The 60,948-nt window shown below is 44.1% G+C and overlaps 6 protein-coding genes and 1 long non-coding RNA gene across 10 annotated transcripts in view; 5 read left to right on the top strand and 2 right to left on the bottom strand.

Annotated features, from left to right (window-relative positions):
- The first annotated feature begins 1,784 nt into the window (after positions 1-1,784).
- On the top strand, positions 1,785-4,062 carry LOC128457367 (acanthoscurrin-2). The gene is made up of 5 exons (XM_053442029.1): positions 1,785-1,794; positions 2,036-2,221; positions 2,336-2,356; positions 2,629-2,751; positions 3,977-4,062. The coding sequence occupies exons 1-5, from the start codon at positions 1,785-1,787 to the stop codon at positions 4,060-4,062; spliced, it is 426 nt and encodes a 141-aa protein (XP_053298004.1).
- A 7,537-nt stretch (positions 4,063-11,599) lies between these two features.
- Positions 11,600-16,284, top strand: LOC128457366 (uncharacterized). The gene is made up of 13 exons (XM_053442028.1): positions 11,600-11,618; positions 12,381-12,437; positions 12,677-13,204; positions 13,328-13,360; positions 13,444-13,500; positions 13,602-13,898; positions 14,039-14,095; positions 14,179-14,445; positions 14,536-14,568; positions 14,757-15,413; positions 15,568-15,584; positions 15,814-16,110; positions 16,252-16,284. Exons 1-13 carry the CDS (start codon positions 11,600-11,602, stop codon positions 16,282-16,284), a joined length of 2,352 nt encoding a protein of 783 aa, XP_053298003.1.
- A 679-nt stretch (positions 16,285-16,963) lies between these two features.
- LOC128457651 (uncharacterized) lies at positions 16,964-19,816 on the top strand. Its single transcript, XR_008341952.1, has 4 exons — positions 16,964-17,010; positions 17,260-17,283; positions 17,824-17,889; positions 18,259-19,816. It is a non-coding gene; the product is annotated as an uncharacterized LOC128457651 (long non-coding RNA).
- A 987-nt stretch (positions 19,817-20,803) lies between these two features.
- Positions 20,804-29,803, top strand: LOC128457650 (LIM domain kinase 1). 2 transcript variants are annotated; one of them, XM_053442433.1, is made up of 15 exons: positions 20,804-21,359; positions 23,934-24,072; positions 25,244-25,353; positions 25,447-25,620; positions 25,735-25,840; positions 25,912-26,183; positions 26,262-26,451; positions 26,575-26,661; positions 26,813-26,944; positions 27,026-27,085; positions 27,197-27,262; positions 27,410-27,596; positions 28,133-28,188; positions 28,376-28,533; positions 28,763-29,803. In XM_053442433.1, the coding sequence occupies exons 1-15, from the start codon at positions 21,316-21,318 to the stop codon at positions 29,304-29,306; spliced, it is 2,325 nt and encodes a 774-aa protein (XP_053298408.1). In that variant the 5' UTR covers positions 20,804-21,315; the 3' UTR covers positions 29,307-29,803. The 2 variants fall into 2 exon arrangements, with proteins under 2 accessions (XP_053298408.1, XP_053298409.1); XM_053442434.1 differs by lacking the exon at positions 20,804-21,359 and having other exon boundaries at positions 23,936-24,072; positions 25,248-25,353.
- Positions 29,804-33,529: 3,726 nt separating this feature from the next.
- Positions 33,530-38,387, top strand: LOC128457649 (septin-4). 2 transcript variants are annotated; one of them, XM_053442432.1, is made up of 10 exons: positions 33,530-33,739; positions 34,025-34,111; positions 34,214-34,337; positions 34,810-34,944; positions 35,052-35,169; positions 35,259-35,360; positions 35,447-35,543; positions 36,085-36,247; positions 36,664-36,766; positions 36,856-38,387. In XM_053442432.1, exons 1-10 carry the CDS (start codon positions 33,730-33,732, stop codon positions 36,925-36,927), a joined length of 1,011 nt encoding a protein of 336 aa, XP_053298407.1. In that variant the 5' UTR covers positions 33,530-33,729; the 3' UTR covers positions 36,928-38,387. The 2 variants fall into 2 exon arrangements, with proteins under 2 accessions (XP_053298407.1, XP_053298406.1); XM_053442431.1 differs by lacking the exon at positions 33,530-33,739 and having other exon boundaries at positions 33,752-34,111.
- On the bottom strand, positions 38,379-52,096 carry mntb (MAX network transcriptional repressor b). 2 transcript variants are annotated; one of them, XM_053442429.1, is made up of 6 exons: positions 51,800-52,096; positions 48,005-48,623; positions 47,874-47,915; positions 47,486-47,597; positions 43,275-43,467; positions 38,379-42,712 (listed from the first exon to the last, which is right to left on the bottom strand). In XM_053442429.1, the coding sequence occupies exons 1-6, from the start codon at positions 51,870-51,872 to the stop codon at positions 41,913-41,915; spliced, it is 1,839 nt and encodes a 612-aa protein (XP_053298404.1). In that variant the 5' UTR covers positions 51,873-52,096; the 3' UTR covers positions 38,379-41,912. The 2 variants fall into 2 exon arrangements, with proteins under 2 accessions (XP_053298404.1, XP_053298403.1); XM_053442428.1 differs by having other exon boundaries at positions 47,486-47,607; positions 47,875-47,915.
- A 7,379-nt stretch (positions 52,097-59,475) lies between these two features.
- LOC128457550 (lissencephaly-1 homolog B) overlaps positions 59,476-60,948 on the bottom strand; it is an 11,638-nt gene continuing 10,165 nt past the window's right edge. The window contains exons 9-11 of the mRNA XM_053442295.1: positions 59,962-60,063; positions 59,714-59,870; positions 59,476-59,604 (exon numbers count right to left, since the gene is read on the bottom strand). Of these exons, the coding sequence (XP_053298270.1) occupies positions 59,531-59,604; positions 59,714-59,870; positions 59,962-60,063 (333 nt within the window). The 3' untranslated portion in view covers positions 59,476-59,530. The remainder of the gene's footprint in view (positions 59,605-59,713; positions 59,871-59,961; positions 60,064-60,948) is intronic.

Raw genomic sequence — 60,948 nt, 5'->3', positions numbered from 1 at the left:
TTGTCATCTGTGGATTGGATGTCACTTTGTGGGGCTCTATAGCGCCTCCCAGAGCTCAAAGGCTAAAACTGGCTGAAAAGAGGATGAGAACCATCTCCTCAAGTTTTTCCTCCTCTTCACAGGACAGAGTTGGGTCGAGGGCTTCTGGGGTTTGCTGACTATTTTGTTTGCCACTGACAAAAGTCTGGAATGTTTGTTCTTGGGTCTGCAGCATAAGTGACCGTATCCGAGTCCACAGCCAAGATATGGCTGGAATATTCATCGAAATGAAAACCAAAATTCTAGACAGACAAAACTAAGTATTGAATATATTTAGATGATGATCTGGGGTTTAACAAAAAATCTCTAAAACCGTGAATTTCAGCACCAAATTACCCTGGTCACTGTTCTTGAGAGATTTAAGACAACCCTGATAGTCTGTGTCCATCCCTGCGATACAGTGATGATGCCTCCAGGTGGAACTCCGCCTCTCACCTACATTCAGCTGGGATTGGCTCCAACTAGACATCGTCATCCCTTCAGAGATAAACTGCCAAGTGGCTAAAAAAGAAAAAAGAGTAATGAAATGAGTTTATTATTACTTATTCAGACTAAAAGGAATTAAATCTCAAATTGACAAAGTGGGACCATGCCAAGCTCCTCTTGTACCTGTGCAACGTCCCATTTCAATAAACATCCCAAAACAACAAAAGCTTGTGGGGGGAGGTAGTTCCTCTCCTGCATAATGCACCGGGTACAGTGGAATGACTGAGCATTTCAGTTATTTACTGTGAGCTGTTAATGTGCTGTACATGGCATTACTGTGAGATCAGTAACTCACATTCTTCAGGAATCCCTACAGACCTCTTCTTCTCACATCTGGACTGTGGGATCTTAAAGAACCTTTCCTTTTATAGCTATTTTGCTCGCTCTGTTTCTATTCTTGGCGATGGTGATTAGTGAAACAGAATATAGGTGCAGAAAAGTGTGAGAATCATGACCAAAGAAGAATGCCTTTTGGATGAGGCGCTGTTTGCCATCATCAGCAGAGAAACTCAGAAAGCACAGGGACTGATAATCGCTGCACACACACTTCTTGACTCAGCTTGTGTGGCAGCTGATCCCACTTGTTAAATGTAATCCTTGTTTATTTAAACTAATTAAATGTGTTTTTTTAAGTGTAGGCAATGAGGAGAAAATTATGCCTCATTAGTCTTTACTGATGACTCATAAATTCCTGTCATGTGTGAGACGTCCGCAATGAGAAAACACAGTTCATGTGTTTACAGCTGGCGTCAAGCTCTTTTTCTGCTCTTTTCAAGTGAACAGTGCATTCATAAAAATAACAATTTATTAGAAGAGCGCTGCAGTAAAAAAAAACAATTATAACTTGAAGCAATTAATAAATCATTTGGTTTTGAACATCTTGTGCATCAGGTGTATACATACCTGCTGGTGCTGGTGGAGGAGCTGGAGCTGCTGTAGGAGCCGGTGCAGGACCTGGAGCTGGATTTGGACCAGGTGGAACTGGAACAGGATACGGAGAAGCTGGGACTGGGTTTCAGCCTGGTAGAGGAGCCGGGACTGGGTTTCAGCCTGGTGGAGGAGCCGGGACTGGGTTTCAGCCTGGTGGAGGAGCCGGGACTGGGTTTCAGCCTGGTGGAGGAGCCGGGACTGGATTTCAGCCTGGTGGAGGAGCCGGGACTGGGTTTCAGCCTGGTGGAGGAACCGGACCCGGAGGAGCTGGTGCAGGTACCAGGGGTTGGGTCCAGGAGTGGGTGGAGGTGGATGCGTTAAGGAGTACCATGTTCAACAGTTTGCTAGAATCACTGCTAGTAACTCACAGAAATCAGTTTTCAGATGCATTTGTGGTGATATTTAAGATTTAAGATGTTTTGTATTAATTAGATCAGTTGCTGGTGGAATTGCTAGTTAGTCTGGTAGATGAATTGTATATGAATCATATAAATTGCAATCGAAAGTAAAGAAATAGTGTGTGTATGATGTGCTGCTGCTTATACTTTCTGTACCAAGGTGTCTTGTGCATATTCTTCAGGGGGCTATGGTGGTCAAGGACCAGGTGGAGTAGGACCAGGCGGATTCAGACCTGGAGGATTTGGACCTGGTGGAGTCGGTCCTGGTGGAGTAGGACCTGGCGGAGTCGGACAAGGAGGTTTGCGACCCGGCTTCTTTGGTCCAGGCAGTGGTGGTGTAGGAGTCGGCCCTGGAGGTGTTGGGGCCGGTAAGAAAAATACGTCTGGTTGACGTATTGATTGTTAATTCCACCTCTTGTAGAGCGACAATTTTCCATTATGCTCTTGTTGATAACATTTTCATGATTACTTTCTTCTTACAGGTGGAAAGCCTCCAAAAACAGGTAAGAAAGTGTTATTGGTGCACTGATTTGAGATTGTGTTTCGTAGAACCATCAAGAAAAACTATTTTAATTAGAGTGGAGTCTTTAATTAGGACAAAAAGGCTTCACAGCCAGAAAGTTCAAATATAATGAATGAATGAACTTGAACAAGTCAAATGTTCTTCTGTTTGGATGAAGTACAGAAGATATTCATCAGGACGATTATAAACTCTTAAAATAATGCTAATGTACATCAGATTGACTTATTTTGGAATCATACCTGTGTGTCGAAGGTGGCTACGGTGGTCGTGGAGGAACAACCGGAGGGCTTGGAGCAGGACAGGGAGCTAGGGGCTACGGACCTGGAGCTGGAGGAGTTGGTGCAGGTGGATTCCAACCAGGCCGGACTGGTACAGGTATGTAGATGATAAAATGTCCCATTAACGAGCTGAGAGGAGGAACAATAATTAAGTTATTAAATTGAGTTAACTGAAAGCACGTTGGTTTAAAAGGCATAGGATGAAATCATTTAAAATATTTTTTGAATGATTAATTCTTCAAATATTTGATTAAATTTAAGTCTTATATAATTTTATCTTCTGCAATAATAATCGTATCAGTGTCATTGAGACGAACATATTGTTTAAGTTCTGCTGGAACTTTGTTTGGACATAAATTAATCATACTTAAGCTGAATCAGCTCATAAACTACTCCATGCACACACATGGATCAGTGGTCATCAGCCCCTGTACTGTAAATATTGTTCCTTTGGTAAATTCAGTACAGCAGGATAAGGATTGCATACATGCACCGCTATTTCCTTTCCTCATCGCCTCAGAGCCACCCACCCTCATGCACACACACACACTCAAACACACACTCACATGAAGTGATAACGACTCATGTCTTAGGCATGGCAGGTCCCAGATAAAGGACGGAAGTCATCACGTCACTCAGAAAGACTGATTTGCTTTGGAATTTCAGGCCTCTCTGTTTTTCATCCCCCCCCCCCACATGTGAGTTGTCGACTCAGGATTAGGAATGTTGGTGATAATATCCAAATGATTTTTAAGAGCCTTGGCTTTGTGGAAACTTTTGAATCCTCCCATTATGTCGGTGAATGAAAGGGGTCAGGGTCAGCACAGAAAACAAGACTTGTACTATTTGTCACACTTTCCAGTTTACCAAACGTCTGGCCAACTCAGCACACACATCTACACTACACAATGATGCCCACAAAGTGTGTTTGGGTTGTCATGCTCCACCCGAGAAGAATAACACACAAACATCCTGGTTCACCTGAAAAAGCAATGTGAGACATGCAATTACAAACACTGAGCTGTACAAACTATTCCATAAACGCAGGGAACCTGAAGCTGCTTGATCTCATTTGACAGAGATAGAGAAAACTGAGTTGGTGTATTGGTAAGAGGGTTAAAGTCAAACATTAAAACTCCAAACCATATTTCAAACCTTTTCAAGTAAGTCCATGTGAGGTTTCATGCATGTATCACATTACAAAAGGGTGGAGTTGCACAGAGACACGCTGAATTCATTAATGCATGATGTAGTGTATTGTAACTTCACTAAAGAAAGTATAGAAAGCACTAAGTAGTGTTTCTCTTTTATCTGCTCATTAGGAGCAGGAGGCCTCGGGGCTGGAACAGGCTACGGACCTGGAGGTCAGTGGTTTTCATTTGCTTACAACTTCTTCGTCCTAACATGAGACCCAATTACAGCTTTTAAACTAAACGTTTATCTTTTCACGTGCAAAAAGTGCATGAACAATTGAATGCATTAATAATACAATTGAAGTCCACGTGTTTTAAGTTATAACTAAGAGTAATTGTATTTTCAATTTATTCATCAATTTAACCAGAGCACTTGGCATCACAGACTGCAGATGGACAACTCCACTCACGTTGTACATAAATGAAGCCAAAATATCCTGGTTACAGGGTAACCATTATTAAACATGCTCAACCAAGACACCAAGTGTCAGTCTTAGTGGTCAATCATGACATTTCACCACAAAATATGTTTCTTAAGCCAACTTATATTTTATACAGTTCTCACCTCGAAGAACGTATTGTATGTGTAATTAAGAAAGCTCTGTCATGTCCCAGGTGGCGTAGGAGGCTATGGAGGTGGTTATGGACCAGGTGGTGTTGGTCAATATCCAGGACCTGGTGGAACTGGTCCCAAACCTCCTAAAACAAGTAACTATACACTTCTGTTTATTATTTATATTATAAAGTTTCAATGCTGATAACATGACATTTTTTATTTGCTGACCTTAGGTGGAGCTGGAACATCACTCGGTGGAACAGGTTATGGCCCTGGTGGTGCCGGAGCTGGACCTGGGGGAGCAGGATATGGGCGTGGAGTTGCAGGGGTTGGGCCTGGGGGAGTAGGATATGGGCCTGGCGGTGCAGGAGTTGGGCCTGGGGGTGCAGGATATGGGCCTGGAGGTACAGGGGTTGGGCCTGGGGGAGCAGGATATGGGCCTGGCGGTGCAGGAGTTGGGCCTGGGGGAGCAGGATATGGGCCTGGCGGTGCAGGAGTTGGGCCTGGGGGTGCAGGATATGGGCCTGGAGGTGCTGGAGTTGGGCCTGGGGGTGCAGGATATGGGCCTGGAGGTGCTGGAGTTGGACCTGGGGGTGCAGGATATGGGCCTGGCGGTGCTGGAGTTGGGCCTGGGGGCGCAGGATATGGGCCTGGAGGTGCAGGAGTTGGGCCTGGCGGTGCAGGAGTTGGGCCTGGGGGTGCAGGATATGGGCCTGGCGGGGCTGGAGTTGGGCCTGGGGGAGCAGGATATGGGCCTGGCGGTGCTGGAGTTGGGCCTGGGGGAGCAGGATATGGGCCTGGCGGTGCAGGAGTTGGGCCTGGGGGTGCAGGATATGGGCCTGGCGGGGCTGGAGTTGGGCCTGGGGGAGCAGGATATGGGCCTGGCGGGGCTGGAGTTGGGCCTGGGGGAGCAGGATATGGGCCTGGGGGAGCAGGATATGGGCCTGGCGGTGCTGGAGTTGGGCCTGGCGGTGCTGGAGTTGGGCCTGGGGGAGCAGGATATGGGCCTGGCGGTGCTGGAGTTGGGCCTGGCGGTGCTGGAGTTGGGCCTGGCGGTGCAGGGGTTGGGCAAGGTGGAGGTAGATAAAATGATTCACATTAAACTTATAATCACATTTTACATTACATTCTACTGTTTATGATAAAAACAAATACAGTCTGATTTCCATAATACAGAAAAAGACTGTTGCGACTATTAATCACATTTTTTTAGTAAAGTGAATGTTTCTTTCATTTCTGTTTCAGTTCCATTGCTTCCGCAGACTGGTACCACTGGGGGAGGCCCTGGAGGGAAGAGCGGTGGAAAAGCATCAAAACAAGTTCCAGGTAAACTCCAGAATACAACACGTCGTCTGATAACTTCAGTTCATAATGTATCATCAAACCAAAACATTGGATTTTTGGGTCAATGTTGCTCACAGGAATAGGAGTGCCTGGTCTCTATCAAGGAGGATTTGTTCCAGGCCAAGGTATGTTGTAACACAGGAAACATAAAAAATACATAAACATAGAATAATTAATAACACATTGTGAGGAATTCTGTCTTTTCATTGCCCATCACTAGGTTTTGGAGGCCGTGGTGTTCTCCCTGGAGTGGCCACAGGATCTGGACTTGGGCCTCAGACTGGTGTGTTAATACTTTTTTACGTCAGTAATGTTGGAGTTGGAACCTCTTGACAAGGTGACTGGCCTAAAAATAAGAATCACTGCTTTATTCCTTGCAGGGGCAGGAGTACTCGGCCAGGGTGGTGCTGGACCAGGAGGAGCAGCCAGTCAGTTTCTAAAACCCTAAACAAACTGTGTTATATTACAGATATTTAATGAACATTTTATATTTTAATCTAAATATAATTGAAAATAATTCATATCCATAAATGTTATCCAAGGCTTTTATTTTGGTATTTTACAGTATGAGTATATGTGTGTTTTTTTTTACCTTAGATGGTCGTGGACAACAACTGCCAGGAGTTTTTCGTGGTTACCCTCTCATATCACCGAAATCAGGTACACAGGAACCAGCAGTGTAGTAACCTTGGCAGCTATCAGTAGAGTTACATGAAGTCAATGATAAATGTAAAGGAACAAAAATGCTCATAATCTATTGAATTGTTTCTTCTCTCAACTACAGGATCAGGCAAATCAAAGAATCCGGCCAAAGCTGCAGCTAAATATGGTAAAGACACATTAGTGTGGGCGTCACCCTTAAGTTCAAAAGCTGTTACGTGATCATTTAATGTGTTAAATAACCGGCATGATGCATTAGTGTTAATTTGTACATTTATTAAATGTTTTAGTTCACCTATTTATTTTCTGAACCAGGAGGAGCTGGAGCTGGAGGAGGTGCACTTGGTCAAGGAGGCGCTCTAGGGGTTGGGGCTGGAAGACTTCCTGGAGGAGGAGCAGGGGTCACACCTGGATCAGGAGTCGGGACCGGAGGTGGACCTGGAGCTGTACCTGGGTTTGGAATAGGAGTTGGAACAGGAGGCGGACCTGGTTTGGGTAAATCTGATGCACCCAATAAATATACATACGTAATATTTCTAAAATAAATATTAAAGCATTGTTTTGTGCCACAGGTTACGGCCCTGGCTCAGCCAAAGCACGCAAATATGGTGAGACATTCTTGCACAATCAAGCAAAATAGCATGATGAATATACTTTTTAAGGTATTGCTGAGAAACACACGACTTAATCTCTCCAGGTCAGTCCGGCCTTGGAGGAGGAGGACCAGGTGGAGGAGTTGCAGTTGGCCTCGGCACAGGACTGGGACCTGGCTCAGGCATCGGGACAGGTGGAGCAGGTGGGGGCTATGGTTTCGGTCCTGGCGGCACAGGCACTGGTGCAGCTGGAGGCCTTGGAGGCAGAGGACCAGGAGGAGGAGTTGGCCCCGGCACAGGAGTAGGACCTGGCTATGGGGTCGATTTTGGTCCAGGTGGTGCCGGTGCTGGGTCAGGTGGCCTTGGTCCTGGTGGTGCTGGCACTGGCCCTGGAGGAGCTGGTTATGGGCCCGGTAGAACTGGCTTTGGACCAGGTGGTGCTGGAGCTGGATTAGGAGGAGTCGGAACAGGACCTGGAGGTAACAGCCTATTCGAATCACATAAATTGAGCACAATATTACAAGTGGAAACTGTATTATAATAGCAAATGTAAACATATTGTTACTATACTTCTATTTCAGGATATGATGCCAATGCCAAAGCTCGTAAATATGGTAAGAACGGATATATAATGAAAAATTTGTATCAAACTGTTTTGTTGTTGTAAAACCGTATTTAAAAAAGAATATAAATAAATTACCACAATTGTTCTCCTTGAAGGAATGTTAAGTGGAGCACTGGGAGGAACAGGAGCTGGTGGAGTCAGGCCTGGTGGTGCTGGAACCGGCTATGGACCAGGTGGAGTCGGACCTGGCGGTGCAGGTACCGGTTATGGACCAGGTGGAGTCGGACCTGGCGGTGCAGGTACCGGTTATGGACCAGGAGGAGTCGGACAAGGTGGAATTGGACCTGGTGGTGCTGGTACTGGTTACGGACCAGGTGGAGTAGGACCTGGCGGTGCAGGTACCGGTTATGGACCAGGAGGAGTCGGACAAGGTGGAATTGGACCTGGTGGTACTGGATATGGACCAGGTGGTGCTGGCACCGGTTATGGACCAGGTGGAGTCGGACCGGGTGGTGCAGGTACTGGTTATGGACCAGGTGGAGTCGGACCCGGTGGTGCAGGTACTGGCTACGGACCCGGTGGTGCAGGTACCGGTTATGGACCAGGTGGAGTCGGACAAGGTGGAATCGGACCTGGTGGTGCTGGTACTGGTTACGGACCAGGTGGTGCAGGTACCGGTTATGGACCAGGTGGAGTTGGACCTGGTGGTGCAGGTACTGGTTACGGACCAGGAAGTGCGGGCATCGGCTATGGACCTGGCGGAGTCGGACCAGGTGGTGCTGGCACTGGTTATGGACCTGGCGGTGCAGGTACAGGATATGGACCTGGCGGAGCAGGTACCGGATATGGACCTGGCGGTGCTGGCTATGGACCTGGAGGTAGGATGAAAGTTTAGGATGAAAGTTAAGGACATGCAGACAAATGTCAAAAATTAAAATAGATTCACTGGTTAGTAAATTCTTAAAAGATCTTAATGTGTCTTTGCAGGTTATGCTGGTGCCAAAGCTCGGAAATATGGTAATAACTTAATTTATATATTTATCTGTTTGTCGTCAACAAAAAAACTATTGTGCTTATATGTAAAAACAAAAGTTCTTAGTTTACAGATTCTAATAAACTGCTGCAGGTCTGCCAGGAGGTGGTGGAGGACTTGGAGTTGGGCCTGGTTCTGGGCTTGGAGTAGGAGGAGGGGGCCCAGGAAGAGGTGTTGGAGTATCAACTGGTGGTGGACCAGGGGCAGGACAGGGGACTGGTGGGATACCTGGTTCGGGTGTTGGAACGGGAGGTGGACCGGGTGGCTTTGGACCAGGCGGCGCTGGAGGTACAAAACTGAAGAACATCTTCATTAGTTCCTGAACTTTTTTTTAATACCTGCCCATCTTTAATACGTGTGGTTTGTTGATGTAGAAATATAAGTGGAGTTTTACCACCAACAAACTGCAGCTACAACAGCTTTGTCAGAGATACTGGAATGAATGAACAGTACTTGATCTGTGCACGTGAACAAATAAAAAGACTTAACCCAAACTGTGAGCACATCTTTTAATGTTGTTTCTCTCATAGGATATCCTGGGGGAGCCAAGTCCCTCAAATACGGTGCGACTTATACATTACACAGTCTCTTTGGGATAAAAAATCATGTGAAAATGTTTATGAGAAAACGTTTAGTATACAATAAGTATTAACAAATAAAGGACTCAAAAGTGATATAAATATAATCAATTAGGGTTAAAGCAATAATTTGATGTTGGGTCTTCACAATAAGACAATTCTGAGGGAGTTAAATTGTCAAGTTAGTTACAACCTATTCATGACTGAGAATACACTTCCATGCAAAACAAACCAAACTTGTCAGAGTAGGTATATATTTTAACAGCTACTCATTATAATGTTCATCTTTATTAAATCTACGTCTTTCACCAATTTGCTCCACCGCAGGGCTTCCTGCTGGTGGCGGAGCTCCAGGATCTGGTGTGAATGTGAGATTTGGTGTCCCAGCAGCAGGGGGCTTCGGCCCTGGGACCGGAGGAGCACTAGGGACAGGCAGGACAGGATATGGACCTGGTGGATATGGACCTGTGCCTGGTGCTGGTTATGGACCAGGAGGAGGCTACGGTACAGGATATGGAACAGGTTTGGGGGAAATTTAAATTCATTATAGATTATTCCAAATACTAACTTGCTGGAATCCTGCAATTAATGAGATGATTTATGTTATTTACAGGCTATGGACCTGGATCAAAAGCTGCTAAATACGGTATCAAAATAAACTTTTGCTCAATTTAAAACATAATGATGTAGCTTTCATTGAAATTCCAGTAATACATATTTTTTAATATTAAACTGGTGTAGGACAAGTTGGAACTGGGGGTGGAGCACTAGGAGGTGGAGGAGGACGAGATGGTGAGTTGTTTATGTATTGAGAACTTCAAAATGCAGATTGCATTCTTCTTGGGTCTGTTTGCTGGTTAAATCTTTCAATGAAACATTTTGTGAATCCCTATTGATGGATTTTCTATTCCTCCATTTTATTTTTTTCTGTAGTTGTACAGAGGTTGTCGTTTGTTTTCTCTGTGAAAAGTATGAACTGTTTTTTCACTGAACCCTGTTGGTGGTTATTCAGAACTACATGTCCCTTGCATTACATGCTATGAGTACATGTGGCCCGTAAATAAACAAATACCAAGGTTATATAAAACCTAACAGGAATGCAACATAAAAGTATAGCCATAGACGATATAGGAATATATCAAGAATATTGGATGTCATTATTGTTGTTATTTGTAACAGTAGTTTGAGATTTCATCATGTGAGCGAAGAAGGTAGAAAGATAGAAGTGGTTTCAATCTTACATCTGATCATTATACTGTGGCCTAGTGAAATACTACAAGTCACAATAATGTGGTTGAACTGAGAGATGTTCACACGCTCTTTTTGAATCAAAAGATTATCTTATTCATAAACTTTAGGACAACCTGGAGGAGTTGCACTGGGGACAGGAGCTGGTGCTGGCACTGGTATTGGCACTGGTGCTACTACTACAGGAACTGGTGCTGGAACTGGAACTGGTACTGGCACTGGTACTATTACTACTGGAACTGGGACTGGTGCTGGAACTGGAATTAGAACTGGAAATGGAACTGGTACTGGCACTGGCACTGGTACGGGAGGAGCAGGAACAGGGACCAGCACTGGTGGTTCAGTGAATGGCACCAGCACTGGCAGCGATGCAGGGACAACAGCCGGACCGAGTGGTGCGCATCTGTTTTGAGGATTTAGAATACAGATTTAGTACATTTTGCAAAACGATTTGATCAATAATTCATAACTAATAAGAATATATATGTGATTCTCTGTTGGGATAAGGAGGAGGAGTTGGAGAAACAAGAGGAACAATAGCCCCAGCATCAGAAGGTATCTCTATATTCACATATTATCACATCAATACATATACATTGTGTTTGCATGGTTTCCATTAGTTTTAATGTAAAATATGTGTAACAGGGATGGAAAAACATTGACATCTTTAGTCAGGATGTGTAATGCTTCTGTCACACCTATTCATTTATAATGTAATAATCATTTAATAATCCTTGTCAGCTTCCAATGTGATCATTATCATATCTATGTCATTGATTTGTCATATCAAGAATCAATAATCACACATACTACATCACTTTCGAATATCAACCCTTTAAAAACTTTGCCCTTGTTCCAGGTGATGGTGGTGCTGGCAGTGTGATAGAAGGGTCTGGGAGCTCTGCAGGAGAAGGTGGGTTTATATTTACTGGGAAATTTCTAACATTAACCCTTAATTTGCCCTTTGCTGAGACTGACAGACTTCCCTGCTCCTGAGGCCTCTTAATTCTCAACAGCAAAACTTTAAAATATCATTAGCTGAAAAATATGAAACATTTGTTCAGATGTGAAACGTCTTTTAATCAATCAATATTGAAACAGGAGGTACTGGTGTAGCTGGCAGACCAGTGGGAGCAGGTGGGGATGGAGACGGCCTGAGTGGAACAGGAATCCCCATGATCGGAGCAAAACCAGGTATTTTTGTCTGAATACATTTTAATGCAACATAAAGGTGCTAATTTATTTAGCTAATAATTAATTCAGGAGTATTTTGTAAATAGTGTTAGTGGTGGAATAAACCTTACTGTCTCAAGTCTCTATACTCTTTGTTGTCTTAACACTTTTATGCTTTTAAAATTAATGACTTTATTTATTTATCTTTATAAAACAGGACTCAATGGGACCGAACTTCCAGGTCAGTGTTTATTTCATTGGGATTTTATATGATTGTCTGTGAACAGTGTGTGTTCATCCAGTTCTGTCAGAGACTGTGACGTCACTATTCAAACACAGATTAGGTTTTAGTCTCTCACTGTTTCACAGATTACACAAACATTTGGTGGAAAGCAAAGAAACAGTGGATCTTGTTTTGGTGTGAACAGTGCCATCATGTGGCCATTTACTTTTTGTCATCCCTTGTTTCAATATAACATAAATATTTGGGCTATTTGACATTTCTAGCATTGTTATAGAATACAAGATAAATTTTGATTGGATGTTTTCAATATACTTGTGTTGAAAGTATTTTGACTGTAAGTTTACATCCCTCTAACATTAAGTCCGGCATTATGTTTGCTTAGATTTAAAGAAAAAAAAAAACGTTTACATATTGTTCTAAAAAACCTTAAATGTAATGATCCAGACTTTATAATCACGGGTCAAAATGATAAGGCCACATCAAATTATTAGGAATTCATTTCCTGACTCTTCTAAAGTCTCTCTGTTTATTTTCTCTAGGTTCTGGTGATGTCTTAGGTGGGACTCTGCCTGGAGTCAAACCTCTCAAACCTCCAGGTGACAAAAATTAATCCAGATGAAATAAAACATTATACAATTAAACCTTCTTCTAAATATCCACCTATTCAAATCTATGATAAATTCAAAACAGCTAAACTTAAGTCTTATACCACATGGGAGCTTTACTCACCTGGTGTCTTCTCAGCAAAGTTGGTTTGGATGTTAATAGTTACTGATTTTGTTCTATCAGTTTTAATCCCGTTAAAGTTCTGCTGTCCTCTATGTCCCGTCTTCAGGTGTCCCCAGAGGTGACACACCAGGTGAAGGAGACGGCGAGGGAGGTCCTGATGGGTTGAGAGAAGGCACAACAGGCACTGGCGGAGGAACAGAAGGAGTAGTAGGAGGTCCATCCAGTGCAGGAGGAGCAGGTGGAGTTTCAGGAGGTCTCACAGGTGTGGGAAGAGGAGACAGTGCTGTTAATGGAAGTGGAGTTGGAACAGATGGTGCAACTGGTAGGACTGTGGCAGGCGGCACAAGTGGTGGACCTGGTGGAGCGGGAGCCGGTCCTGGGGGAGTTGGAGTCGGTCCTGGAGGAATTGGAGCTGGTCCTGGAGGAGCTGGAGCTGGTCCTGGAGGAGTTGGAGCCGGTCCTGGTGGCGTTGGAGCCGGTCCTGGAGGAGTTGGAGCTGGTCCTGGAGGAGCTGGAGCTGGTCCTGGTGGCGTTGGAGCCGGTCCTGGAGGAGTTGGAGCTGGTCCTGGAGGAGCAGGCTTGGTCCCTGGTGCTGGTGGGCCTGGTGGAGTAGGAGCCCTTAAACCTCGAAAGAGTGAGCCGCTATATGTTGTAATCTCTTAAATGTTTGCGTATTCACCCCAAGCATTCATACCTACACCTATACTACAAGGAAATATTCATAAAGTATTAACATTTCACACACTTTCCATCACAGGCTATGGTGCCGGTGGAGTTTTACCAGGTGGAGGTATGCTGGCTAACATTATCTATAACATCTTAATTATATTAAACTCATGACTGAAACAACCTAAAATCTTCTTCTTCACTCAGGTTTACGTTACCCATCTGGAGCTGGAGTAGGACAAGGAGCAGGGAAATCAGGCAAAGGTTCTACAAACTTTAAATGTTACAGTCATCTTGTTGAAAAGCACAATTTCTGGCATAAGCCATGCAATAAATCACATTCCAATTCTTTATCTTTCGATCAGTATATGGAGTTGGACCTGGCAGCTATGGAGTCGGTCCTGGTGGTTATGGTACTGGTCCAGGAGGCTATGGTGCAGGACCAGGAGGTTACGGCACTGGCCCAGGTGGCTACGGCGCTGGGCCTGGTGGATATGGAACCGGACCTGGAGGGTATGGAGGCAGAGGCATTGGCGGTGGTCCAGGAGGTGCAGGAACACTTGGTGCTGGAGGAGTTGGAATTGGTCCTGGCGGAGGAGTGGGCCCTGGTGGAGCGGGTCCAGGTGGAGTTGGGGGATATGGTGGTGGTGTTGGTCCTGGTGGTAAGTTCACGTCTGTGAAACCAGTATAATTAAGATAAAATAACAAAGAACATGTAATTTTAAAGTCATGTGTTTGTCAGAAATTATAACATGTCATTGAAAATTGGTTTTGTGTTTATTTCATATCATCTGTTATGCAGGTTCGAGATATGGCACAGGTCCAGGTCTGGGTACCGGCAACGGAAAACCACCTAAAAGTAAGATAAGAACTGAAAGAGAATCAGAGTGACAACATACAGTTGACAAGAGTTAATTAAACTGGGCCACTGTATTTGTACAGGTTATGGAGCAGGGGGTCAGGTTGGGCCTGGTGGATATGGGACTGGAGCAGGTGGTCTTGTGCCTGGTGGTGCCGGTAGTTATGGACGCGGTGGCTCTGGAGGTGCCGGGGCAGGACTTGGTGGTGTCGGAACCAGGCCGGGTGGTTATGGACCAGGTGGTGTAGGCACAGGAGCAGGCAGCTATGGACCTGGTGGATCAGGGGGCATTACTGGTGTTTATACTGCTGGTGGTCAAGGACTAGGATCAAGAAAACCACCCAAGTCAGGTATAATCACTGTGTTCTTGTAATATTCACAATATTTAATAATGTATTAATTTTTAAGATAAATTCAGACAAGCCATCTCTTTCTGACAGGCTATGGATCATCTTCAATCGGTGGAGCTCAAGGTATGAAACTTCTTTGGTGTAGTTCTCTCTGTCTTTCTACATGATATATACATACATATCCTGTTATATATATGCATATCATAACTCTCTAATCATTAAAAATACAAAAAATGTGTCTGTTATTTTTTTATGTCAGTTTGAAACAAAGGTAGGGTATTAAAAAATGTATTGCTTTTTCCCATGTGCAGGGGCTTTACCTGGAGGAACAGGAACTGGAGCTGGCTCATATAGGCCTGGTGGTTTTGGGCCAGGAGGCACCGGCCAAGGAACAGGAGGCTACGGACCAGGTGGAGCCGGCACAGGACCAGGAGGCTATGGACCAGGTGGCGCCGGCACAGGACCAGGAGGCTACGGACCAGGTGGCGCCGGCACAGGACCAGGAGGCTACGGACCAGGTGGCGCCGGCACAGGACCAGGAGGCTACGGACCAGGTGGCGCCGGCACAGGACCAGGAGGCTACGGACCAGGTGGCGCCGGCACAGGACCAGGAGGCTACGGACCAGGTGGTGCCGGCACAGGACCAGGAGGCTACGGACCAGGAGGCTACGGACCAGGTGGCGCCGGCACAGGACCAGGAGGCTACGGACCAGGTGGTGCCGGCACAGGACCAGGAGGCTACGGACCAGGTGGCGCCGGCACAGGACCAGGAGGCTACGGACCAGGTGGCGCCGGCACAGGACCAGGAGGCTACGGACCAGGTGGTGCCGGCACAGGACCAGGAGGCTACGGACCAGGTGGTGCCGGAACAGGACCAGGAGGCTACGGACCAGGTGTAGCCGGCACAGGAACAGGAGGCTTCATACCAGGGGGACAAGGATATAGAAAAAGAAAACCTTCTAAATCTGGTAACTTTGATTATATAAATGAAGCAATATGGCCAGATATTAAACATAAATTGTACTGACGGAGAATCATATTTGATCAGGGATTAAGATAAGAATAAGAAGAGTGATTAGTAGAACAATGATTGATTGAACCCTTTCTCCTCTTTTTCTTCAGGTTATGGATCAGGTGAGGTTTGGTTTTGGTTTGGGAATTGAAATTATGTTTTTGTACATTAATGTTGTTATATTTTTATTGTAGCCCTTTATTTTATTAAAATCCAACATTAACACCAGTTTTAAAACAGAGGATTATATGCTCCATGACGGAAGGATTTATCACTGGAACATCATCAATCATATTACACTGTATTTAGCTAAATGTATATAAATATACTGTGCTGTTTCCCAGCAGGAGGATTAGGTGCAGGAGCTGGACCCGGTGGAGCTGGAGCTGGACCTGGAGGCTATGGCCCTGGTGGTTATGGTCCAGGTGGAACTGGAGCTGGTGGTTTTGGCCCAGGAGGGGCCAGACCTGATGGTTATGGCCAAGGAGGTGCCGGACAAGGTGGTTTTGGTCCAGGAGGTGCTGGAACTGGGCAAGGGGGTTTCAGACCTGGTGGGGCTGGTGGATATGGGCCTGGTGGCCAAGCACTTGGGACAAGGAAGCCTTCTAAATCAGGTTATGGGTCGTCGTTGGGTGGAACCGGCTACAGACCAGGTAAAATTCTCCTTTGATGAATTTGAATATTTAATTTAACTTTTCTGTGATCTATGGCAAGGAGATATTGAAAAAGTTACCTCAAAGACCTTGATGGCTTAAATGCTGCTTACTGGAACCATGACATTACATCATTCATAGGAGTATGTTACGCCTCAAACCAACAGGAAATGAGTCAAGGTCTGTCAGCCTTGGAACTAGGAACTTTTAAAAGTACTGCAGTAATACAGTTTGCGGAAACAGATCTTTTATATTACTTGTCATTTGTGGAATCGAATACCTCTAACCACACCTGTGTTCATCAGGTGGTGGAGCAGGGGGGGTTCCTGGTGGAGGAACCGGAGGCGTCACTGGAGGTGGCACAGGTAAGTTTTTAATTTATATAGGATAATATTATATTTATTAAACTAATACATACATCAGGGGAGAATCATTCTAATTTTCGCAGCAAAGAATGTACTGGACAATTTGTCTGGTATTGATGGAGGAGATAATCATAACAGAGGAGCCTTTCCTCAGTTATGATTATCTTCTAGGGTTTTTAAGCATTTGGCTTATTTCTAAATAAGTTTATACTCACTCATGTGTTCAGGCAGTGTAGCAGGAGGAGGAGGAGGAGGAGGAACAGGAGGGGCTGCAGGAACAGGCCCAGGGGCAGGAGGAGTGGGCGGCTTACCAGGTCTGTTTAAATGAAGCACTGAAAAAGTAAAAGACATCTCAGAGTATAATAACTGTCAATTTTACAGTTTAAGATTTGACAACAGATGCATTCACAAAATTCAGAAACATTAAATACCTTGCCTTCCGGTCATGTCAGTTATGTGGGTTGTAAAATCTCCATTGTTCCAGCAGGGGGAGTTGGCCCTGGCTATGGTGGGACACCTGGGGGAGGATATACAGGTAAAAAACACAGAATGAATCACTTTCACACTGTATGAAATTATCAGCCATAAGTTTAAAGTGTTGATGAAACCAACATGGTGACACACAAACCAGGTATGAAACAGAAACGGGTCAGACCTTGCATGGTGAATATTTGTCTGGACATATTTTCCATTCCTGTCATTGCTGAGATAATACACAGGGTAAATTACATCATTGTAAAGATAACCAGTTGTTTATCATTCATTTCCTGTTATTGTTTTCTAGGATATGCGGGGGCCGGGCAAAAATGTAAGAAAACTCACTGTTTCCTGTGTCTTTGATTATCAGTCACATACACATACACTGAATCTGAGCACTTTATGAGGAGCACCAAACTAATTCTGTGTATAAACTGGTAAATTATGGCCACAAACGGCATCAGAAGCACCATGTGGCAGACTATGGCATAACAACGGTGATTGGTATCAAGCAATTTCATCGGAGCTCATCAGCTTTTGTAATTGACCACAAATTAGCCAACGTACAGCGTTTACAGTCCGAGTCTCTACATGAAAAACCACGTAGTCGCTCAGACACAGAACCCAACAATTTATCTCCACGTCTGAGAGTAGAGGGAGCTGATGCTCAGTTAAAGTGACATAGTGTTGCTTTAAGTTTTGGAGTATTTCTATAGGCTTTAGCACAAAATACACACATTATAACAACAATGTATTTAGTATTTTGCAAATAAAAAAATGTTTGTTTAGGCTTTTATAATCGGTAATTGTAGAATCTCATGTATCTGCAAAATAACTTTCTGTTTTTCTTTCTTGTCCTATACATATATAGCTAAGGCACAGATGGCGGCCAAATATGCAGCAATGCAGGCTTTACTAGGATCCGGAGCTTACAGAGGTACCAACCATACATATTGTTTTACTTTACAGTATTCTCTCTCTGTTCACTGTAAAACATTGGGCTGGACTTCTGTGAAATCCAGTCATCAGATGAAGTTTACATAGACACACAGCATGTTATCTCACTTCCCAGGTTACACTTTATGATGATTAAAACTCACCCCAGTCTAAGTTTACAGAACGTTTACTTGCTTATTACGAATTTACTTATTATTATTACAAATTCAAACAAATTATTTATCTGCGTGAAATTTGTTTGTGTTTTATAAAGAACTACCTCAGAAATTGAATTAATAATTGAACAATGAGATCTTTTTTACTGTTTTATGGCAAAAGAACACACATTGTCTATGTTCTGTTTTTTTAGGAGCTGGCTGTCAGGGAAAGTACTGTGGCCGAAGGAGGAAGTGAGCGATCAACGAACAGGAAGTGACCTCATTGAAACAATAGTGGTGCTACTGCATGATCCCAGATTGTAAGTGTCTAACCTGCCATTGAAGCTAAAGCTTAAACACATTACACATGTTGTCTTTTCATTTGCTTAGATGTTATACAAGGGTCTCTTTCAAAAAGAGCAATGGTTCTCAGCCCGTTAGGGACGTGACTCCTTAAAACAATATGAATCATTGTCATGTTGTTTTATTTTAGTTTTTTTTTAATAATAATTAATCAAAAATTTCACCCTATCAGTTGTAAAAGCACATGTTAAACTATGTCTGAATGAGGAAGTACATGTACAAATATTTACCCATAAATCACCTTGTGATTCTCTGGGGATCCTGACTTTCAGGCTGAGAACCACTGAAATAAAGGATTTCTTTTAAAGTTTATGACCAAGCTGTGCTATACTACAGTTTGGGCTTATTGTTGCGTTGAAAATCATTTGTGTTCCGGTGCAAGTGTCACCATGAATCCTGGGTGGGTGAGTCCTTCAGGGCAGCTCCTTCCTTTCTGGTTTGTAAAACCTCTCCGAGGTCACTTTTATTTCACTCATTCGCTGTTTTTCACTTTTTACATCAAAGTGCAGACTTTTCCACAGTCTGTCCAGCAGACAGAAACACACGGCTGCTATTTTAGGGGACAGTGAACCAAAGGGACTCTTGGTGGAATTGTTCATGGTGTTGTGTTTTTGAGTGGCAATTATCTGATCTCTGAAAAGCCTCCTGTGTTCATTAGAACTGTGCTCAGGCCTCCGAGGCTGAAGGTCTTTAGCTATAAACTCGTCTTTTACTCCATTCACAAGAACCAAAGGCACTGTGTTATAGCTAAATTGGTTTTAATGTAAGAATATGGTTAACATGCATATTTTTACATTGTTTGAAGGATGTATTTGTTATGACAGTCTGACGCGGCTTAGTTTATATTTTTTACATTTGCTGTTGTGGAAAGAATTAAATCTAAATGTGAGATAATATGATTTGAAACCATGATGCATTTAAATGACATCAAAGGAGCATTACTGCGGTTTCTGTGTACTCTTCTTTTTTCTTTGTTCTTTTGATTTAACTGCTTTAACACTGTTGGAAATTGTTCACGTTTACTCGTCGTTTTAAATTATGCTGAGGAAAAAGCAGAACAAATTCTTGAGCTATTTAGTCAACACATTCAAATGAATTAATACGGTATGAATTATTTTAGTTATTGTGTGTGCGTGCGTTTATTTTATTTTTTAAAGATTTGTAGTACTATGATAAATATAAGTGCTTTGTTACATTGACCTTGAATGTGTGCTGAATCACACTGTAGCCTGTGATCTCATGGGGATAAAACAGTGTCACTGAATCTCATCTTTCATTCGAGTGTAACATTTGTGTTTCTGTCATGTAACATGTCTCTTAATACCTGTGTTGTTTTTTTTACATGGCCTATGAAAAAAAAAAATTGTGCACTTTTGTACACTTTCTTACAGCGCTCTCTAAAATAAAGAAATGACCAACTACTACTGGTGTTGTTATTTCAACGATCATTTTGCATTTTGCACATATACAAGAAATGTGAAACAGTCACATGAGGTTTCGACTGCACAAGGCGACAGAAGGAAGCTGCAGTTTTGGAGGCAGATGTTGGTGTTTTACGATGTGCTGATCCGCTGTGGTTTTAACCACCACAAGTTAGACCTAAAAGGGAAACAGCACAGCCCAGCCTCGGCAGGTGAAAATAGAAATAAGAGCCACATGCAAACCGTGTCTTCATATTCCAAATACCGAGCAAGTACACACACGATGCTGCATACTTCACAAGACTACATACAGCACAGTTTCCAGTCAGGTCGACTTTTCCTCATGCAACCGTAGAAGACACACAAAATCAAAAAGGACATACAACAACATGGAACACAACTGTAATATCACATGATTTCAAGGCAGACAAATGGAGATCCTCCCGTTACCTTGACTACATCCCCCAATTACTTACTGTCCAGACTATTTTGTCTTTGGCACAATATGGCAGCCTTCTTATCTGGGATATTTTGGCTTCATTTCTGAATAGCAGGAAGAAGAGGAGACATGCCTTCCAACTTTATGTACAGTCTCTAAGAAACACCAGCACCACAAACACCTGTTTCTGTCAATCAGTTTGTAGGACCTGCACTGTCACTTTTATGTAAATTCATTTTGATCTATTTATAGAAAATGCACTTAAAAATACAATTAGAAACCCTCTAACTAACCAATGTTAAGCGCTGTCAATGACTTCCAGCAAAAGACAAAAAACTTCAGCAGAGCCTCCCTAGCAGATCATGGGAGGGTGTCTTTACTTCCTATTTAACAGTATCGCCAGTTTATTTCCTCAGATTGAAACGCCTTCCCTTTCCTTTGCACTTTCACAGAATTCTCCCTCTTTGTTCGTTGTGTGTGATGAATAGAGCGCTTTGCTGTCGGATCAGGACATTGCAGTAATTGGGGCATTCATAAAGAGATTATGCCTGTGCTGATGGGAAACAGAGCTCAGCTCCAAACACACAGGCTTGCAGTCTCTCTCACACCACTTCCGAGAAAAACACAGACTCATATATACACACCTATTAGCACTCATGCAGGTTCACGTGTAAGAGGCTGTAAGCTTATCCCTCCCACAATCTTTTGACTCAGCAGAAGACTGTAACTGTATCTTGCAGAGGGCTACATACTGGAAGGAACAGCAAGGGGAGGGTGGAGCACAGCTTCTTTACGGGGATAGGTCTGTTTCTCTGCAGCCGGCAGAGGGAGACTGGGCTGCTGGGTGTCAGTGGGTCAGAGTTTTTTGTTGTCTCTGCACATTAGAGAGGGTACACAGGAAGCCTCTGATCGCATGGACGGAGCCCTGCCACCGCTCACAGCAGAGTACATGTATGATCCTCTCGTGAACACATGCTGCTAACGAGGCCTATTCTTCACTGGGTGGGTTGTTTCTGACCTGTCTCTCTGCCAGCTGACAGGGCACGATGTCACGGCGGGACCAGAGGTTTCGGAGAGGAATGAAGGGAAGGTAAGAGCCACTGTTTCTAACTGGTGAGATGTGAGTGACTGAATGGAGAGAAAGAGTGTGTAAAAGTGAGAGACAGTCGGTAGAAGAGAATACAACAAAACTGTAGCTAAACACTTCCTCAAACACAAGCCTGCTTTGACTAACAGACACATGAGGAACTTCTACTTTACTTTCACATCAACATATGTATGAGTAGTTTGTAAAACCAAAACAATGAGAGCAATCGTTACTAATACTGTCAGGGACCGAAGCAGCGAATAGTAAAAACCCATAAATACACTTTTACTCTTAGTTAATTCTGATACCTGCCATCTACTACACCACCTAATGTCATACATACAGAATAAACTCCAAAGACCCACACCTATACCGTGTGCTGTCCATAACACCACATCCACTGAACACAATACAATTAGATCAAAATCGAATGTCTTCTGTTAAAAGCGGCTGTTTCTTAAAAAGGAAGTTCAGCAGGGTGACACAGACACAACAGGGAGGAAACAATGGCAGGAGAATACGTCATTAGATGCTTCACACTTGACCCTTGTTAATGTCCTGTCCATGTGTATGTGCCCCAAGTGCAAGTGTGTCTGCCGCTCCGCTTTGACTAACACAGGGAAAAGCGGGGAGGTAAATGGATGAAGATGTAGTCGGATGAGGGTAACACTCTCAGGTGGAGAAAATGAGAAGTGTTATGAGAAGGGCTGCAGTAGGAAACAGAGGGAGGATAAGTTCTCCTGTGCTGATTCCAGGGTTTTTGTCACGACCAGATGTTGAAGCGGAATCACAGATGTGAAGCTGAAAGGTTCCACATCCGTCGCCAGCGGCACAACGACAAAGAGAGGAGGTCAAAAATAAACCTGCAGCTGTCTGACGGTTCTAATACTTAATTATTTCCTCAGTAACGAGCGAGAGACGGCCCTAACAGATCTCAGTTATTCCCAGCATGCAATATTTCCCTAGCATCTGTTAAGACTAATGATTCCAAAGAGTGCATTTACTCTACTGAATACGAGCTGCGGGAAACCGAAAGAAGGACTAATGACTAGAATGGCACTCAGTAGAGCTAACACCTCCTCCAAGGCCCAACAGTCCTATTACATTCAATTAGGCTGCACCAAATAACCAGATGTATAGAATCACATGCTTAACAATACCAGATTTTTCTCATTAAGATCCATGAATCATTCCCTGGGAAGTATCCAGGATCTGCACCAAAATTGAATAGTTTCTTCCCACATACTGCATCCTTTCACCGAGTTTTGGGAAATCCGTCCAGTTGTTATTGCGTAATCTGGATCTAAAATGTATACGATAAACATACAAAGCCCCAAACAGACCGACAGGGGTAAAAACCTCCGTGGCAGAGGTAAAGATAACCCTCAGTCATCATGTCCACTTTGCTCCTCATACAATAAATGTGATAAGAGATGATCCTCCTCCAAGTTCAGGAAATAAATAAATTTTTAGTTCATATTAAGACATATTGGTTGTAGTTGTCTCACTAATAACAATGAAGCAGTCTTTGATGAGCATGACACTCAATCACCAAAGTGATTGATTGGAACCATCATTTACAAGAAGTAGGTTAAATGGTTATTACCATTTCTTAGTTGTGTAGCAATATGTAACGCCTGCACTGGGGACACAATTAATCAAGAAAAGCTTGATTGATCAAGGTTGATCGATCACAGTGAAATGCTGTCTTCAAGTTACATTGGAGAAAAGTTAAGTGGAACCATCCCGGACTTCACTCTCAATAGAAAGCTTTCATTCTCTATTGTAGGAGCAACATGGCCTTTACAGTGGAGGGAGGGAGAGAGGAAACATGGAGCTGTTCTCAGTCCAGGACGTCCCCTCCCACCCTGGCTGTTGTGTTTTGAGATAAGAACCAATTCTTTTATTTTATGTCAATTTATTTCCACATCCAGGTTTAGCTACTGAGAGTACTGGATATGCTGCACCGCATTTGAAGAAGAATTGGGTTTTCAGTGACTGTTGTAATGTCTGCACTTTACTGTTTCATTCTCTTCTCTGGTAGTGTTTGAGTGGGTGTGTCCCTGTGGGAAACTAACATTGAGTGGTTGTTTTCTGTGAAAAACATTTGACTTGCCTGGAACCCTACATGAGTTCCCCTTTAGTAAGAAGCAACACAATTATGGTGTCCAGCTGAATGTGCACGGTGTTATCAGCCATTTGAGATCTGTAATGCATCCTTTCAACGCCGTCCATTGGGTGAAGATAACTGTTGATGTCTCAACCTCAACACCAGTAACACAAGCAGAGTGAAACAAGCAAACAGTGGAGGGGAACTGGGCATCAGTGACACAGCACAACACGGTGTGGTTAAAAATAGGCAAACTTGGAGAACACGGTCCAGCTGGCCTAGTAGAGGGTTCTACCTGATCCTGTATGAGACGATCCAACAGGTCGACTTTCCTCACGTGCTCCATGACAGACAAGGCTCGCGTTACTTTGCTTGGACACACGTCAGAAGTATCTGTTGACATCGTATTGATTCTCCGTCTCCGTCTTACTCACACCACCAACATTACACTTCCCCCTTTTCTTTAGGTGTGGTGAATGTGGCTGTATCCTGTCTCACTGGTACTATGAAAGAGAGGGACAGCTCTTCTGTAAGAAGCACTACTGGGGCCGTTATGGAGAGCACTGCCACGGCTGCAAGGAGACCATCACAACAGGACTAATTATGGTGACATTACAATTTATTTTTTCAACAGAGTGGCACTCAGTAGAGCACATTCCCTTGCCAAGGTCCAACAGTATCCTTAAATTCATTCCAGTTGCACCAAATTTCAAATAGATATCAGTTCCCTAAAAAAAGTCAGTAATAATCTAAGGCTTCATCCCAGGGAACTTTGTGAAAACTACATTCCTGTATCGTTCTATTTTATCTGGATCAAAAATGTTATGGGCTTTTTTTTTGGCTCTGAGCCCAGCATTCAACCAAGTGTCCTATAAGATTCAGTTTGGTTGATTTTTGCATAATTCTGCTGAAAGACAAACAAACCTTACCTCCTTGAAGGAGGTCATTATAAAGGTGAAACGATCAAAGCAATAAAAGCAGCTATAAATTCAGTGATTATTATTTGGATTATGCTTTTCTGACACCTCAAAGAAATAGCAGAGTAAAATAGTTCCTTACTGAATCCTTTTATCTGTGCACGCTAAAAACTTTAGTCTACATGTATTACAGGATTACACATAAGATGGAAAGTCTTGTTTCTCTGCTAGTTTTTACACTCTCGTCTTATTTTGTGATGTTGATGAACTTCTATGATAATAAGTCACATAAAGACCCAATAACTGGGCACAAAGCCACCTTGGCAGATACTCCGTCCTGTTTTCCTGCTAACTCTTTCCAAAACATTCTGAACTCAACCAGTAGGAAAATTGATTGATAGCTGATGAGCTAATTTAAAAATAGCTGCTTTATTGATCGGTCAGAACCACCGGCTGTTCAAACTAACAAGAGCTCATTCATATATAAAATGTGCACCTTATGTAATGTTTGTTGATTAGAGTGCGGCTATGATCGAATATTACATTGCGCTCAAAATCTCGGCATAACAGTCATAACAACTATTCAAGTATTCAAGCATTCAAAGCCTTCCTGCTTCTTGGTTCCCTCCTGATATGAAAATAAATATGTTTGCTTTGGTCGCTTTCAACTCAACCAGAGGAAATCCTCTGAAAACATCCTGACACTAAAAAAAGCATTGATGCAGGAATGTACAGAAAGAACTTAAAATTCAGAGCTGCGTTTTTCAACTTTGACCCCACCAAATATCATATTGTAAAAAAAAAAAGCGATATTCCCACAGCCTTTGCATTGTGTTTTACCAGAGTACCTTCATACACAGGTAGCTGGAGAGCAGAAGTACCATCCTGAGTGTTTCACTTGCATGAGCTGCGATATGTTTATTGGCGATGGAGAAACGTACACGCTCGTCGAACGCACCAAACTCTACTGGTAAGTTTGAAGCAGAAAGAAAGATGATAAAAATGGAAAATGTTTAGTTAATGGTCCAGCATATTTCTGATTCTGATGTTTGCTCTTCTGCAGTGGTCAATGTTTCTGTCAGGATGTGATGTCAGCTGAGAGACCAGCTGCTCAACTCACCCAGAGTCCCCACATGGTGGCGCTGGTGTCTCTCCCACCCAATGCAGGTGACCACCGAGGTTTGACTGTTAAAATTGAAAACAGTCAAGACAAAAGTCCTCACGTCGTTGTGACAGAGTGAGTGTCTGCATCTACAAGATACACCTTAGCCTCACTAAACCATAAAAAGTATCCACTCTTTCTTTTGTGTCTGACCCCATCTTTCCTACCCCACCTCCCATTCTCACTCAGGTTAGACTCAGCTGTCCTCAGCCCAGATCTACTGTCCTCTGTCCACACCGGCGATCGAGTGCTGGAGGTCAACGGCATTCCTGTTCGCAACATCTCTCCAGATGAGGTAGGCCTCAAACCACCTTACTGAAAAATCCACAATGTCCCCAAAGGCCAACCCAATATTCTTTCCTCCAGATACACTGTGTGATCCTGGACACTAGCAGACCACTGCAGCTCACCATTGAACACAACCCGCCGCCTCCTGACCACGTCCTGCACTCAAACAGTCCCCAGGACAGCATCACCTGTTCTGACCCCTGTTCTCACAAAAAACTTTCACCCAGCCACAAACTCCCGAGTCTGGAGGAAGAGACAAATTCAGGGGAGGAGACGGCTGAAAAAAACAGAATGAGCCTCTCACCACCTCAGCACCAAGGAACCATGGGAATGCGATCCAGACATATCCTGTAAGTGCTGATCTCCGGCCTTCTTTGACTCACGATTCCCCTCTTTCTCTCTGTCTAAATCTTCTATTTGTTTCCCAGGCGTAGCTGTAGTATAGATAAGTGTCCTCTGTCCACTGGAGCATTGACGCTGTTATGTCAAAGGAGAGACATGGTTCGCTCAGAGTCTCTTCGTGCCGACCCTGGAGATCGGACTCATCGCATCTTCAGACCCTCGGACCTCATCCATGGAGAAGTGCTTGGCAAGGGTTTCTTTGGTCAGGCTGTCAAGGTACCACAGTTACTTATTTCAAATCAATTGGTTCCGAGACTTGTTCGAATCATCTCGAACAACTGTGCGCCTCTTGTCCGTTCTTTGTAAGTTATGTAAGACAGCCATCTTGTTTCTGTCAAGGTGACACATCATGAGACAGGGGAGGTGATGGTGATGAAAGAGTTGATTCGATTTGATGAGGAGACGCACAAGACTTTTTTAAACGAGGTAAGTTCTCATCAGAGTGGGAATGACCACATGTTTGAAGATGTAAGTAGCAGGAAAACTTAAATTTCTTATTCTAGATGATAAACTCACTCATATGCAGCAGCGCCTCTCATGGTCAATATGTCTATTTTCATGTTTTTATTATATACAGGTGAAGGTGATGCGATGTCTGGACCATCCTAATGTGCTAAAGTTCATTGGGCTATTTTACAAAGACAAACGAATAAACGTCATCTCTGAATACATCCAGGGAGGAACTCTTCGAGAAACCATCATAAAAATGGTACGTTTAGATTGGTTGGGTTTTAATGTTCCTTCACGAGTCCAAAGACACTCTATGCTGATCACAATCATTTTGCTGCAGGACAAGGACTTTCCCTGGAGTACAAGGGTTAGTTACACCAAAGATATTGCGGCTGGAATGGTGAGTCTCTCTCTGGTCAATATTCTAAAAGTAAAAGTTCAAAGTTCAAAATCATAATGGCTTAGTCTGATATAAACTCTGTCTAATGTATTCAACATTTCTCCTTCGAAGGCCTACCTACACTCCATGAATGTTATCCACCGAGATCTAAACTCTCACAACTGCCTGGTTAGAGAGGTAAACTAGTGGTGATCTGAATTTTGAGAATGCTACGCCGATACACGATAACCTCAGAGTGTGATCACTGAGGTTAAAAAAAAACTGAGAACAAAACCTTCATTAAATGTTCTTACAATTTCTTTCTCTCCCTGTCTGCTTGTTTAGAACCAGTCTGTGGTGGTTGCAGATTTTGGACTGGCCAGGCTGGTGAGGGAGGAGAAGAATCAGATCAGAACATCTTCTATGGAGCGGCCTGCGAAGGGGACGCTGTCGGAGCTCCGCAGGCCTGACAGGAGGAAGCGGTACACTGTGGTAGGAAACCCCTACTGGATGGCCCCTGAGATGATCCATGGTGAGTGCTCAATGTCAATCCTAACAGCCAATCAGCACAGCAGTCTCTAAATCAAGAAACCTCCATGGCATCCAATTTGTCTCTGAGACCCAATAAGAAAAGAATCTTTCTTTCCAGTAAAATATAACTAGTTAAAATGGTCTAGTTCAGTCGCCCAATTAAAATTTTGGGATGATTTGTATGAAACAAGATGATGATAATAATCCATTGTAAGGCTGATTTCCTTTTCTGTAACATTGGCCTGCCTGTAGTGACAGAAGAAACATACTAAAATATAAGGAAATACATATAAATAGCAATGAAACAACTCAGACCTCACAGGGCGTGAGTGTGAAGATTACTAAACAGTGATGAACACATTGTTGTTAGTGAGGATTCCAAATAAATGCTGACCAAACTTCCACTTTCCTTATTAGTGCCACAGTGAGGTCAATGTGCAAAAAGGGATCAAGGAGGAGTCTGTAGATACTCTCAGGCCTAATAGCAGATCCAAAGCAAACACACTGATATCTCCAACTCTCCTCTTCAACTCTTAGGAAAAACCTATGATGAACTGGTGGACGTCTTTTCTTTTGGTATCATGATATGTGAGGTAAGACCGTAGAGGTAAAAGATTCCTGAATATACCATGCACGTGATTTCTAAGAATCTAAATGATGTGGTGATGACTGAGTTACAGAAACGAATTATTCATATATTTTCTGGGTTTTTCCACGACTCAAGCATCTTCACATCTAGTTTGAAATCTGACTGCAGTATCTTTCTCTATTCTTCTAAAGATAATAGGCAGAGTGAGTGCCGACCCTGACTACCTTCCCCGTACAAACGACTTTGGGCTGAATGTGGTCAGCTTCCTGCAGCAGTACCACCCTTCACTGTGCCCCGCTGCCTTCCTGCCACTGGCGGCCCTGTGCTGTGACATGGATGCTGATAAACGGTATGACGGTAAACAACCCAAACTTAAGTATGAGGCCCACAGCTTCAAGCTTCTCAGTAGAGCGATTGGGTGTTTGCTGGTCAAACAGTGAATTCTGTACCAAGCAAAGCCTTACACAAACTAAATGAACGCAGACCGGGCTAGTAAATATTGAATATACTTCTGCAGTACAGCATGCAAGGCCCTGAAGCCACTCATTATCACTAATCTTTGTGTTTCACTGTTTCAGTCCTTCCTTCTCAAAGCTGGAGGAGTGGCTGGACAACCTGCTCATGCACCTGGACATCGGGCTTCCTTTGCTCTCTGAGCTAGAGCAGCTCTGTCGAGCCTTCTGGAAGAATCACACGCACCTAAACGACTCTCACAACCAGAGCAACACGCTGTCATCTCATGAATTAACCCACTGCTCACAGCCCAGAGAACAGAGCCCTGAGCCTAAGAGTTGTACAGACAATGCAAATGACCACATGGAGTCTGGTCACCTGCCTCAAAGCCAAGACCCACACAGTAAACCTGACAGTCACTTGGATGGACAGCATCACACTGATGACTCGAGGACAGAGCACGACCTCAGCTGTTTGAGCAGAGACTGTATGAACCACTCACCAGACAACAGGCAGTGTTGCATTTCTGCAAGCGCAGAGTCAGACAAGGACAGACCTGAAACCTGTGAATCAGGACGAGTCCAAGTCAACAGCTCACTGCTCTGCCAGCACAGGAAGACGTGCAAAGTGCTGTGGGACAGATCTACGGAGGACAGCTCCTTCCTCTGAATTCGTATAATCTGCTGGGCCCTAACCCTAACCCTAACCCTAACCCTAACCCAGAGCCTTGCTGTAAAAACATTTTATCCACACACTGGTGCCTTCTCAACGCCGAGGAGAGAACTGAAAGTAAGGACTTCTGCTCAGAGAACATGAAGGGAAAAGTAGAAACAGTGCACACAGCTTATAACAGTGGCCTCATGTTGCTCTGTGAACCAGTATTTACAATTTCTCATTACTTGTTGGCCATATTCTACAATACTATGATAATAGTATATCTGTGATAAGCTAAACTTCATAGTCAATCTATTAGTTGGGCCCAAGTATCAACTTTGTGACCAGAAACTGTGAAACACATCGCACTTTATGCTTTAAATTGCATGGGTTACATATTTATCAGAATGCCTTATATTAATTTTCTGTTAAAAATGTAAAAAACACATTCAACCCACTGAGCTGTGAATAAACTACGACTGAAGTTGACTCAATAAAGAAGATTAAAAGTACCTGGACTCGATTGAAATAACTTTTTACCATTAAACACTCACTAGCTTAAATGTACTACTACTTGGTTAAATATAATGAATTAACAGAAAACTTTGGTATATTAATGAAAAACTAACCTTAATAGATGGCCCTCATAATTAAGCAAATAGAAAACATACACAAGGTAAAATGCAATGTAATGCTATGTTAGTACCTCTCAAATGTTAGCAATAGCCTTCATATCTTCAGCTAGCTCCTTGCTAAATTTGGTGTGAAACAAAAATTTGAAACTTTATATTTGTATTTCTTTAAAAATTAACGTCATTTACATTGTTCTTGCATTGTTTTTTAACAGATACAAATATGTTGAAGGATATTTATCATTAGCCTGCTTGTTACGCTAATTAGCTGTCATGACATTAGGATGAAATTAGCTTTTAGCTGGTTGTGAATCTGAGAACAGACTTCAAACTTTATCACAGTCGAGTCAGAAGCGTCCATCTTTGTGGTCAATGCATTTATTCCCACTTTCACCAAAACCTGCCAATAAAACCGCTCACTCACCGTTTAGTGTCAAACAACTGCTGCTAACGATGCTAGCTCCTCTGTGCTAGTGCAGGTTGCCAGGTAGGAGTCACACATCCCCCATATAGATCTATCCAAATAACACGCAAACCTGGAAATAGGTCGTTTGAGAAAAATACATAAATATAAATAGATATAAATATAATAGCAACTTAAGTAACACCGGAAATAAATAGGCTAAATTGATGGTGGCTATATCACGAATGTGCATCAGAAACTAGTCAGACTCCTTCACTCACTTGTGTTGTAGGTTCAACTTTTAATTGGATAAAACTGAATCAATCTTCATCAATTATCTGAAATAATCCATTATCACAAAATCTCCCCCTCTAAGATCAATTTTCCAATGAAAATATATTCCTATCAAATTGTATTCACCTTGTCATTGTGACTTTTGCAAATTTCACTTTTGAATTTAAACCTGCAACATAGTAAATTGCATAAAGTGAAGTGGTCTGAATAATTACTGAAGACACTGTATTTATCCCATTCACGTTAAAATAAGCCTCGTGCTTGAATATAACCTATCGTTTGGAAATGTACTTAACTATTATTATTATTGTTGTTGTTGTTGTTGTTGTTTTTGTTGTTGTTGTTGCTCCCATGTTCTCCACACTGTACCACATTATCACCAGTGAGCGAGCTGCAGCCGGAGCTCAGTCCAACACATGGAGCAGCAGTGATCAGACACGCACACCATATGGCTCTTCACATTTGATCACTTCTTGTGTAGTTGTTGTTGTGTGGTCACTGTGTAACTTATCCAGGGAGAACGAGCAGCAGCATGCAGCACATGTCCTCTCCGGTCAGGTTCCGCAACCATAAGAAAGGTACGTCCACCACCACACTGAACACCAGCATTTATACACACAGACACACACACATACACACACACACACCTCTGCTTCATTGTTTTACTGAATTTACCAACAGCTTGTGGAAATCAGATTTCTCAGCCCGGTGTAAAAACAATAGAGCAGCCTGTGGTATTCCTACAGGATTTATGTGATCTATTCAAACTAAAGGACAACATGTTAAAAGCCAATAGTGTTTATTTCTACTGTTTTAAACATATAGTGCTTAATATTATTTAAAAGTTGTATTGACTTGTATTAGTACGTAATTCTTAACTTTTATTAGTTAAATGTATTCTTTGATTTATTTGGCAAAGGTGAATTAACATCCATTTCTGTTCTTAATATCCAGCTTATACATCGAGCCCTTTTGTATTTGTATTATATTACAAACCATCATTTTTTTCCCACATATTTTTTTTATTCATGCTCTCCTCGCAAAAAAGCTGCAACCTTATCAGAGGTAGGACAACTTTGTGGAATAGTCTTTAATCATAGTGTTAATAGCTTGTGCAAATGTGTGTGTGTGTGTGTGTGTGTGTGTGTTTAAGAGTTAAATCTCCAACTTCCCCCCACCCTGACAGAGCGTTAAGCTGGGTTAAGCCCCGTTGCAAAGCTTTGTGGGTAATGAGAGCTGACAGGTAGAGGGGTGCCAAACCCAACCTGCTCAGGCCACCAGGAGCAGTGAGAGCTGTGCTGCTGCCTTCAGACCGGGACAAAAAAAAAGAGGACTCATGATAGTGTGTGATGTGTATCTCCTGTTAGGAAATTACCAAGGCAGGTGTGGACTGAGGCCTTGGACAAAAAGACAAGAGCATAAAAAACAGACAGAGACCTGTTACCCTCGTGACTATTTTCATCCACTTGCTTTGTCTACAGAAGTGTGACAATTAAATATTCCCCCCCTTAAACAAAAGACTTGAGTCTAGTCCATACATCCAGTTTGACCCTCGTGTTTGCGAACCTGCAGATCAGCACTGACTGTTGTGTGTGTCTCCCCCATCGCTGGACAGATGGATGAGGGCCTCTGTAATACTATAAAGGGATCGCAGGTCACAGCTTATCAGTGAAGAAAGGGTGTAGCTGCACTGCAACAGAAAACTTATCACGTCATGTTTAGTCAAGGGCCTATATGTTTAATGTGAAATAAATAAAACGTAGATCTATAAGTGTCCCACACAACAGTTGAGGGGAAAGATGGTGATTCTTTCCCTCAATATCAAGTTTTGCCACAAACATGTTATTTAAAATTTCTGCTCCAAACATTCCTTTATATTGTGTCATAGCGTTTCTCATTTCTTTTTTTAGTTTTCATTGTACAAACATGTCTAAGTAGCTCTGCTGTCTCTCGTTCTAGTTTTCCAGTCTGTCCATTGACGATCAGGAGGACACTCAGTTTCCATTCGCCATGAGGGACCTGCCTGGCGTCTCTCAGGCGGGCGATCAGCACCAGGAACCAGGTCACCCGATGTCAGTGATCCACGGTGCAGAGGGACCCCGTGCCGCCACAACCAACGGGAGACGCCCCAGCCTTCCCGGGACCCCCCCTCCTGCCCGTCCCATCCCCTGCAACCCCACCACCGATTCTCCAACAGCCCCTCAGAGACCACACCGTGCAGGAGTGGACTCAGGGTTTCAGTCCCTGCCGCTGAGGAAGCAGCTCGTCTCGCAGACGTCTCTGGACTCTACGGGCAGCTCGGTCTCCCGTCCACACAGTCCGTGGGGACGCTTTGACCCCTATGACTCTCCAGAGGTGTGTTCTGTGTGCTTTTACCTGTGTTTGTCATAACTGTGTGTGTGTGTGTGTTATTATCTGTTAGTGTCTAAGATGACAGTTGTGATGTTTTCCTTGTGATCTAGTTATTTTTTTTAGGGCGTTTGGTGATTGAAAAGAAACAGGATGTTTAACCCTAACCCTTTATGAACCTTTAAAAAAAAATAACTAAATGAAGCAGAAAAAAAACACATAACCTTTGATTTGATTTCCTCGCACATCACCACACCCTGGCCCACACTGTCAAATATACAGTTCTCATCCTGTTGACAAATCTCTCATATTGCACTTGTGAAAAAAAGAGTCAGACTCCTGCTTTCAATTTCAGACCAGAGCTGCTGGTCGATGTGGTTAACAAGTTCTCGACAAGACTTCACCTCTGTTCTGCCGTCAAAGTTCGCTCTCGCTGATAAAGACTGAAGCCACTGATACACAATGAGTAAACCTACTTCTAAGGCTGTAGCATCACAGGGGACATCAAGACACATTTTAATTATTGATCATTTTTAATATTTCACATCACACATCACACATCAGGTAACATTTTCATCTGTGATTTACTTAAAATGAAATCAAAAAAAGTATTTACAAAGATGTTTCCGGCAAAGTATTTGAGTTCTTCTATTAAATCCATTTCTGTCTGCAGGATCAGGACAAGGAGTATGTGGGATTTGCCACGTTGCCCAACCAGGTTCACAGAAAAACTGTGAAGAAAGGTTTCACGTTCACACTCATGGTGGCAGGTCAGTCCCTTAGTGTGTGTCCTCTCACTGAGAGACTGATTGTAAGACTGACTGAGGATGGTATCAAGACTGATTGTAGCATCTCTCCCCCCTGAAAACATACACATTACAAAAACCACCATCTTGTACAAATATCAAGAACGTATCAGGTCAGATCAGAGACATCACTGCCGGTTTGTCATGTTGCTGTTGTGTTGTGTCATCTGATTTTAAGAGTGAACAAGAACACGTGGATGTGTTGTTTTGAATCTGGGTTGAAGAGTGTCTCTCTTGTTCCCTCTGTAGGAGAGTCCGGCCTCGGGAAATCCACCCTGATCAACAGTTTGTTCCTCACTGACCTCTACAAAGACAGGAAGGTTCCTAATGCTGAAGGTGAGGCTACGTCATGTATCACTTGCATGTGGGACAGGTTCACGTCATCAGCTGTCAGTGAGGCGGCCACGACTTATGTTGCACTTGTGTGTTTGTCTGCAGAACGGATCGGTCAAACAGTCGACATCACCAAGCACACCGTCAGCATCGAGGAGAAAGGAATCAAACTGAGGCTCACCATCATAGACACGCCCGGGTTTGGAGACGCCGTCAACAACTCAGAAAGGTGAGGTCAGCATCTCTCTCCAGGTCAAAACCCAGACATGAACAACTGCTGCTTTATTGAACTGGTTCTAAGGCAACACAAGCACAGAAAATATGCTTTTATTTTGAAAATCGGTCATGTCAGTTCTTGGCCAGGAGTGTTTTAAGGGATTGGGGCCCCAGACAAGACAGACCTGGGGGAGCCTACATCAAACGTTCAAGCCTGACATGGACACAGTCTTTTTGGGGAGAGAGTTGAAGAGTTAATCAGAGACTACAGGCGTATAGAAGATGTCACAGGAAGAAACAACCGATGATCGTATTTACAAAGGATTCTCAAAAGATTTTCTTTGCTGTGAACTAATGTAATCGCCTGTTCTCAGGGCCCCCCCCTCTCAGCTCAGAGCCTGAAGCAAGTACCTCCTTTTGCCTTCCCTGTTTGTGGACGTCTCTGTTGCTGTTTCACTCACTCAGAGTTTATGTGTTTGCATCAGCTGGAAGCAGATCGAGGACTACATCGACGAGCAGTTTGAAAAGTACTTCAGAGATGAGAGCGGCTTGAACAGAAGAAACATCCAGGACAACAGAGTTCACTGCTGCCTCTACTTCATCTCTCCCTTCGGCCACGGGTACACTGACACCCTGGTGTTTGTCTTTTGCACATGTGGTTGACATAGATATTGTTCTTTTGGGTATATTTTTGTATGTTCGCACTTATGTGTTTTCCTCCCATCAGCCTTCGACCTCTGGACGTTGAGTGCATGAAGGCCATCCACGAAAAAGTCAACATAGTTCCAATACTGGCCAAAGCCGACAGTCTGACACAAGCAGAGATCTGCAGGAAGAAGAGGAAGGTATGAGATCTCACGTTGTCTTGAGTTTCAATCACATATAAGATAATCGCTCTAAATCTTATTTTTGTTGTTGTCTCCACGGACTCTAGATCCAAGAGGAGATGAAGCAGTTTGGCATCAACATCTACCAGTTTCCAGAGTGTGATTCAGACGACGACGAAGACATAAAGACGCATGACCAGATCCTCAAGGTTCTTCGGTTCATTTCTCATAATATAAATGAGTTGTTTGATCCCCCTCTGGACTGACAGCTCATTGGTTCTCCTTCTCTCTGCAGGACAGCATCCCGTTTGCAGTGATCGGGGGTAACGTTCAAGTGGAGAGCAAAGGTCGCAGATTCAGAGGTCGTCTGTATCCCTGGGGGGTGGTCGAAGGTAAAACACACAATCATATACACCAGTGACAATCATCATGGAGACATGATGTTCTTGGGTTGTCCGTCCCAATCTATGACCACGATATCTCAAGGACAGCCCAAGGAAATTTGGCACCAATATTGTGTTGGACTCACGGATTAACTGGTTGTATGTTAATGGTTTAAGGTCAAAGGTTACAGCTGCTGTGACCTCACAAATCAAATATTTTTACCATATGAACTTAATACCTCAGGAACAAATGAAGGGAATTTCTTCAAATTTTGTAAAACTTTTCACTTCAAAATAAACTAATTCGATTCTGGTGGTAGAAGGTTGAAATGCAAGGTCTCTGTGACTTCAAAAACAATGATCTTAGTTTTGTGAACACAATATCTCAAGAACCCTTTTAGGGAATTTCTTCAGCCACAATATCCTCATGTTTCTGTGAATGTGAATTCAGCCCCTTCACATCCTTTGTTCTCATTGCTGTTGTCCTGTTAAAAATACAATCAAAACCAGTGTGATCCAGCTACACGTTGTCCTGTTGTTCCAATCTCAGTGGAGAACCCGGCTCACTCTGACTTCCTGTTGCTGAGGAACATGCTGGTGAGGACACACATGCAGGACCTGAAGGACGTGACGCGGGAGACGCACTACGAGAACTACCGAGCGCAGTGCATCCAGAACATGACACGCATGGTGGTGCAGGAGAAGAAACGCAGGTGGGTGGAGGCAGGACAACTACACCTCCACTGTTTGAGTCACTGAGCTTCCAGTGCCTGAAACTCTAGCTTCCTGGACGAGAGATATTTGTATTTTATTGTTCTTTTCCATTGGTATTTTCTGGCAGAATGTAAGGGTTGAAATCGGCCACATTAAATTGGTACATGAAATGTTCTTTCACTACATATGTAATGGCTTATTTAACACATTGTTAAAATCCCAATGGTGAAGGAATGGGTAATTTCTTAAGCCTGATTTTTCCATATCATATATAAATCGTTTAAAGATCTCTTCAGGCCTTGTCTTACACTCTCAGATGTTTAAGAACATTTTAAAATAAAAGTGATTACAAATGAAACATACAATAGATGTTTATGCAGATTTTGTTCTTCTTCTTTGTCTGTGTGTGCTTTAGTTTGCGTGAGAAGTTTCACGAAGGCAGCGAGGACAACTTCCCTCTGCCGCTCGCCGCCGTTGACACTGAGACGGAAAGACTCATCTTTGAGAAAGACGAAGAGGTACATATGTTTTTTAATCACTAACTGACTCACTCACTGACAAATGTGACCGAACCTTGATCTACTCCTTTATTTGTCGGTGTCTGTAGCTGAGGAGGATGCAGGAGGTGTTTGAGAGGATTCAGGAGCAGATGCAGCACAGTCACAGAGGCGGCTGCTGATCCTCCCACGTGTCCCTCCCTGGGCGAGGAGACGGACCAGCAGCAAACAGGAAGACAGAGACAGAGACAGACCCCGTTTATAGAATGTGATGTCAGAACAGGAAACGAGCCACATGACATTCAGAGCCTTGTCTGATTATTGTTCTCCAGGACAATGCATGAATAGTGTGGTTTTCCCCAGTGGACGTGCACGAGACACAAGTGATTCCTATAAACCTGCTTTTTAAAATGAAACTAAAATCTCGTAAAAAAAACCTGCTTCGAATTGAAAGTGACTTCTGCGAAATCTTTAATAGTTCAAATGACAGATTCCTAATTTGACATGAATGTGAAATAGCTTCATTTGCCTGTTAATTGTCCGATTTACTTTTACTTTTATTTTGCTTAATATTTTATTATCTATGAATAGAGGCTTTTAAATTGTGCTAGTTCCACCAACAGATCATAACGACTTGTCTCAACCCAACACTTTCATTATATCTTCAAGAAAACCAGACAATAATATCTAAATATTTCTTTGTGCATCAAATTCAACTTGAAACTTTTGGGCCATGATGAATCTAAATATCAATAAGCTGCACTTAAAGTTTGTTGCTTGGACAACAGCTCCAGATAAATAGAAGAAGCTTGAACTTTGAAAAAGACTTGTCAACAAACGTAATCTGGACAAGTGAGAGAACTCAACTGTGAAAACTTCAAACTCTGAACAAGGACACAACACAGACACATGAGCTCTGTTAGATTTCTTCTTTGTTCAGCCAGGAGAAGCATGAGGAGCAGCCACAGGCTCAGTTTGGTGTTCAAGAGCACTACAGAAGCTCATAGGGGGATTTATCTAATCTGGAAGTTTCACTACGAGTCAACAGTTTCATTCTGTCGTCTCCAAGAAGGTTTTGTTTTCACCCTCACCCATTGTTTGTTAGTTGGTTTGTTTTTAAGCAAGATTACCAAACACACTACAGGATGGATTATCAACAAGGTTTGAAGATGGATGTGTAATAGATCAGGGAAGAACACATCAGATTTTGGCGTAGACCCGGATCAGGGGGCAGATCCAGGAACTTTCTTTCTTTATCATAGCAAGAGGCATTTTTCAACATTTTCACCAATGTCCAAGGAATTGATTCATGATGAAAATAATCAGCCATGTGTTTGGAGTGTGTGAAATTTGTTGCAGCTTGATAGAATTTAAGGAAATTGTTGAGCCTTGGCAGCCATTCTGGTTTTACTAATGTAATAGCACAGCTCATCAGTTAGTATCTTTGATAATTGTGTTGCGATGCCATCTAGTGGACATTGTGGTGATATTGGGTTTGTAACATGTAAACTGCATTTAAGGATTTTGTAACTTGTGAATGTGTATTTTTTTTATCTCTCAATTTTTCTGTAATGTAAGGAAGTTTTGTTTGTATATATTTTTTCACACGAGCAATAAACACAGGAGCAAGATGTGTTGTAAATGTAATAAGATTTATTAAGAATCTTTATTATTCATCAGCATAATTCTTCATTAATATGTTTTATCCATTATCATCATTGTTATCTTAAACAGTGGACAGATAGATCTAAAAGGCAGCCCAGAGTGTACAGGCGATATATAACTTAAAACTTTCTCCATAGGGAAAACATGTTTTTATATTCATATATAATATCAATGTAGCATGAGGTCCAAGATCCTGCCCACGTTATACAGTATTGTACATGGTCCCGAAAATAAACATGAAAACAAAACCTTTAAACAAAATGAACCTAAACGGCAATCTACATGCAAAAAAACAAACAAAGAAACAAGCATTTCAAATTGTAAGATACATACACTCATATGCCAAAACGTGCATACCATCACAAATTTACAAAACTTTCATACATACATACAAATATTACAAAACTCAAATTGAATATTAGACATCAGTTTGTTGTCAAGAAAAAGAGCAACAACTTTTTTTGTCATTTTCTTTTTTTTCACTCCCGCGCGACTCAGTCCAACTCACAAAATGGAAAAACTGTGAAAAAAACAAACCAACAGAAAAAAGCAAAACATGTATGACAGTAAATCTTTGTCTCTTCCATTCGCTCAGTGCGGACGTGTTTCGCCAGAGTTGTCACAGTGTTCAGGAAAACTGAGTATAGGCACACACCACAGCACCCAGACGGGCTCATACCATAAATCACCTCTGTGTACAAAAATAACTTGCCTGCTACACACACACACACGCACGCGCACTCTTTCATGCACAGGGCAAACTGTATAACCAAAGAAACAGAGCCATGCTACAGGTACAATAGGATTAACTATAGTACAGAATATAAAACATTGAATACACTCACATGTACACACGCAACATTGAGAAACAGCAGAAGAGGCAAAGGGCAGATCCACACACTGATGGGAGATCTGATGATGTGACACGTGTAGGCTGAGAAGAAGGCTCTGGAGCCACGAGCTGTTTGAGTGGGACCTTGAACACACACACCCACAGACACACAAAGAAAGTGTGCGACGCAACACATTTTTTCATTTTGAAATATAGAAACTGATTTTCTGGACTGGAGCAGAGGATTCAGCTTGATGTCCATTTATAAAACATTGGAGTGGAAAAAAATGCAAACGGATTTTCAACTTAATATTTTTGTGCTGTATCCAAACTTTGAGGTTAGGCTTTAAAAATCTATTTTCTTGGATTCCTCTCAGTCTCCACTGCAGTTTATCATGTGGCCAATGTTCTGTACTGTGTTAAATGTAACACGGCACAAAGCACCAGTCAGGATAACGTTCGACTGTTTTCAGGGACAAAGACTGAGGTGTGACACTGAAAGTGTTTACTCCAGGTTGTGCAGGAAGTTTGTGTTGTGTTGTGTGTGTGACGTCAGAATGAGGTCCAGGGGGAGGCAGCAGAGGGAGCTGTTGCATTAGAGAGAATAGAGGATGGAAACCCAAATTGCCCTGCGGTGTGTTAGAGGAACATCAGGAGGAAACCTGTCGCTGAAGGTTTTGAGAGCAGTAACATGGTTGTGTGAATGTCTTCATTTTCCTCGGCCGTCTTTTGAAATTTAAGTCAGCAAACATCTGATGAGTTAAAAACTTTTACATGTCGGCTTCAATCTGTGACAGGCCTTTGTTTGGTTTGGAACAGCACTGATTAAATCAATCGGACAGTAAAATATGTCCAAGAGACTTTAACATTCTCGCGACGCTTTCAAAATCCTGTAGAAAACAGATGATAAATAATTCTGACCATCTTTTCACTGTGGGACAGGTAGTGCAGTGAAGCATCAATGTACATTTGACTGGTTGCATGAATCAAGACAATATGCGAAAAATCTCACTCAAGATGTAACCCTAACCCTTTTAATGTGTTTTATGACTCATGATTCTGTGTTTTGGTTGAAATTCAACGTCGGTCCTGTTGCCTGTCGGTGTGAGCGAGCTGAGCCCCCATAGCCCCAATTCCTCCTCTTTAAACCTGCACCTCATCAGTGGGGGACACTCCACTGTGTCAGACTCTCCACTCAAGCCACCAGAAGCTGACGGCAGGACAGAAACCTCACACAAAGAAGACGAGGTTGTGTATTTTTTTAGCTGCAGATTGGTTCAAATGTCATTAAAGCATCACCACCTGCTGTTCACTCTTCTTCTGTAGCTATTTCCCAGGTGAAATGGAGAGGAACCTTCATTTGGAGGAAGCTGGAGACGACCAACCTCCTGAAACAAGTTCTATACTTCTGTACTAAGATCGAAGGTAATAGCAAAGGGGTGACAAGAAATTCAAGCAATGTAAATGAGGATCTTTTCTTTGACTGTCATTAAGATTTCATGATTTAGCTCCATTTAAAGCAACACTAAGTAACGTTTACTGAGCAACAGCGCCCCCTGCAGCCACAGCCAGAGTGATTAAGATGTTTTCAAGTAGAGGAAACTAAACTGTAACTCTACTCAGTGACCTGAAACGCAACTGAGCGGGGGATATTACCCATGATCCTCAGCTTCCTGAACCGGAATAGTCGCAGCTGTAACAAATCCACCAAATTCAGTTGAGATTTTATTCATATTCTAAAAGTTTGCTGCTGAATATACGAGATTAACTCAGGTTTTTAATAACTTCTTCATCTTTTTAACTGAGCTACAGTTCAGCTTTACTCTTCAACTCACTGCATCTGATTCTGACAATTGAATCTGTGTCTGTTCCACATCGTACATGCTCACCAGTTACATAGCGCAAAACCGGTCATTCGGGGGGGGGGGTGAAAGAGGAAACATTGTCTCTCTATTCAAAGTCAGCGAACCGTGAAGCCTTTGAATGAAGCTGCTATTTTTAGGTATAACATTGCTTAGTGTTGCTCTAACTTTTGTGTGTGATGTGGTCAACTTCACACTCTGTGTCCAATTTACTAGTGAGACCACTGAGCTGCTCTCAAACCCGTCAGTGACATTATTCCCCAACGAGGTCCCACATGACATTGAGATCACATGAATACAAATAGGGCACAGACTGTATTACCATGACAACAGCCAAAACGACAATCTGCCGTCTGTCGCTTGTGCGTTGTCCCTCGACGGGTGAATGAAGAGTTTAAGGTAAATCCTTGATGCCTGAGTGTGAACTGAGCTTATTGTGTTAGTGCTTCTTGTTGTAAAGGGAGGAGAGGAGGGAAGGAAGTAGAGAAGAAGGCAGAGGAAGAAAGGAAGGAAGGGAAAACAAGAGTTCCTGTCTTTGCAGCGGAGACAAATGTCAGTCGCATTCTCATAAACAATGGCCGGACCCCCTGACTCTGCTTTAGTCCCATTGTTCACAATCTAACAGAGCTGGGACCGAATATCTCGGGAGATATTTGTCACGAGTTTGTCCAGAAAACAGCTGATGATGTTTTCGTGACTTCATGTCCGTCAGAGACTCTTGGTTATAGATTGGAGTGTGACAACTTATCCAGAAGTTCTGAATCTTTCTCTCCTTCAGTTCGACCCAACGTTTTAGTTTTTTACTCTTTCAGGCCAGTTTGAGAGTGCTGACAGGGAACGTTGGGACCGTAACCATTGTGACAGGGTTCAGGACGGTCGCCTGTCCAACCAGTTGGGGGTGGGGGGCCAGCACTGCTGTGGGTTTCCCTAACGAGCCCCCCTGGCTGACCATGGTGGCGCTGTTTACCTGGGCTCCGTTAGTGTGAGCTTGAGGATTAGCCTGGACATGCGGCAGACTGTGATGGGTGAAGGTGTGAGTGATGTGTCCCATCATGGTGGGCTGGGAGACAGACACACCCTGGGGGTAAAGAGTCGGGAGGTGGGATGGCAGTGGAGCTCCCAGGTGAGCCACCGGGTGGACGGTGATATGTCCGATGGGCTGGGCGGTTATATGTTGGTGGTTGGCTGGAGCTGCCGTTAATGGCTGCGGGGTACAGGCGGTGGGGCCGGGTGACGGGGCAATGTGTGTGAGGTGCTTGTGATTGGCTGGCAGTGTGTGATTGACAGCTTGGATGACCGAAGGGTGGGAGACGGCGGCATGAGCGATGACGGTGGGCTGGACCTGCAAAATTGGGGGCTGAATGTGATGAGCAGGCAGATGGGGGGGCAGACCTGGGGCCGGAGCGATGACTTGATGAGGAGGGAGACCTGAGGGGGAGGGCGTGGTCAGGACTCCAGACAAAGGCAGGGCGGTGTGCTGGATGGACAGGTGAGGGGCGAGGAGCGGCTGGGCTTGTAGGATGGGAGGCGCTGGTTTGGTCAGGAGTGATGCAGCAGGAGGAGCGGAGACATCCTCGTCCATGTCCTGCTCAAAGTTGTCCTCTCCTTCTGTAAAGCAGAGAGGAGACCTGTCAGTCATCACGTCATGATGCAAGAAAACAGCTCCCTGTCCTCTGTGTGAACATGAACATTTATGAAATATAATTTCCACTGAAAGCCGGGTTGGGTACTGAACTCCAGGGACCGAATCACAGCTCAGATTTCGGTGCCAAGGCTTTGCACTGAAATAGACGTCCTGCTTACCGGCAACATAACCATCACTGCACGTGCCTAGTTATCATTACACTTAACTCTGGTGGAAACACACATTACGTTAGCCTCAACAACAAAAGGCCTGAAGCCTAACGGTGGAAAGTTTGTCTGTGAAAGGAACTCGACACCATGACGTGCAGCAAATGTTTGCCAACAATTTTCCTTTAAAGGGAGGAACAAGAAAAACCCTTTTAAAAGCACAGGTACTGGAAGCCATCCAAACGATACCCAACCCCAACCGAGAGACAGTTGAAGTGATATTCAAACTGAATCTAACCATCTATCTCTCCCGTGCCTCAAATGTACTTGTTGGTTCTGTGTAAGAGTATCGACTCTAGCTGTTGCATCGTCACTGTACCTGATGCAGTGGACGTGGAGGCCTGGTCGTCCTCCGGCTGAATGGTCTGTCGCAGGACCTTGTCGACCTCCGTGACGTCCATGCACTGGCCGAGCTCGTTCTTCAGCTCGGCCAGCCGCTGCTGCGTGGCGATCTTCTCTCTGGCCAAACGCTCCATCTCGTGCTCGTACTCCTTCTCCTTGCGCTTCAGAGTCTTCCGGGGGAGACACAGAGAGCAGAGGACAAAATACGGTTAAAAACACATCTAACCTCCACTTCTACAGATGAGAGAAATACAACACAGGCTATACCAGCTCAGATAAAAGTCTTTGTTCAGCTTAGGCCAAACAACATGCGTGAAAAAAAAGAATATCTATTACAAAAGGTTCAGGTCGGTTCCCACAGCATCTTTTTCATTGTTTCAAAACAGTCTCAGATCTTCCTGTGTTGATCTGAGATTCTCTCATCATCATAAAAACTGTCATCGCTCATTTAACTCATCCTGATAGATGCTGCTTTGAGGGTTTTTCCCTCTGTGTTGAGAAAGCCCAACACAAAAAAAAACTATTAATACGACACAGATGGAGGAAGTGTAGAGTTTGTTTCAACAGCAGGAGCAAATTAACAAGGCAAATAAGAGAAGACAAGGAGATAGAGGGCAATAAATCATACGTAGGAGAATGAGGAAGTAAGAAATGAGGGCCTGGTTGTGTCTCTTGTAAACAAAGATCCAGGCCACTGATGAAGAATAAACCTCATGCACACTATGAAGTGAGGATTAGTTTAAAATATCTACAATTCAAAAGAACTGGCATTGCACTGGCAGGAAAAAGGAATTAAGGCCAATTTTCTGCCTGGCTCCCTCACACAACACTGAAACACGATGATCTCTGCACCATCCCAGTTTCACACACCAGCAGGAAGACAGGCCTGCAAATTCAAGCATGCTGCTATTGTCTGCGTCATCTACAGCTCCGCCTACTTCCTGGATACCGCATGTTGTTTTTATAAGACAGATCAGGGTTGGAGTTGGAGTGGACGTCCTGCCGTCTTCTGCTGCCAACAATCACACCAATTCATCATCAACCCGGCCATGCTTATGTCACTGGATTATAGTCACATACAACAGAATCAAAGCATTCACTCCTGGCACTGCCCTGTCGTCCGCAGAGTTGTAAGAGACACGTGTGTTTGCAGATTTGGCAACGAGGAGGAAAAACAAAGCGAGAGACACAGAATTATTTGGAAAGAGGGAGAGTGCAGCTCTCCCCGCCTCACCACGCCATCCCTGTGACCCAGTTTCTGTGCGGGTCAGCTGACGCCTGAACAACAAACCATACGACAGACTAAGAACATTAGCACAGCTTACTTGGGAGGTACGGGGGGGAGGGAGGGGAGGAAACGGGTGGATAAAGGAGGGCAGAGGCTGTTGAACAAAACTGAAATCTAAAAATCTGAGAAAAAAAAGGGTAGAGAAGTGATTTACTGCAGCCCAGAGAGAAAAGAAAAAAGCTTGAGATACAGGAAATGAGCACAAGGGGACACATGATCCTACTACAGGGCGCTCTCTCACTTCACTGAGCAGAGCCGCTTCCTCCACAGGCACATGACGGCCTCACACGCGTCTCCTCAGCGCTCTCTGAAACGGTTTCAGACCTGGTGAACTCGCTCATAACAGCTCAACACCCCTCATGTGACTGGTGATTATTATATCACCAAGGAAACAACTTCCACCCATAACCGTTTCCTTGGCAACCTCATCTGTGAGGATCTGGCTGCTTGAAAATAGAAATTTTCAGGAACTATTCAATTTGGTGGAGGAACAAGGGGGTAATTATATTTAAACGGTGACGTTACTGGATGTTTGCCTGTAGGGTGCGTCAGATCAATCCACACCCTTCCCCCTTTCCCTCCTCTCCATCCCACACTCCTTCTCCTTCTACACCCCCATACATCCATCCATCTCTCCTTGAACACCCTTCCCCCCTGTTCCCCTCCTCCTTCACCTCAGCTATGCCTCCTTTATTCTTCCTCTTTCATCAGAACTACTCCCTGATGAAAAAGGTGCAAATATCTCAAGAGTGATGATATTTGTCCTGACAGGCGTCTCTGCATTAATCACACACACACACACACACACACACATCTGCAATAGGAATGACGACAGCACCGAGAGCCCTGGATGATCAATCCAACAGCATCAATGACCATCGACAAAATGACCAATAACCTGGATTTGACTGGTTTAATCTCTACATCACACAACCTCATCTGCACTTTCCTGTGAAGACAGACGGGGACAAACCGTCTGACTACAGTGTCCTGGACCACCTGCTGCCTGTTGCTATGGTAACCAAGTGTTCGGTACAGAGGACAGAGGACGAGGTGAGGGGGGAGAGAGAGAGAGAGAGAGAGAGAGAGAGAGAGAGAGAGAGAGAGAGAGAGAGAGAGAGAGAGAGAGAGAGAAAAAAGGGCGTGACAGACAGGGGTCGGGAAGACAAAGGAAATCTGATCTGAACTATTCCCCCTGTTATAACCATGGCAGTGGTGCTGCCCTGCTCCGTTCACGCTGTCTGCCGCTTCTTGCCCTCGCCCTCCCTCATTCTCTCTCTCTCTCTCTCTGCAGTCGAACAGGTCGGAGTGGTGGAGCTACGGTGACGTCATCGAGCTCGCACTAGCCATGTGCTCAGCTCTCACATGGCTGAGGGAGAGGGACTGAGCTTATAGGACGAGAGGCAGCAAGAGGAGAAGGGTGAAAAAGAGAGGGGGGAGGGGCGGCGAGTCACTCATCTATAATAAACAGGCCGATGAATGCACTGGCCTAAATATAAAGATGATAATAACTATTTCTGGAGGTTTAGTTGGATAAAATGGGGGCATATGCTTTTCGCAACATGGACGCAGGAAGTTATGTCACCAGTGTTTAGGGACGAGGCTCTATAGCTTTATTTATCGCAAAAAATCTATCTATCTATCTATCTATCTATCTATCCATCATTCCAGAGCTTTCCATTTTGAATGTTGTGGATCTGGTGTTGTGTTGATAGCTTAACAGACCTCTGACTCACATGAGAGGCTGCGTCTGTGAATATTCAAAAAAGATTTGCTTGATGAATCAGTAATCAGTTCTTTAATTTGTTCGATTAACCTCCTGTGGACGCACTTATTTAATAATTGAGTCCTGTTGCTGAGTGGGATGATAACATTTCTTTTACAACATGAAAAACGGTGCAGTCCGGATTTCCTCACCAGCAGCTCTGATCTGCTGAGCATCAAACACCAACTCGTGTCACCGAGTGCCTCAGATCCTCCCGTTGTGCTCCCTGAGGGCTGATCCCAACATCTTGAAGTTCTCCCATCTAACAGATTAATTTAGCTTCTTCCACTGCCTCCCCATTGAAGTCTCAATCATGACACAAAAAAAAGAACGACTGCATCCAGCTCCGGGCCTCAATTCCTTTCTGCCAGAGCACAAAAATCTCCTCTCATCTACTTCCTAGGACTGAAGACTCCTCCCTCCCCCACACCACCCTCAGATCAATTTCTCCGATATTAACTATTTTTTCTACACAACTACTTTATACTGCAAGTCTTTCCACACAATCTTGTTACTCCATCTTCTTCTCAGGTTAGTTAATACTTGGTTCCCCGACAGAACAAGATAACAGGCTGGAGTAACACAACGTCTGACCGAAAGGCCAACAACAAGTCCACAAAGCCATGAACTCCACAAAATTCCTGCCCAATTGGGTCTGGACCTTCTGTGGAGTTTGCTTTTCACATATGAACGATGCAGCCGGAGATTCTTTGGCCGGAGGACGATGAATACATTCCACTGCAGAGATCACTTGTTTTTCTTTACAGCACCAGCGTCTGACTTAAATCACCATAAAACTCTCGTGAAACCTTCACCTGTGTCTTCTACATGTCTGGAGAATGTCAGAAGGTTATAAGAGTTGAGTGCATATATTTTGCAGACTATTCACCACTTTCTTACAGACTGATTCATCATAATTAGGCAGATGTCACCTCATGGCCACAAGACACTAACAAACAAGAAATGCCCGGCTTAAAAAAAGCAGCATTGTGCCTTTAACACTGAATTCTGGTCTCAGAGCTCGAGAAAGATGAAAAACAAAGATGATGAAAAACAAGAAGCGAGTGGTACCCGGAAAAAAGGCAGGAAACGTAAAGTGGAAGAGCTGTGAGAAATGTATTGAATCCCTCCTTACCTGTATGTAACGCAAAGCGCTGCGGAGAACACTGAGGTTGGACGTTTTCTTCTCGTCAACATTTGGAACGTTCTTCTTCAGCGTCTCAAAACAGTCTTTGAGGTGCGCTCGCCTGGAGGGCCAAGAATTGAAAACGAGAAAAGACCCACACTTTTGATTTGGTTGTCACTTGCTAGTCGTCTTGGAGAATATTCACAATGTGGCAGTAAGTCGATCATTAGTCTGAAGGGGTGAGGGTGTTGAGTTTTCTCTGTGTTAGGAAATGCTAGGACCTTTCCTAAAACACTTGATAAAACAAAAAAAAACATGTATGTGTGTGTTGGTGAAGCTAAAAACAACAACACTGCTGTTTGGTCAGTGCAACAAAGTTCTGATTAAGATGACTCACCTGTTCTTCTCCAGTTTATTGTGAACCTCTCTGGTCCCCGCTCTGAAAACACAGGAGTAAACGATCAAACACCACCATGAGGTCACTGGTTAGTTACTGGTATCAACTCTGATCAACACAGACAAACTGACCCTCCTGGTCTCCTCTTCCCTTCCATCCCCCTCATGTCTTCCATCGTCACGCCGTTCGGCCGGGGCTGAGGCGTGGGCGGGGCTTGATGGGGAACCAGTGTATGATGAGAGCTAGAGCCATTAATGCTGATGGAGGTCGGGTACTGAATCTGAACCTGAGGCTGTGATTGGCTGGGCTTTGCTCCCATCAGCTGCTGACCAGTCTCTACTTTTATCTGGGGCTGACCAGTCTCTACTTTTATCTGGGGGGCGCACAACAGGGGACGAGAGGCCGGCTGCTGCTGCGGCGGGGGGGAGGAGGAGGAGATCTTCACCGGCGGCGTGGAGCCGTTGAGTGACGTCGCTGCCGCAGCCATCGGCGTTGGGAGAGGCAGCGGTGGGACCGACGGCGTCGAAGTGACAACTGGGACCATTGGGATGATGGTGATGGGAACTTGATGAGGTTGGAAGGAGAGGGGCGGCGGGGCGGGAGGGTGAAGCGGCTGTTGACGGTGAGCGCCATCACCCCAGCTGATGTGGTTGGCTCTGACCGGCGGAGACGACGATGACGTCACGAGTTCCACACGCCGTGACTCCGCCTCCCTGTTGATGAGCTCCTTCGCTTTGCGTTGCTCCTCCTCTGTGAGAAATGACAAAATGGAAGCATCAGTAAAAAAGTGATAAATCATTTACAAGCCAATAAGAACATAAGGAAATATGAAAATACCAATAATATGTACACTGTAGAGGATCACTCGAGGCGGAGCAGGACTGCACAGATTAACTATATTAAATGACAGGGGCAGGTTATTTCACTAATTCACTCAAAATGAGCATAAACAGATTGGACTTTAGGAAACAGATGGATGACACCAGTACAGCTGGGAATACAATCTATTTTTTATTTTCAATTCATTTATTTTCCTTCCCATGTTATAAATCCAATATATACAAATTTCATCTTATTTGTGACACGTTCACACCATGTGCACACAAAGCATGATGTCATCGGTGGAATCAGACAGTGGGTAGGGAGAACAACACGTCTGCATCTCTTTCTTGACTGGAGAGAACCCCCCCTCTGTCTGCCCTCGGATTGGACCAGTCCGGCGTTGAGCATGCTCCGACCCATGAGCTGTGTCACGGCCGTCTAACTGACAGCAGCGGACCGATGTCACAGATCCCCTCAGCTGGGTCGACCACAGTCGCCACCGTGCCACAATATAAGTGGAGCATTGTTGCATTTAACACGAAAGCAAAGGAAACTAAAAATATGTTTGAAGAAAAGAATCACACACGTGCAGAAATGTTCCCACGCTGCGCCCACAGAATACACACAGACACACACACAGACACACACACACACACACACACAGACACACTCAAAGGGATGTGGAAAGCCCTCAGTTACCATGGTAACGGCCACTTGAGAAACAGAAGATCCCAGGGATTCCTCAAACCTGCACCGCGCCGACACACAAAGCCCATTCACAACCACCTCAGCTGCCGGGAAAACACACGCAGCACATGCCAGCGTGCTCGGCTGCGTGTTGAGTAACATTTCATTCTCTACGTGACGCTGCAAACACACAACGATGACACAACTTCCGTGCACCTCCATGGTTCAGCTGAGACAGAAGGCCTGCTCAGCGAGACACTGTGGTCACGATGAGACGCACAACAACAGCTTTTTAAATTCTATTGGATGTGACAACGAGAAACGATAATAGAATCAAAGCCGACTGAAGATATTGCACCATTTGTCCATCTGTCATTTTACAGCAAAAAAGACGGGATCAGTTAATCAGAGAGATAAGAATAAGTTGCAGCTATAAAGGCATCGTTCTCTTCTATAAAAGAGCAGGACGTAAAATGTTAACAATATTTGTCAAGCAATAGTTTCTGATTCACAGCTATTGTCAGTTTGTTCTCCAGTAACACACATGTATGCTTTGGACACAAGTGTGATGCAGGAAAGTATCATTTTTTAATATATATCACTACAGAAAATGACCATATTCATTAAAGACCAACTACATTATTGATTAATCTGCCATTAATCAGTTTAATATGAATGAATGGAAAAAAAGAACAAGTTAATACAATGAAAAAATTCAATGGAGCATGAACAGAAAAAAGATTAAACCCACATATGAACCTAGAATTTAACCCACACAAATAAATCAATGGGAGCCATCATTGAAAAGCATTAAATCCTCATAATCCCGATGGCAGTAACACAGCAGACTGTTGTTATCGACTGTTATTAAACGAATTGCTGCTTCGTCTCTAAATCAATGAATCAACTCATCGATCCTCTGACTAGTCGTTGCAGTTCTAACGGTATCATGATTTCTTGGTGGTGGGGCTCAGCGACACCGTGGCTCCTGCTGAGAGGAGCTGGAGTTTGAAGAAGGCACCGAGGTCATTTGGGAACAGCTCACAGCAAAGTGAACACGCTGTACAGTCTCTATGTCTGCTGATGAAACTCTCTCTCTCAGGAAGGGGGGGCAGATCAACCGGGAAGTAAAGGTAGTATCTGACATGAGTTGATTCTTATTGACAAGATGTTTTTTGTAGAATCATCCCCACACCAGACGGGTGAAGGTGATAAAAGCTGCAGTGGACAATAAAAGTCTGAAACGGATGCTTTAGGACCAATCATATTGTAGCTCTTGTAGTATGTACCACACACACACACACACACACACACACACACACACACACACACACACACACAATGCCCCAGATTGTCATACGCAGGCTAACGTAAATTACATAACTCCTGCATTGAGAGAGGCTGGGCTTGGGGGGGGGCAGAAGAGAGCACAAGAGGTTTGCCCCACTCCCCCCCCCCACACACACACACACAGACACTGTCAGTAGGCTGAATAGGAGGGGCGGGGACGAGGCGTGTACGTGACTGTGTGTGTAGTTGTGTATCTAGGAGGAGGGAGGGGGCTGTGTGCACGTGGTCGATGTGGGCGCATCCTAGCACGCGGTAGGGTAAGTATGCGGAGGGGGGGGGGGGGGTTGTCGTTTACCCTGACACGTCATCAGAGGAGGAGAAACACTGAGAGCTCCCCCACCCCCAGTATTATGTCTATTGACAGCTCATAGGCTTCTGATCGGGGGGGGGGGGGGACACCGAACAATGATTATCGATACTTTGATATATAAATACGCTGTCGTGCACGCACACAAGCGAGTAAGCGCGTGAGTGTCATGCGGGAGCTGCGCGGTGTCACGGTGTTATGTAAAGAGACGCGCCGGTGCTCGCCACCGCCCTGCCGCCGCCCGACGGCCACGGAGCCCGGGGGGGCCCGGTGCAGACGGAGAGCTGCAGGCACACCGTGACCGCCATTACCGAGTTAGAGGAGTTCACGGGGATCGAACGCACGCGGCTACACAACAAAGACACCACACATGAACTGTGCACGGGCTCTGTCGGGAACTCCCTACACACACACACACAAACGCAGAGAGAGACACAAACACACACACACACACACAAGGGCGAGAGCGCGCAAAGTAGTTCGGAAAAACAACTTCGTCTGTTTCCGCCTTTACAACAGCAGCGCGTGCACTGACGAATAACGCACCGCTCGGGGATGAGTCGGTACTTCCCGGTCACTCGAGCCCCGTTTCCTTTTGGAGCACAAATAAATACTACACACTCTTGCGTGCGCTTCCGCCCCGGTTGCAAACGCGAGCCCGGGGGTTCGGTAGTAACGGGAAACGGTGCCCGAGCGCACGCCGCCGCCGCTCGGTGTCACGTCCGGTCAGCACGACGCAACGCTCCGCTGGTCCACTTACCACGTGCGATCTGTTGTTGCTGGGCCTGCCATTCCAGGTATCTGGCCGCCTCCAGGAGCGTGTCGATGCTCATTGCGCGGAAACCCTCGCGGCAGGCGACCCGGTGGCCCGGGACCGAGCGAGCGAGGGAGGAAAGAGACCCGAGCAAGGGGAGGGTGAGGTCCCGCTGGGAAGCGCCGTGTGCACAGTTCACCGCCGCAGGCCCGAGCGGCTCGTCCCCTGTGCTGCTCCGGGAGGATGAAGGGGAAACTTCGACCCGTCTGAGCGGAGAGTAGATCCTTGCATACGTGAAAAAAAAAAAAACAGGATTGCAACAAGATGGCGATGCGAGCACGGGAATACACACAACAAGGCGAGTCGTGTTCTCGTTAAGATCCGCCCCTCCCGGATTCCTGCCCCGCCCCGTTACTACGGACGCCCGCAAAACCAGGCGCTCCGCACCGCTCCCGCGCGGTTCCTCCCCCGCAGCCTCGCGCCCTCACGAGCTCCGCTGTGCTTCCTGGTTCATCGTCACAGCGGGAACCGCGTCTATTCACGAGCTCCCGGAGCAAACCCCGCATACGGTTGCCGTCGCGTTCCCCGCAGGCCCCCGGGAGACGCTGAATCCTCCCGCCGCGCACCGGGCTCCGCGTTTTCGCTCCCGCACGTGGCCCGCAGCGCATGAAAAGCAGTCGGGCGTCGGCAGACCAATCAGAGCTCAGAACAACAAGGCATGGTGCTGGTCCACATGGGCACCCGCCCGGCGCGAGCGGCTCATTTGCATGGCGAGTGCGTGACTGGCCACCCTGCTGTCTCGAGACCAGGGCTGTCGATCAAACTGCGAGGGGCGGGGCATAGCCGTGTGTGTGTGAGGGTGATTACCATCGACGTTAAGAAGGTGGAGGAGACCACTGGTGTTACTGGGACCGAGCTGGTGGATGGTTGTAAATGTTAATGCTCGAGTACTAAAGTGTTCACAGAGAAATACTAATGAGGATAAACTCTGCATCAATACAATGAAAATGATTCAGGCTATAGAGCAATGAGAAGAAAGGCCTTTTATTTAATTCATAGGAATACATGATAATGGGTTTTGCAATCAGAGGAAAACTCTTATATAGTAACTCTGCAATTTAAGTTGAAATGTTTTTATTATTGCTCTTGGTACAGGCGAAATAGGCGGCACTCCAGCTGTTGTCCTGAATGAGCTTTGCTAATGAAAGAATACTGCATAGTCACATGCAGTATGCGTTGAGAGCACAGCATCCTGGTTTAAAGGTAACTATCAACAAATCTCCTTTGGTACTCTGTGTGCAACAAGCAAACTATGTCAGGGTGAAAATTAAAATGAATAACACTGCATACAGTACAAGCAACACAAACGTGTTGTACTAGCAGGAGAAAACTTCCTTCAAAGTCGTACACAACACAATATGGATGATGGGTACACAGTTGTAGCGATGGTGGATACTTGTGTATTCAAAACAAATGAGCTGTTAAAAGACCTACCTCGTACATAAATAACCCTCAAGTAGATAAACTACAGGTCTATTAGAAGAATTTAGATAAACCATTAATGTTAGAAGAAGAGACTTTCCTTCTCTAACAGAGAAACTGTCTCTGTTTACACCTTAATCCTAATATAGCTTAAAATCCCAAAGCAAAGAATTAAATCATTTAAACATGCATCAGTAGACATTCAATTATCTGAAAAAGTTTTGATAAAACATGCACTTGTCAAAGTGTAGGCGTGCTATGTCTTGAAAAATAGCTTCGGATTCCTATCACTTGTCTGTGCATATGTATCAGCTTTCTGGAGGCAAAGTATGAATTACGAAATGTGAGATTGGATTTACAAAAAGAACTGAAGTATGACAGTTTGCGTGTGTATGTTGGAGGGCGCCAGGACCGGCCCAGGGGAAAAACATGTGTAGATGAACAGCTTCTACATAGGAGTTGTATTATTTAAAAACAGAAGTAGGTAAACTTTCTTTATGGAGAAAAGCACAGCAAAAATAATCTTATTATAATAACAATAATGAATCTATGAGGTCCAATCAACAGATACAATGGTAATAGATGAAAGGGATATTCTGAAAACAATAACTACATCGTCCATGGGAAAATGTAACAAATCAATTAATTTCCTAACTGAAAAATATATTTTCTATGTATTAATCTGGATGTAATTGTTGTTAAAATATAGTCAAGCCAAAGAACTAAGTTTATTATTAAATACTTGATTTTTATTAATCTTTTCCCTAATATTTTATGCATCTCACTCCCTCGCTGTCTTTTCTCACACTGCAAAAAAATTGATTCACCGCATCACAAGGATTTTCTCTTTCTTTTTAACAACTCCTTGTACGCATAGTGAATGTAAGTCCTGCTCTACCTCTCTTATTGTGTATAGTATGCAGTGACTAATGATGGGTATGTGTGTATAGGTTATACGATGATATGTACTTTGTGATGTAACAGCAGTGCTGGTTCATGCAATATTTCCCCCAGGGGGATAAATAAATCTGGAATGTGATTAATGGTTTTTGTTCCAGTAGCATGTTTGCCTGCACGCTCTATACAGATGCACGTATGTAGTGCATGCGTGGCTGCATGGTAACAGTCTTCGATTGGACGCCTTCGAGTCGTATACATCCTCCAACACATCATAGGATCTGACAGTCTCAGCCAATCAAAGCAGCAGCTCAGTGGTACATAGGGGGCTGCCTTGGCCACGCCGTGCGTGCTGCGTGCACGTACAAACGCTAATAACACCATTACTGTCTAGACTGTCATGCTACAATTGAGTTTGTCAGAGGAAACCAGATGCTCAAGATGGTAAGAGACAAATGCTAGAGTCAGTGTGTGTGTGTGTGTGTGTGTGTGTGTGTGTGTGTGTGAGGGAGGGAGTAACTTTGCAACAGGCTGAGATACCATGACAGCATGCATGAGAGAAAATGAATGAGGCACAAACAGAGGGGGAGGGAGGGAGCAGGGAAGACGGAGCTGCAGCACATGGTAAGCACATGATCTGCATAAAAACGTCCTTTGGGAGGTATGCATATACAGAGGAAAAAGAGGAGGAGGAGGAGGGGTGGCTTTGAGAGACAGAGATGGTGGGAGGGACACGAGGCAGGGACGGGCTGACCCAGATAGAAGTGCTGCATCACTGGTGGATCTACAGAGCAGAGACAAAGAGGAAGGAATGCAACACAGGAGACTTTAAACAGAGGAAGTGCATAAAGCTGAAACTGACTTTGAGAAACCGTGTGTGGATTCCCCGACAGGCAGGAACAAAAGAAAACCTTCATTATATGCCTTCAAACTTTGGACATGTTGCTTGTGTTGTTTGTGAGGAAATTGTAAAAGTATGAATAATGTAATTCAAGTCGACATATGAAGAATTCAACTTAATGTCAAAGAGTGTCCAGCCTCTCAGAAACTGAAACAAACCTCACTTCGTCATTTCCTTTTCGTACAAAGTAGAAAAAACATATTTCTTGGAAATGTTCTTCCTTTTCTCAACATTCTTAAAAAACCTACTTAAACCAGCTACATACAATTCAACGTTTGAGTTTATATATCAAACAGTAACGTGTACATATGGCTGTAAAGTCAGCCAAGAAGTGGCATTTCATCTGTTTCCCCTGGACAGATGTTTCAAAGTTATCCTAAAAAAAGAAAATGCAGGAAATTGACATTTCTCCACGAGTCATCTATAAGCACAGAGCATAATAAAAAAATATCTAATATTCCTGTTCATTCTATATTATATTGATTACATTTAAAACATGCAACACCTAGACTCATACATCAACAACTAGAAAGGCACTCAGAGTGCATGTCTTCACCTGGGCCACACAGGATCCTCAGGAAAGCACCAGAAAAGATCCATGAACCATCATCTGAGAAATCAACCAAGATGTTGAAAAAGCCGTCTCACAATGTTAAGGAAAGTGAGCTGCAACATGGTGGTCCATTGTCTCGCGACCCGCTCCCTATTTAAATATAAAAGACTCATTCTAAAAACCTTTAATACATGCAAATTGATAATGTCATAGTTATTTCTACATACTGAACCTTTAATATTAACAGAAATATGGACTAAACACAACATTGCACTGCATTGTTTGAAACTAACTGAAACGTACAAAGTAGAAGCACAGACATAAAGCATGCAGAGTCTATAAAAACATAGAAAACAGACACACAGGGACATGAAGACAGACTGAAGACAGCAAAGGTGACGTCAGCACAGACACACTGAGGACAGAGAGATGCTATTGAGTTTTAGTGATGACAGAACTGACAGCTAATCAACTAGTGTCTTCTGGGACTTCATGTCCTAATGAATACACAAAACAATTCACGTCTTTCCTCTGCTCAGACCCTCAGGCTCATTATGTTTTCCATGACTTCCATGTGACCGCTGATCACTTACACACGGAGCAGGGAAGCCGCTGGTTTTTGCCCTTATAGGGACATGGATCCCACCCCCCCACACACACACGTGCTGCCACCAGAGAGCGCCACATCCTGCAACATGCTTGATCCCAGTGCAGCTAAACCTCTCTCCTCATTGTCTTCCTCAGGCTTTTCAGGGATTAGAACGCTGGTCACGTAAACTATAGTGGGATGACACACAAACCTATATATCAACACAGGCCCTGCAGCCGTCTGAGCTCAGTCCTGCACTGGAAACTGTATTTGTCCTCACACGGGAATAACGAGGAGCTGGCCTGCTGAGATGGAAGTGTTCAGGCCCTCGTGAGAATCGATACTGCTGCATCTGACGGAGATGGCTCTGTTGCCTACGTTGACCTTGGAACCTCTCAGCACTTCCTCATCCTGCCACTGAATCGATGAGGACTCACACCTCAGTGCAGCACTTCTCACTTCATGTCTTCTGCGGTGAATCTATATTGACAGTTTTATCAGAGAAGAGCGAAAGGGAGAGTTTGGTGACCGGCTCGTCACCAAACTCTCCCTTTCGGGCAAATAATAAAATAGTGAGCTTCGACTCCTTTTAGGTCTCTTAGGCTTGCATGAGTAGGAAGCATGTGCAGGAGGCATGAGTGGTGTCGGGCGGATGTAGGCCAATGTTTCTACTCCAGTTCCTCTGCTGGGACTCAGACAGGTTTATTATCCTTTCATTAACTCCCTTCTCGGTGCAGACGTCTGGCTCACCAGCTTCATTCCACCTTACCGCTCCCTTTTTTCGCCACCGTCCTTCTACTACACAACAACCCACGAGTGGGCGTTTGTCCTTGCGCTGGCCTCCACCACTCTCCCTGTTTCTCCACCCTCTCAGACCAGCAGGACGGAGCAAGGTGTGGTGCATGCACACTCGCCGTGCAGGCAACTGTTGCCAGGATACCGCCGAGCTCAGTGAAAAGAGTAATTGCCGTGTGGGTGCGTGAGCAGGTGCCAGCGCGAGCACAGAAGTAGGCTGGGGGGCCGTACATAATTGATAAGGAGGCCTGAACTGTCTCTGCTGCCTCCTGAGGCATTCGCCTCCCCAGCCGGAGCTCGCAGTAGAAGTCGCTGAGCTGCACCAGAGGAATAAATGTCACAACTTGTTTCATCGTCAACTCGAGACGACACTGAACAGCTTAGAATCCAAACAACGCATCCTTCACATCTCACAACTCATCTTTGATTAACAAACAGCTCGAGGTCACGACTGATCGGTTCCTGTTTCATCTGCGTTAGAAGCAGTGAACAGTGTCAGTGTGTGACCTCATGCTCAGAGGGAAGACGCTACAGATGCTAAGAGACAGAAATAACCTCACAGCCAGACACTTATACATAAATGATATTTGCTTTGTGGAGCAGCAGCTTTCAAGATTTTGACCCATTTCTTCTTACCCTGATGATTTACAAATATCAGAGCAAGATTTGTTAAAAAACAAAACACTTACTTCAGTTGGCAACAGACTTTTCTGTCTGCACCAAACTGTACCTTTGGTAGTTTACATTCTCAAGTGCTCATATGGGTTCATGTGCATGTGTCACACAAAGTGACGGTTTAAAATTTGCATTTCAGAACAGGGAGAGTGAGGAGACAGGATTCTACTTTAAAAACGAAATTCGATTTCACCACATGGATGGAATTAAGTTATATTCAAGATGTTCTCTCACAAGTTAAGTTTGTCCTTGACCGTCATTACTTCAAGTCCTATAATTTCTGGCCATTTAATCCATTTTAACTTGACCACAAAATGGAGACAAAAATGTGAAAAGTGCAGGTTATACTAACAACGCTGGATATGGGAGCTTCTGAGGAGCACGTGAATGCACAGTGAGTTTAATGTGGTGTGGAATCGAACTTGCGGCAGTATCTGACCTCACTATGAAACTTTGTCGTGGTGAATCCTGTCTCACTCCCAGAAGTCATCTTCATCTCATTTCACCTCCTTCCCTCAAAGAAACCACACAAATAGATCAGACTTATATTTACAGAATTTTATTTCTTTATGTTGCAAACAATGACATCCAGATATATTGATACACAACTTTTACTGTGGGTGTATGTGCATTTTGTGAGTGTGTGTGTATGTGTGTGTGTGTGTAGAAGAGCAGTGACACCACAGAAAGCAGAATGAAAATCCCGTGAGGGAGCCCTCAATGGGTTAACAAGGCAGAGATAGCGAGCAAGAGGGCACCGGGCGATTCTCCGGGGCGACATACACACACACAAATCTCATAAAAGGTGAGCAGACTTTTTCCTCTGTAAAACACACTTTTGCTATGGGGTGTGTGCCTGTGCTCTCAGCAGCTTAGGGATCATTAAGGTCCTGTGAGTGTCTAGAAAGCAAGTTTGTTAAAAGAGATGAAGTCGTATGAATGAACACAAGTGGGTGAGAAGCTTTGCCTCCTCTCTCTCTCTCCTCTGACCATCAGAGCAGAGACGGTGGAGAGATTCTCCTGTCATAATATACAAACACACACACATACATACATACACACATCCACACATCATGTATACACACACACGTACACATACACTCACCCACAGAACCTCATGTGATTCAACTAGGAAGCTGAATGCTTTTTTTTCTTCCAACTTATTCTCATCTCCTCCTGGACAGCTTCCACTCGTTCTTTCTGTTACGCTGACTTTCCACACATCTTCTCTATCACCATCTGTGCAGTGGCAGACCACAACAATGGAGGCATGGAGTAAAACAAAACTCAAAATAAACCTAAACCCCTTCAACGTGGGGCACCATTGGTTTCCGTGCACTGTCAGTTACCTGAAATCCACCTGTGCCAGCACACAAGGATATTTACCCTTTTACCCGACAGGAAGTGATGACAACAGAATGCTAATTCGGCAAATTTAACAGTATACAATTTTTTTTTTTGTTTCACCATGCAAGGAATACTTCTTATTCTTTTGAGTGTGTTTATGTGTCAGAGATTGCGTGACATTTATTAAGCGTACCCTACATCCAGAATAATTTACATAAAAGGACAATAGTCTTCTTAATAGGGCTGGACTGATGTAGGGGAGTGGGGAAGGAGAGGGGAGCGAGGGGAGGGGACGGGGAGAAGGGAAAGCGCCATGGTCAACTATGGTTTGTAGTGCGAGAGGTGAGGGATTGGGCTGGGTGTCAGGACAGAAGGGAGAGGGTCGGGTGGGGTGTTAGGACTGCTTCTGGAGCTTGGGTGTGTGGGGGGGGGGGGGGGGGGGGGGGGGGGGGGGGGGGAGTCGTCGGAGGCAGGACAGGGCACGAGATGGACGTGGTCTCAGCGGCACTCCCAGACTTTAACTGTCTGATCGACACTTCCCGTCACCACGTATGGAGCAGTCTTGTGGAAATCTGCAAGAGGGGTAAACAGTTAATGTTATATATTTTCACAGGTTTACCTCTGACGTAGAAGGAGGAGGAGGTGATGCAAGATTAACTTCATTAGGTAACTTTGTCTTACCCAGAGAGGTAACAAAGTGTTCATGGGCACACAGGGTCTTCATGCAGCGTTTGTTCTTGTAGTCCCAGATCCTAAGGGTTTTGTCATCAGCACAGCTCACTATGAATCTTCCTCCAGGATGAAACAAGATCCCACGGACCCAGTTGTCATGTCCCACCTGAAGGACAAAGACCGATTATCCACCACTCCCTTTACTAGTAAGCAGGAACAGAGAGACATTCATAATAACCATCGCTTGAACAACTGACCAGAGTCATAAGGCAGAGCCCAGTGCTGACGTCCCACATCTTAATGGTTTTATCTCTGGATCCAGAGAGAAGGAAGGGGCCAGGCTTTCCACTTTTCTTGCTCTGCAAAACCGCGACAGGGAAGATGTAAGAAACAGTGAGTCTACATGAAAGAGAACAATGAATCAAAAAGATGCTTCTAAGATATAAATCAGACAGTGGTAAGGCTGCAGGAATGTTCAATCAATCAGGTGCAAATTTAAATTGTCCAATATTTTGATTTGTGCTTGTATTCTCAAATATGAACTTGAAAATGGGTCTGGACATTATCCGGAATTTGTCTTTGCCTCTTGTACATTTCTGACACCTGACATTAGCTTTTTTCTAGTTTTATGTCTGCTGCACAGAAACATCATCAGCATGTCCACTCTCTTTTAGATTTTTCCAGAAATGTCCCTGCAGTATTCTGATATGGGTTCACTCTGACATTTTACCAGAGGCCTGGCAGGAAGAGTTCTGTAAAAATTCAAATGGAGCACCTCTATTCCATCAGAGAATTTGTATAAGTAGTTTACAACAGCCAAATCTGGAACCTGCTGAACATCTGCATGTTAGCATTGTCACTGTAAACCTGATGATACAGTTGTTTGCATTGTTTCCATTGTATCATTGTTTTTTAAATACAGACTCACAGAGACACCAGCAAAAAAATCTCACTACCTGAAGATCAGTGTGGTGAGTTCTTTATACAAAAGCAGCTGATTGTGACAGACTGATTAGTTTGAATCAAAATCTACTACTGCTAAAAACAGAACATTTTCCATTTCTATCTTCACTGAAGCCTCACTGGCCTCACTGAAACAGTTCTGTTGAATGTTAAAGTTTTCTTAAAATAAGAACATTGATTTCTAATAAAGCAATCAATGCAGATCATGTGATTCCACTTTGGTATTAACAATTGTGGGAAACTCTGCAGCTGAAGCAGACACACACAAACATCCTCTGTGG

This window comes from Pleuronectes platessa, chromosome 15 (genome assembly GCF_947347685.1).
Source record: "Pleuronectes platessa chromosome 15, fPlePla1.1, whole genome shotgun sequence".
NCBI classification, from domain to species: Eukaryota; Metazoa; Chordata; class Actinopteri; order Pleuronectiformes; family Pleuronectidae; genus Pleuronectes; species Pleuronectes platessa.
The sequence above is the reverse complement of the archived record's forward strand: the minus strand, read 5'-3'. Positions and strand labels throughout refer to the sequence as shown.

What these genes read in the sequence shown, in the direction of transcription:
- LOC128457650 (XM_053442433.1), top strand. Translation starts at nt 21,316, where the DNA reads ATGTCACGGCGGGACCAGAGGTTTCGGAGAGGAATGAAGGGAAG. An exon ending in CGGAGAGGAATGAAGGGAAG is followed by an intron (nt 21,360 to 23,933) that starts GTAAGAGCCACT and finishes CCTTTTCTTTAG; the next exon opens with GTGTGGTGAATGTGGCTGTA. An exon ending in GAACGCACCAAACTCTACTG is followed by an intron (nt 25,354 to 25,446) that starts GTAAGTTTGAAG and finishes GCTCTTCTGCAG; the next exon opens with TGGTCAATGTTTCTGTCAGG.
- LOC128457367 (XM_053442029.1), top strand. An exon ending in TGGAAAGCCTCCAAAAACAG is followed by an intron (nt 2,357 to 2,628) that starts GTAAGAAAGTGT and finishes TGTGTGTCGAAG; the next exon opens with GTGGCTACGGTGGTCGTGGA. An exon ending in ACCAGGCCGGACTGGTACAG is followed by an intron (nt 2,752 to 3,976) that starts GTATGTAGATGA and finishes TCTGCTCATTAG; the next exon opens with GAGCAGGAGGCCTCGGGGCT.
- LOC128457366 (XM_053442028.1), top strand. An exon ending in AGCAGGGAAATCAGGCAAAG is followed by an intron (nt 13,501 to 13,601) that starts GTTCTACAAACT and finishes TCTTTCGATCAG; the next exon opens with TATATGGAGTTGGACCTGGC. An exon ending in TGGAACCGGCTACAGACCAG is followed by an intron (nt 16,111 to 16,251) that starts GTAAAATTCTCC and finishes CATCATTCATAG; the next exon opens with GAGTATGTTACGCCTCAAAC.
- mntb (XM_053442428.1), bottom strand. Translation starts at nt 51,872, where the DNA reads ATGAGCATCGACACGCTCCTGGAGGCGGCCAGATACCTGGAATGGCAG. An exon ending in CAATAAACTGGAGAAGAACA is followed by an intron (nt 47,608 to 47,874) that starts GGTGAGTCATCT and finishes TTTTCAATTCTT; the next exon opens with GGCCCTCCAGGCGAGCGCAC. An exon ending in GCGCTTTGCGTTACATACAG is followed by an intron (nt 43,468 to 47,485) that starts GTAAGGAGGGAT and finishes CTCCCCCGGAAG; the next exon opens with ACTCTGAAGCGCAAGGAGAA.
- LOC128457649 (XM_053442431.1), top strand. Translation starts at nt 33,973, where the DNA reads ATGTGTTGTTTTGAATCTGGGTTGAAGAGTGTCTCTCTTGTTCCCTCT. An exon ending in CGCATGACCAGATCCTCAAG is followed by an intron (nt 35,361 to 35,446) that starts GTTCTTCGGTTC and finishes TTCTCTCTGCAG; the next exon opens with GACAGCATCCCGTTTGCAGT. An exon ending in TCTTTGAGAAAGACGAAGAG is followed by an intron (nt 36,767 to 36,855) that starts GTACATATGTTT and finishes CGGTGTCTGTAG; the next exon opens with CTGAGGAGGATGCAGGAGGT.